Source organism: Emydura macquarii, unplaced genomic scaffold (assembly GCF_026122565.2).
Source record: "Emydura macquarii macquarii isolate MOO-44397 ecotype Brisbane River unplaced genomic scaffold, CSIRO-AGI_Emac_v2 contig_1002, whole genome shotgun sequence".
Taxonomy (NCBI): Eukaryota; Metazoa; Chordata; order Testudines; family Chelidae; genus Emydura; species Emydura macquarii.
The window spans coordinates 126,363-178,283 of NW_027131139.1; the positions used below are offsets into that span (position 1 = coordinate 126,363).

Here is a 51,921-nt window from a genome sequence, read left to right on the forward strand (position 1 = left end):
CCCAGTCTAGATAAGGGGATCTTGGGGAGCTGGTAGTGGCTTGGTCAGGCCCCCTCTAATTAAAACATATTGGGTTAGTTAACATTTAAATTCTAACAGATCTTTTTTACAAACCTCCATTGTTTCCTTAGCACATATTTTAAGCCACCTCCTTCTTCCTTGTACATTTTAGCATTTGCCTGTGATGCGTTATCATTTGGAGGGGTGCTGCTACTTATCAGCCACGGTTTTGGAGTTCTGGGCCATGCCCCAAACCCGCTGGGTTTCCCTGCCTAGATAAGATGGGCCTGCTGCTGGGGAAGAAGGGAGGGAGGGAGGTCAGGTGGCAGAAGAGGTTGGGTCACCCACGTCTGATGCTATGGTCAATCTCTGATGCTCATCCGTCTCTTTTGACAGACACTTCTCCCCACGCCACAGTAGCTCCTGCACTTGCATTGCCATCCCCCTCTCTCCATGTAACCTAGGAGCTGTAACGTCCCAAGGACTGCTGAAGCCCTAAGGAGAAAAGTCTCTGTGACTGTGAGCAGAATGGCTTCCCGTGGCTTGTAAGGCATGAAAACCGGGAGGAAGGGGCAGGGGGGCCGGACTCCAGACATTCGATTTTCCTTGTTTTGTTAATCAAAATTTGAAATTTCAAAATGCAAACAACTGTGACAAGCCCCAAAGCATCAGGGGCCCCTCCCCCTTCTGCTGCATTGCTGGACGACTGAGGAGTGCTCTGGGAAGGTTTCCCCCGGCATTGCCAGCAGTGCACACGTGTCCAGAGCTAAACCCTCAAACTCAGCTCATCTGAGGGTCACCCAGTTCACAGGGCCCCTTGGCTCCCCACAGCTGGCAGGTGGGGGTGTACATGTGCATGTGTGCCAGAGACTCTCAGGCAATATGAATTCTAGTCCATCTCTGCTGCTGGCTGACCTTCGGCAAGTCCCTTTCCAGCCCTGTGCCTCAGTTTCTCCATCAGTGAAACAGGGATCATGGCACTGTCCTCCTTTGAAAAGCACTTTGAGAGCGAGGGATGAAAATTGCTCTGGAAGTGCCAGGTGTTGTTATTATTATTATATGCCCGGCTGAGAGAGAAGCAGGGTGGCTAGCACCTTACAAATCTAGTGTAAGCACTGGGGCTTTACGAAGAACACCAAATAGCACAAGGCTCTCAATAAGAGAGTGAGAACTGGCAACTCTAGGCCTGTGCGCTGGGGGGTGAACAATGGGGTTCACCCCCATCCTGCTGTAAAAGAGTCGGGCTTCCACAGGAGATGTAGGTTTGAGGGCCAGACTGAGATGGGCTCTGTGCAGTTAGGAGCCAGGTTCCAGTCCCAGGTGTCCCAGTGTGCGGGGGTTAGATCCAGGGTTTGGCTGGTACTGTTGTGGAGACGCTTGGCTCTAATAACAACAAAGCACCAATGCCTCAGTGCACAAATATGAGACAGGGAGAGGGAGAAAGAGAGAGACACCAGTGGGAGAGAGAACATTAGCCAACCTCACCCAGCAAATCCACTGAGTATCGCACAAGGGATGGGCCGGTCCTGCTGCAAGCTGATGGAGAAAGCTCTGGGAACAGAGCCGCCTCTGGCTGGGGTGTTGGCAAAGAGGCTCACTCATCAGAGCTGTGTGATGGATACACACACACACACACCAATACCAGCAAAGCCCAGTCAGGAGCGACAGCTCGATTTCTCCTGGGGGAGAACTTGCCAGTAGCTAACAGCTGGGTCGCTGCTAGAGAAGGGCTAACTCAGCTCCTCCCCACCCTGTGAATGGCCAAGAGAGACAGGCCAGCCCTGGGAGACAACGAGGGGCCAGATCCAGTGGGCCTGATCCTCCTTGGACTGCGCTGACCTCAGTGCTGCTGCTCAGGTGTGAGGGAGAGGAGGCCAGACCTTTCGAGCCTGATCCCACCTCACCTTGCCCCTGGGGCAGCAGGCATTTACACTGGGCCAAACTTGCCCATTCCACATTGGTGTTTCCCACCCACTTGGCTCACTATGCTGGCTTCACTGAGCCTGAAATGCAGCACCAGGCACCCTGGCAGAGGGGACAAGCCAAAGGGGTCATGGGGGGCATCTGGCTGACCCCTTACCCCCCACCCGCAATACTGGAATGCCCCCTGGCAGGGGCTTGTGAACGAGATAGCCAGGATGGAGCCTGGAGCAGGGGTGGGGAGACGGTGGTTTCACTGCACTTTTGCCCACAGCTCAGAGGCAGTCTGAGGCCTGGCGTGTGCCGGCTGGTTACTGCCTGGCCCTGCCCCGTCAGCTCTCAGGGGTTGTGCCTTGGCCACCCAGCAGGGAGCCGTGGCTCCAGCTGCCTCTCGGATGGAGCCAAACGACCCCGTTTGAAATCTCCAAACCAACTGGCTAAGCAGAGCAAGGCTGGCAGGCGGGTGCCCAGTGCCTGGGGCAGTCCACCCCCGACACTGCCAACACACAGACTGCCCTAGGGCCCGGCCCGGTGCCATGGGGTGTTCCCAGGGCTGTCAGCACAGCCCGTGCCCTGCTTGGCCGATGTTGCTGGGTGTGGTGCCCTCCCTACCCGGCTCCACACACCTCCCGGCCCCGGAGTAGCCAGCCGCCATGCATCGTATGGCACGAGGGCATGGGGGAGCTTTGGTGTGACAGCCCGAACAGGGCACAGCTGCAAGGGGCTGGAAGCAGCCAACCCCACGTCCCCGAGGCGGTTCCCCAAATCGCCATGTCCCCATCCTGAGTCAGCGAATGCCATTCTACAACTCAGGCTCTGGCATCTCCCCCTCCCCACCGCTGTGTGTTGGGAACTTGAGGGGGGGCACCTGTGACCTTGGCAGATGGCGCTGAAGCCCCACCCTCCCCGGGAACTGCTGCAGCCCAGCCATCTGTCAGGGCTGCGCTCGCAGAGTCGCTGCCAGGGAGCACGGTGCAGGGAGCTTCCCATTCAAGCTGCGTCTCAGCCCAGGGACCCGGCTGCTACTGTGGCGCCGGCCATGGAGGGGCACAGAGCAGCTGCAGGAGCCTTGGTGCTGGTAGATCTCCCCTCCCCGCCACAGAACTGGGTCTCCAGCCTGACAAGTTTTCAGTCCGGATTAGACGTTTTTCTAAAAGCTCCGCTCTAGGTTTCTTCAGGACAGTTCCCTAGAGAAATAGGGTTCACCCCAGCACAGGGGCCACCCTGGGGGATTCACCCCAGTCCCTTACAGGAGGGCGGCTTATGGGAATAAAGGGCTGAACAGGTGTCATGGCACAGAGGGGTACAGGTGGCATGGCATGGCAGGAGGAACTGGCCCAGCAGAGGTTATGGCTTCAGATGGAAGTCATAGGCACAGAGAGATGGGGCTGGCACCAAGGGGTTAACGCTCAGGGTGTCATGGGTCCAGTAGGAAGGGGTTGGTACAGCAAGGATTAGGGGTCAGTGTAGGTGTCATGGGCACACCAGGAAGGGGGCTGACACAGAAGAGGTTGGGGGTCAGTGAGGATTACATGGGCACAGCAGAGAAGCGCTGGCACAGCAGGGATTAAAGGTCTGTGTGGGTGACATGGGCACAGCGGGGAGGCCTGGCACATCAGAGGTTACGGGCTGTGCGGGTGACATGGGCACAGCGGGGAGGCCTGGCACATCAGAGGTTACAGGCTGTGCGGGTGACATGGGCACAGCGGGAGGGCTGGCACAGCCGGGGTTACAGGCTGTGCGGGTGACATGGGCACAGCGGGAGGGCTGGCACAGCAGGGGTTACAGGCTGTGCGGGTGACATGGGCACAGCAGGAGGGCTGGCACAGCAGGGGTTACAGGCTGTGCAGGTGACATGGGCACAGCAGGGAGGCCTGGCACATCAGAGGTTACAGGCTGTGCGGGTGACATTGGCACAGCGGCAAGGGGCTGGCACAGCCGGGGTTACAGGCTGTGCGGGTGACATGGGCACAGCAGGAGGGCTGGCACAGCAGGGGTTACAGGCTGTGCGGGTGACATGGGCACAGCGGGAGGGCTGGCACAGCAGGGGTTACAGGCTGTGCGGGTGACATGGGCACAGCGGGAGGGCTGGCACAGCAGGGGTTACAGGCTGTGCGGGTGACATGGGCACAGCGGGAGGGCTGGCACAGCAGGGGTTACAGGCTGTGCGGGTGACATGGGCACAGCGGGAGGGCTGGCACAGCAGGGGTTAAAGGTCTGTTCGGGTGACATGGGCACAGCAGGAAGGGACTGGCACAGCCGGGGAAGATTCAATCATTGCTATGGGCTCTGAGGATTTTCCAGCTCCCCAGCGTATTTCCTGCCTGACCTTGGGCAGGTCACTTACAGGACCATATTCTGTAATGTCTGAGGCCCATTCCTCACCCAGCGCAGGTCCTGGGCTAGCCCTGGTGTAGTTATGCTGGCACAGCCCCGTGTGGATGCTGTCAGACTGGGCTAAAAGGGCTCGCTAGTCACGTAGCTCTGCTCTGCAGAGCCTGTGGGAGTTCTGCAGGGCAGTGGAATGGCTCATGCTAGCAACATGTTCCCATTCACTAGACTGGGGCTGTTAAACTGGTGCAAGGCTTGTGTGTAGACAAGTCCTACAGCATTCAGGAGTGAAGTCTCTCTGGAAATCAATGGACTTCGGCTCCTAAAGCACTTTGGTGCTTTTGAACATTTTACACTTATTTTCTCTGGCCTCAGGTCCTATTCAGTAACCCTTGCCCTGCCTCTTGCGAGGAGGGGGGAATACAGTAGACTGAAGAGCTCAGAGGATAGATAGATAGATAGATAGATAGATGGATGTATGGATGGATGGATAGATAGATGGATAGATGGATAGCAGTATATTGTTTGTTGAAATTCAGCCTGTGTTGCCGGATGTTGGTTGCAAATTGACCTATATCCCACTATGGAGTAGAGCAGGTTACTGTCTCTCTCATGCAGCTCTGGGTCATACACAGATGTGGCGCCTCCAATAGTTGTTTCTGGGTTAGGGACCCCTAGGGTCTGCAGAGCACTATGGGGGGCCCCAGGAAACTAACTATCTCTCCTTGTTTCCAATTGCTAAATCATAGAATCATAGAAGATTAGTGTTAGAAGGGACCTCAGGAGGTATCTAGTCCAGCCCCCTGCTCAAAGCAGGACCAACCCCAATTAAATCATCCCAGCCAGGGCTTTATCAAGCCGCACCTTAAAAACCTCTAAGGATGAAGATTCCACTACCTCCCTAGGTAACCCATTCCAGTGCTTCACCACCCTCCTAGGGAAAAAGTTTTTCCTAATATCTAACTTAGATCTCCCCCACTGCAACTTGAGACCATTGCTCCCTGTTCTGTCATCTGTTACCACTGAGAACAGCCTAGCTCAGGGGTGGGGAATGTCCGGCCCGCGGGCCGTATAAGGCCCGTGAAATTATTTGGTCTGGCCCTGGCGGCGGGGGGGAATTCGGCGGCGGCGCGGTTTCATGGCGGCGGCGGGGTTCCGTGGGGGGGGGGGGCAGTGCCCGCCGCCGAAACCCTGCCGCCATTTGCCCCTTTTCGGTGGCGGGGGGACTTCGGCAGCAGACACTGCCCCCTGCCCCCCACGGAACCCCGCCGCCGCCGTGAAACCGTGCCGCGGCCGAATTCCCCCCTGCCGCCGAATTCTCCCCCGCCGCCAGGGCCACCATCAGGCCCTTGACAGAAAAAAGGTTCCCCACCCCTGGCCTAGCTTCATCCTCCCTGGAACCCCTTTCAGGTAGTTAAAGGCCGCTATCAAATCCTCCCTCATTCTTCTCTTCTGCAGACTAAACAAGCCCAGTTCCCTCAGCCTCTCCTCATAAGTCTTGTGCTCCAGCCCCCTAATCATTTTTGTTGCCCTCCGCTGGACTCTTTCCAACTTGTCTACATCCTTTCTGTAGTGGGGGCCCCAAACTGGACACAGTACTCCAGATGTGGCCTCACCAGTGCTAAATAGAGACTAAATCTCACTGTCCATTGACACTTTCCTGATGGCACCCTTCCACGTGAGCACTTGCAGGTGGTGTCTGGGGAAGTTCTGGCATGCCAAGGCAAGGGGCAGTGCCTGCAGGGCACTCTCTCTTTTGAGACATGATCCATCCCACGGAGATGTAGGAAAGCCCTGCTCCAGGCTGAACCAGCAGCGAGGTCAGTTCTAGTGAAGGCCGACTCTTGGGTTGAAGTTGTTCAGAAAAGGGGTGTGAGCAGGACAGCGTTTCATCGGCCAAACAACTGACCATGCAAATGACCCGTTACCAGCTGAACAACTGAACAATCAACCCACCTCAGCCAGGGTTTTCAGCTGCAAGGGGGGAAGAACCAGAGACTCCATGACATGCACCAGGGCTGTGGCTGTTGATGGTGATTTAACTTAGTGAGCAGCCAGCCACGCGGGTGATGGGTAGCTGCACACCTCCCAGGAGATAAGATACGACAAAGCAGCTCACGGGGGTTGGGGTGACAAAGGCAGGGGACATTTGGGAGCTTTGTGCTGCTCCGTTGACACACCCGGGAAGGTGTGTAACCATCCCAGATCTGCGCTGCAGGGAAAGCGAGAGGAGGCCAGCAGCCAAATCTGGGTGAGGCCCATGGGAGGCTGAGAAGGAAGGGGTGAGGTCTGTTCACTTCCAAGGACAGGTGAACAAGTTTGGGAAATAACATTCCCCTGTCTTGCTCCCCGGGGCTGTGGGGCTGCCGTCCTCTCCGGGCAGCATGGCGAGAGAGCTGGGAGAATAGTTTTCTGCAAATAGGAAATTCATGGAATAGTTTCAGCCAGTTTGGGGAGGGCAGCGGGACTGATGCACCCCTCACAAGAGTTGAAGGAAGCTTGTTTCTCTTATAAGCTTTAGCCCAGTGGTTAGGAGACTTAGGTAGGAGGTGATGGAGCAGGGTTCAATTCCTCCCTCTGCCTGATGGGGGAAAAAGGGATTTGAACACGTGTCCTCACAACGCAGGCGAGGGCGCTAACCACCAGACTAAAGGAAGCGGGTGGACGCAGCCCTCTCTCAGGTGCTTCAGTTGAAGCTGGTCCATGTGTTATCAATAATTAGCTGGTCATCCGAGCAGTGGTTTACAGTGCCTGGGGGCCAAGCCTACATTTGCAGGTCCCCCCCATGGTATACGCACCCCACCCTGAGCAGGCAGGAGGGATCCTGGCACCGCCCCCCAGCTGCCCCAGGGAGCTGGGGGTCTGTACCTGGGTGAGGGGGGCGTGAGGCTTGGGGGAGGCACAAATGCAGGCTTGGCTTCACTGCTCCCCCCTCCGCATTCACCAGCTGCGCATCGCCTGTCTCTCCTGCTCCAGCCCCACAGCCCGGAGCCAGCTCGGACAGGGGCGGCCTCACCCCCCTTGCCTGGTGGGGGGCGCTGGGCGGGCCCTTCATGATGCACAGGAGGAGGGGGGCGCAGGAGGCCCTGTGCCCCTCACAGCCTCCTGCGCCAGGTGCCCCCTGCATCTCATACGGGGCCGGCCCGGTGCGCTCCCCCACCACACCCACTTACCCACCATTCCAGCCCCACAGCCCAGCGCCGGTTTGGACAGGGTGGCCTCACTCCCCCGGCTTGTGGCAGGGGGGCACCAGGCCAGCAGTTCATGACGCACAGGGAGGGAGGTGCTGAGGGTCGCCCCTCAGAGCCTCCTGTGTCCTCCGCCTCCTGCGCGTGGTGAAGGGCCGGCCCGATGCCCCACGCAGGCTGGCGCCTGGGGACCTGCCCTCCCCCCATTCCTGCCCCTTGTTATGCCACTGCATTGGAGCAGGGATTTAAACATAGGTCTTCTGGCCGAGTCACCAGGTACAGATTCAGTCTCATGCACTTTGGCCTGATTACTAATAATTTATACATGTGGACAAGCTCTAACTGCAGAGCTGAGAAAGATCTGCCCCCAACTACCCCTGTGCATAGGGCACGCGCCGAGTACAGGAGAGGCAAGTTTGCATTTCTGTGCCACATCAGACAGAGGAGGGAATAGAACCTGGGTTGCCCACATCCCCGGTGGCTGTACTAGCCGCTAGGGTAATGCTTACAAGGGAAGCAGTGGCTCCTCCTCCTGCTGCAGCTGTTTTTTAATCTAGCGCATGAAGAATATCTAGAAACAAAACGTTTTAGGTTGAACAAAAGCTAAAATGGACATCTTTGACTTTTCAGATTTGGTTAAAAGCAAACCAGTTCCCCCCCCAATCAACGCTTTGCCCAGTTCTGCGTGGAGGGGGCCCAGCCCCGGAGCCTGGATGGGTAGCAGGCTGCTCTGCCTCCCCCCAAGAAAACAGCAGCTCTGGTTCTGCTCGCTGGGGAGCTCACAGGGTCTCCTCCAGGGAGCAGGCAGTGGGGATGAACAGCTGAGCTGTGTGCAGAACTGCTCCATCCCCTCCCAAGCTGCCTCTGGGAAGTGCCACCTCTGGGGCCCAGACCCCAGGGGCAGGAAGCTCAGTCAGCTCATGGCCTGGAGATGTGGGACCGGCTTGGTGCAGGGCCCACATAGGGGTCACAGCACCCAGAGAGGAGGCGTGGTGGGAGATACTCCCAGTGGTCTCCAGAACTGGAGGGGGGACCCCCAGTGCAGGGGTGCAGAGGTGATGGAGGCATGAGGAGGATGCATGGGGACCATCCCCGCCCCAGAGTGAGCAGAGTCCAACAGAAACACCCTCTGGCCTGGCATTGGCCAGGGTTTGCCAGCAGACAAGTCAGGAGCCTGGTTAATGATACTACACCAGTAGTATCGATAACTGGGACTACAGGAGAATCCTGCGGCTGTTGCAATGCAGGGAGATTAGTGTCTCAGTGCACTGCGTCAGCCAGAGCCAGGCCTCAGCCACCCCTGACTGAGCAGAGCGGTGACACCTGGGGGGCAAGAGGAACTGCGTCCCAAGCTAACTCAGGAAAGTGGGACCAATGCAGGAGGGGTCCAGTTTCAGACACCCCAAAGGCCTGGGTGCTCTCAGAGATAAAACGTCTGCTGGGGTTTTAGGATCTTGCTCCTATAGGTGCATCAACTAATTTAGATATTTGCTTACTTTTATAACAAGCTACATTAAAAGCCCTAGCAAAGTTAGCACAAACGAAAATTTCATACAGACAATGACTTGTTCATACTGCTCTATAGACTGCACTGAAATGTAAGTACAATATTTATATTCCAACTCCTTTATTTTATAATTATATGGTAAAAGGTGCAGCTTGACAAAGCCCTGGCTGGGATGATTTAGTTGGGGTTGGTCCTGCTTTGAGTAGGGGGTGGGACTAGATACCTCCTGGGGTCCCTTCCAACCATAATCTTCTAGGAGCCTATGAAAAATGGGAACGTAAACCATTTTTTCAGTAATAATGTGCTGTGGCACTTTTGTATTTTTATGTTTGATTTTGTAAGCAAGTGGTTTTTAAGTGAGGTGAAACTTGCGGTTTGCAAGACAAATCAGGCTCCTGAAAGGGGTACAGTAAGCTGGAAAGGTTGAGCGCCTCTGCGTTAGTGGACACAGGGCCAGTTGTTAGTGGGTGTGGGATCAGTAGATGGCACTCAAGCACAGTGCCTGGGTTCTGCAGGCTGGCTGCCCTGTTGCAAGTGGTTCTCTGCATGCAGCTCTTACCACAAGGTGCCTGGTACAATGTGGCCCTGATCTCTGGCGGGCCTGTGGCTGCTGCTGGAGCACACTAACACAATGCTCATTTCCCTTTGTTATCAGATCTAGCTCCCCTCCAAGGTCCCTCTGCAGGTGAAGTGCAGCTCCTGCCGAGCCCTTTTGAGCAGGCACAGGGAACAGCCACCGCTTGCCTTTTACACAGGGAGGTGCCAATGTGTTTGGGAGGAATCCCTGTCTGGCTCCCAGCTGGAACTATATCCACCATTACACTGGGCCCCAGCTGGCCCTGGACGGCCCCTCCTCCTGAGAGGCCCGGAGTGAATGTCCATAGGCTCTGAATTCCCCACGCACCCCCGAGGTCATCACTCAGCCAGCTTCCACCCTAGTTCAGAGCAGGCTTTTGGCAGAACCTTGTGTGCAGTGAGCGCCACCTTATGGCCACAGAGCAGTCTGCACGCAGGCAATGCCAGCTTTCAGACAGCAGCTACAGCAAGACGGCGGCTACGCAGGCCCCACTCCTCCTTGATTTCCCATGAGTGACCTGATGTGCCCACCACGTAGTGGGTCCTAATTGCAGAGTCTCCACTTGGGCTGGCAGAAAAGAAAAGGCATGATCCCTCTACTGGGGGGTCGATCTACCTAGGCCAAAGGCTAACGGCCACTATCTGGTCCTTAGATCTTGTTGAGGAAGCCAGTGGCTTTAGAGAGCATGGAAGAATTCTGCTTTCATGTACAACAGGGTAAAACCAGGGTCTCTAGGGAGCCTTCCTGTTTACAGCAGAACTTGGCAGGGCAGGTGTCCAAAGGCCCCCAGCATTGCCCACGCTCAGCCATTGCAGTTAAGGGGAGTTTTACTAGTGACTTCAGTGCAAGTAGTTAGGCCAGCGCCAAGCACATCTGAGCATCCCATCCATCGATGACAGCCCAGGGCACAGATGGCCGTGGAACTCCACATGCTGTGTATTGAATTTTCCTGGCAATCCCAGCCGTGATGTCAGTGGAGAAGAAGAAGATTTCTCCATCCCAGAGCAGTCCCCACCTTGTGTAGCCCAGAGAAATTAGCGCCCCCACATCCCAGGGGCAGGAAGAGGAGGCTGTGCAGCCAGACAGCCACCGTGTCACAAAGGTAGCAAGGCCAAATCCTTCAAGCATCTTTTATTTAACTTGTTTGTATGAATTCCCATCTATTACAGTAGACACTCAGCACTTCTCATTGCTCTTCTGCTCGGATGAGGGGCACACACTTGGGAAGGGAACAGGGAGCTTAGTCAGGGCTATAAACAGTTCACATGTTCTTTCTTTCTTTGGCTGCCATCACCCAGTCCTGCCCCAGCTTCCTTCAGCACCATGCAAACATAATGCATCCATAGCGAGCTCATTTAATCCCCCTGAGGCCTGGCAGGTGCAGAAGAGAGTAATCAGCACCTTGCAGGTTGTGGCCCTGTATGAGCCCATGTCCTGGTGCAGCTGCATGCTCCCAGGATGTCCCCCCACCTCCCACCCCCCGCAGCTGGGATCGCTGGCAGCATTAGGATGATGTCACGTAGGCAGTCGCGATGTACTTCCTGCCATTGCCGTAGGTGGATTTGGTCCAAGTGTAGGTCTGGATGCCCAGCTTGTGGCCCCCCAGGCTCAGCTGACAACTGAAGGAGGAAAGCGCACGTTTCAGCATTGTCTTCCTCCTGACTCCATCCCCTCTCACTGATGAGACCTCAGTATGCAGGGACTCAGTCTGCCCATGCCAGGCAGTGCTGAGGGCAGCCATGCTGACCCCAGAGTTCAATCCATCACATCTCCCGGACTGCCTGGGCCAAATCAAGCCTCCATCAAATTCCCCTCAGCTGATTCTCTTTCCATAAGCAAGCTCTCCTCTCTCACCTAGTCCTCATGGGCCTCCCATGCACTGCTACAGGCTGGGGACCAACTGCCTAGGCAGCAGAAAAGGATTTGGGGGTTAGAGTGGACAAGAAGCTGGATATGAGTCAGCAGTGTGTGCACTTATTGCCAAGAAGGCTAACGGCATATTGGGCTTCATTAGTAGGAGCATTGCCAACAGATGGAGGGAAGTGATTATTCCCCTCTGTGTGGCACTGGTGAGGCCACGTTTGGAATATTGTGTCCAGTTTTGGGCCCCCACTACAGAAAGGATGTGGACAAACTGGAGAGAGTCCAGCGGAGGGCAACAAAAATTATTAGGGGGCTGGAGCACAAGACTTATGAGGAGAGGCTGAGGGAACTAGGCTTGTTTAGTCTGCAGAAGAGAAGAATGAGGGGGGATTTGATAGCAGCCTTTAACTAATTAAAAGGGAGTTCCAAGGAGGATGGAGCTAGGCTGTTCTCAGTGGTGGCAGATGACAGAACTAGGAGCAATGGTCTCAAGTTGCAATGGGGAAGGTCTAGGATGGATATTAGGGTGGTGAAGCACTGGAATGGGTTACCTAGGGAGATGGTGGAATCTCCATCTTTAGAGGTTTTTAAGCTGAGGCTTGACAAAGCCCTGGCTGGGATGATTTAGCTGAGGTTAATCCTGCTTTGAGCAGGGGGTTGGACTAGATACTTCCTGAGCTCCCTTCCGACCCTAATCATCTATGATTCTATGAACCTCCTCACAATACAGCCCTGTACCCACACCACCCCTGAGGCCTGGCATGGGACTGAGGTGGCGCGTAGGCCTCATGCTGGCCCTTGGCATGGGGTGAGTTCTCCCCGCCACATCCATACTGTGAGAGGGGCTGCTGTGTGTTTGGTTAGAGGGTGGCTCTGGGCTCGGATTCCTTCAGAATAGGAGCCCAGCAGGAAGGTTAGGCCAATAGTTCACCTAAAGCAGGCCTGATGAGGTAGGTCTGTGTGCCCATCTTGGCGCTGGAACGCCATGGCTGAGCAGAAGCCACAGGGTAGCAGGGGTGGGTGCCGCTAGCTCCCTGGTTTTCCCCTCAGGGGGGCAGGCTGAGGGACTCACAAGGCAGGCAGTGCTGTTGCAGCCGTGTGGGTCCAGTGAAAGGTCTGACCTCACCCGCCTTGTCTCTCTGACTCGGAAGGGACAGAGGGGAGGGGCAGGCACAGCACTTACATCTTCCCCGGCCGAGCAATGAAGCACAATGTGTAGAGGCCAAATTCAAACTCAGGGCTGCAGCCAATGAAGGCAGAGCCGACCTCCTTATAATAACCGTCCCAGTTGAACTGCATCCCCAGAACATCAGGGTATGAGGTCCACTAAAGAGAAAGAGCAAGGGGTCAGAGCTATGGCCAGTCAGAAACCCAGTGTCACTGTTAGAGCGAGGGGTCAGAGCTATGGCCCAGTCCGTGACTCAGGGTCACTGTTAGAGCGAGGGGTCAGAGCTATGGCCAGTCAGTGACTCAGGGTCACTGTTAGAGCGAGGGGTCAGAGCTATGGCCAGTCAGAGACCCAGGGTCACTGTTAGAACGAGGGGTCAGAGCTATGGCCAGTCAGTGACTCAGGGTCACTGTTAGAGCGAGGGGTCAGAGCTATGGCCCAGTCCGTGACTCAGTGTCACTGTTAGAGCAAGGGGTCAGAGCTATGGCCCAGTCTGTGACTCAGGGTCACTGTTAGAGCGAGGGGTCAGAGCTATGGCCAGTCAGAGACCCAGGGTCACTGTTAGAGCGAGGGGTCAGAGCTATGGCCCAGTCAGAGACCCAAGGTCACTATTAGAGCGAGGGGTCAGAGCTATGGGCCAGTCTGTGACTCAGGGTCACTCTCATCTGCAGAAATATCAGCGCAGGAGGGATTAACACCCACGGAAATAAGTGGTTCTCAGTGGCAGCCCTTCCACTCTGCCATGCCCAGACCTTCCCATCCTGCTCTTTTGGGGTCCCGGCAGGAAAAACGCACTGATGGAAGCATCCCTGATGTGACAGTCAGACTGGGGCCAAATGGGCCATTGCTGATCCTGGCTGGGGTCTGAAGAGTGAGGGATTGCAGTGCCTGATTCCCATCGCACATGTGGGGCCAAACCCTCAGCTAGTGCAAATTGGCAAAAAGCCATGGACTCCAGAGGAGCAATACCAATTGACATCAGGTGGGGATCTGGCCCATTGACTGCAGTGGGGCTGTGCCAGTTTTCAGTAGCCCATCAGCAGTACTTACCGGCCCATCGTAGTTATGGCTGTAATAGTCAACCAGCCCCTGCTTCTCCAGAAGGTAGAAACGAATCCAGTTGTGGAAGCCAGACACTTTTCCTTTCTTGACTTCCCCTAAATAGCCAGGGAGAAGGTCACTGGTGAGCTGCACCCCAAGGAAGAGGTCTAGCGACCCCCTCCGCCCTGCCCACCTTGTGCCCGCAGACACACAGCTTGCCTGGACACACAGATTGACCTGCAGGGGGTGGAGGGTTTCCTCTGTCTTCGTCTAGCCCTGCTTGGTGCTGCCCATCACTCCAGTCCAAGCTGTGCCCAGGCTGTGTGTTCCCGGAGCCGTACTGTACCTGCAAAGACGTGCTCAAAGCCGCTGGAATCCCCCTCGTCCTTGCCTCTGGAATAAAGGCCAAACCACATTTCCTTCAGGTCGGCGACAAACTCCTCCTGGGTGTTGTAGCGATCTGGAGATGAAGCAACAGGGAGAGAGCCCCGAACGCATGAGAGGAAGGAAACCAAACTTCTGAGAGAGGGCATCTGCTGCTGGGCCATGCTCTGGGCAGATCCGCTCCAGACTCCTGGCCAGGCTCTGGAAGAACCAGAGATGAGGCTGCCTCCACTCCAGAGCCTGCATCCCAGCTGTTACAGTCAGCCAGACCTGGGCCTGCCAGGCAGGCAGTGCTGGGCGCTGCCCATGCGCCACGACCCTCCTTCTGCGTGTTAATCTGGGACAGCGCGACATGAAGGGGCCGGGTCCCATCTGCAGGGACCGATCCCGCTGCGCAGCTGCTCTACCACCTTGGTTTCTAGTTCTCAGGATGGAGAGCTGCTGCATTGACAGCCGTGGGAGCAGTGTCCTTCATCGGCTGGAGCACAGCGCAGCCCTGTGTGGCCAGCAGGAGTCACCCCTCTGGGAGAGAGCAGCTGCTCATATTTTGTGCCCAGTCCGACCGTGGCTTCTCCGCTGAGAGCAGGCCTGGCAGCTAGCTGTGATGGGGGTGTCCCGTTGCGTATGAGCCCCTGAAACACTGAGGAACAGGAGATGCCTGCTGCTGATAGCTAGGGGGAAATTCTCAGGGCAACAGATAGTCCCAGCCGTACGCTCAGCAGGAAGGTCGGTGACCACGCGTGGGCCTCGCTGAGCAGGCCCTGGCTGCCTAGCGCTATCCCAGTGGACCCTGCCCAGCGCTGTCCCAGGCACAGCACAGGCTCCACTTACTTTTCTTGTGGAGGAAACTGTAAAGCTCTTTCATGAGCTCCGTTTTCATGGCCTCCTGCAGGAAGTTCTCCTGCTCCTTCAGCTGCTCGGCATTGAAGGCTTCCCCGCGGCCCGTCTGCCGATGGTAATTATCTAGCAGCTTAACGAAGCTGGCGTAGGTGGGTTTGGAGAAGAGCTTCTCATTGACATAGGTGTAGAGTCTGAAATGGAGAGATCATGGGAGCTGGGGCGGCCAGTACCTGGCTGCCTGGAACCAGGGCCAATGACCAGGGACTCCGGGTGCCTGAAAGGGCCTGGACGGCCGGCACCGGTGTGCTTGGCACGTACTGAGAATCAGGCCCTTTTAAGCTGTTTCAGATCCGGTGACCAAAATCATTGGGCACTTCTGAAAATTTAGGCCTAAGATCGTTGAAGCTGCCACCCTTCCTCCCCAACAGTCTATTGCCGCCTCCTGACCCTGCCTGCCCCTCAGTGCTCCCCAGCTGTGGCCCCAGCAATCAGAACAGCTCTGCCTGCCCTGGGGCTCTCACATTCATGAATATGGGGTGAGGTTCAGCGGCTGCTGGCCCACTGGAGAAGGCGAGCAGTGCACCCATACTGTAAGGCAGCGCTGCATCACGGCCCCGTGCTCGGAGTCCTGCCTGGCACTGGGCCATGCTCCACCCTCCTGCTGGAGCTGTGCAGGGTTTGGGAGCAGGTCCCCCCAGCCGAAGGCAATGGCAAGCGCATGCAGCACTCACGGCTCAGGAGAATGATCCTCGCTGTCTCTGGTCTCAGCGGAAGAGGCCAAGTGCTGCGGGTTAATGGTGATGTCTGATGCCTGGGCTTTGTTGTGGTCTGCGTTGTAAAGCTGCTCAGAGATGCTCAGGAGCTCTTCGTTGGTGATTGAGTCCTGGTTGCTGGAGAATCCCTCTGCAGGGGTCAGGGACATTGCACAAGCTGATGAGTGGATATGAAGAGCCAGGCCTGGGAGCTCACCCTTGAGAGAGGAGCCAGTACCCCACTTTCACAATTCGCCCCACTCCAGGGAAATTATCCTGATTTCTGCATCCCCCTAACACAGGGCGTGTGAAAGTCACCGGAGCTGCAGGGGGTGGGGCAGGGCTATTGAAAGCCTCAGCAATGCTGGGCAGAGGGTTCTAAGCAGGAGAGCCCCAAAACCCCAGCACGACCTCGCTGTTAGGGTGAAAGGCATCCCAGGGCATGGGGAGCACAAGGCTGTACTACCACTTCAGCCCCAGGGGAGTCCAGGCCTTGTGGTGGTCTCAGCCTAGGGCTGGAGTATCCACAGACTGCAAGTGTGTTGGGGCAAGGGCATCACCTGCAATGTGCCTTGCACACAAGATAATACTTGAAGCTCTGGGAGGCCGTGGGGCTACCCTCTGGGCTACCTCCAGGAGCTACCCCCGGTGAAGACCAGGGCTGAGCACCCCAAAAGGGGGCCAGGTTTGCAACTGTGAAGAGTTCCCATCAGACAAGGCTTGGAACTAGTGAGTAAAGGAAAGGGCCCCAGTTGTCTAGGGCAGGCTCCTCACCCTGGCATCTTGGCACCAGAAGGAGCAGTGCTGCTAGCTCTAACTGTTTCACCAGCTGGCTCCCAGTATTTATTTTTTGCATTGAGCCCTGGCTCCTGGAGTCAGGTGATTATGGGGGAATGACAGCTAACAGTCCAAGACCGCCCAATTGCCTGGCTCTGAGCTCAGCTAGCCAGCCTGAGCTGCTGCCCAGGCCACCACATCCATGCTGCTATTTTTAGAGCACTAGCTCAAGCAGAGCTAATGCGCATCTATCTACCTGGGCAGCAAGCTACACTGCCAGCTGCCACCTGTCTTTCACAGGCCAGAGAACTTCCCGGATGTAATTCCTTTTTGAACTAGAGCAGATCTTCAGAACTTTTTTCATTTGCAGACCCCTAGAGCATTTTGAATTTCCCTTTGGAAATTTTAGACATATACTGTGTACCCCCAGGAGTCCATGGAGCACAGGTAGAACCACTGTTTTGGAAAAGTTCCAATCTTGATTTAAAAATGGCTAGTGTTGAAGAATCTACCACAAACCTTGGTAAATTGTTACAAGGTTTAATTATACTCAGTATTAAAATGTGCACCTTATTTATCTGAATTTGTCTAGCTTCAACTTCCAGCCATTGGATCATATTAGACCTTTGTCTGTTAGATGGACGAGCCCATTATTAAATATTTGTTCCCTGTGTAGGTACTTACAGACTGTGATCACGTCACCCCATCCCCTTCTCTTTTTTAAGCTAAATAGATTGAGCTCCTTGAGTCTCTCACTATGAGGCAGGTTTTCCAATCTCTTAATCATTCTTGTGGCTCTTCTCTGAACCCTCCAATTTATCAACATCCTTCTTGAACTGTGGACTTCAGAACTGGATACATTATTTCAGCAGCAGCCACACCAATGCCAAACAAAGAGGGACAATAACCTCTTTACTCCCATTCAAGATTCCCTGTGTGTGCATCCCAGGATCACATTAGCCCTTTTGGCCACAGCATCATACTGGGAGCTTATGTTTAGCTGGTTATCCATCAAGACTCCCAAATCTTTTTCAGAGTCACTGCTTCCCAAGATTAGAGTTCTCCATCTTGTAAGTCTTTGTTCCTGAATATAGCTATATATGCTTCCCACAGCACCACATAGCACTGTCTACCTGGACTGTGCACAGAAGGGGGTCGATGATAAAGATGCCACTGGTCTATGTCATGCCCCACATCTGTGCAGGCAGGCAGGGAGAGAGCCCAGTCTCTTTGCTCAGATAACCAGAGAGGGACCCCAGACAGATCAGCTCCTCTCTGATGTAGGAACAAAGAATGCCTGTCACACTGTCAGGATGGGGTCTGTGTGCTGGAGAACAGGATTCTGAAAGGGACTTGGGGTTTATGGTGGAAACCAACTGAACATGAGGTCCCAGTGTTGCTGTGTCTGGGAGCATAAACATGGTGCTTGGCCACATCAATGGGAATCAGAGCAGAGAGTTGCTATTATCCTTATACAGCATCGGCGAGACCACCACTGGATACTGTGTCCACACTTCAGAAAGGTTAAAAGATTGGAGAGGGTTCAGAGAAAAACTACAGGGATGATTCAAAGTCTAGAAAACCTGACTGAAGGAGCGCCACCTGTTTAGTTTGTCCAAGAGCAGGTGAAGAGGTGATTTGATCCCAGTCTGCAAGTACCACATGGGAAGGAGGTTTCTGATAGCAGAGGGCCTTTTGAATGGCAGACAAAGGCAGAACAAGATTCAATGGTGGCAGCTGAAGTCTGAAAAATTCAAGCAGGAAATGAGATGCAAATTCTAGCAGTGGGAGAATTCCCCAGTGGCTCAGCTCACCAAGGGGGTGGGGGATTCTCAGTCACTCGGAGTCCTTAAATCAAAGCTGGACACCTCCTTCAAAACGATCTCTTCTGGCCCAATCACAGACCGACACCACAATCACTGACTACTGGGTCCATGCAAGGACCCTGGTGGATTCTCTGGCTTGTACTATGCAGGAGCTCAGGCTGGATGATCACAATGGCCTTAAAGTCCATGCCTCTCTGATGCCATAGGCAAGTGGGAACCAAGCAGCCTTATGACACTCTCTGACACCTCGCAGCACCTTTCATCTCACCCTCTTACAAATCAGGCCCCCAAGTTTAGACCTGCATGTACCTTCATGGCACACAGGCCTACCACTTTTCTACCACAGTCTGTTACTGCACATCTCTGAAGTAATTACAGTAAAAATGCTGACTCGTGAGATTCACAGCTTTGGAAATTGATGGCCCTTCCATGGATAGGAAGTGCAGAGAGCAATAACGCATGTGCAGAGTCATGGGTTTGGGGAAACAGAGGCAGGGCCGGGCTGGAAAAAGTCCTCAGGTCACACACCTTGCTAGCGACAGGCATAGCTACTCACCAGAAGAGTGTGCCGGCCTGGTCGTGGTGTCCCGCCTCCCATCTACATTAAGTGAAAAGAAAAAAGAAACTAAATGATCCTTCAGTCGCCGTTCCCAGACACAGGTGCCCTGGGTTGTGTGGACTTCCCAGGGACTTACTCTGAACGTGTTATCCAGAGAAACCGCAGGTAGTGGTCAGTGCGTGATTGTCATTGTTGTCTGCTCAGTAGAGGGCAACATCACACACATATTTGCACGCTCAAAGGCACACACAGACTCATGCACACTCAGCCAGTGCATCGCGCTGTATCATTCTCCATGGTCCCTTTGGGGCCAATAATTAAGAATTCAACATACTACTAACCATGACGGCTGGAATGGGAGAGCCACGGCAGTGCCGGGAAGCAGCCCGGAGCCCAGCCCAGCCCCATGTGCCCCTGGAGGCTGCTCACCCTTGCTGCAGTGCGTATGGTAGTCTTCACAGCAGTTGTGATATTTTTCACACTTGGTGTTGCAGTGACATTCATCCTGCCGGTTGTATGGCTCGTGACAGCGCTCCCTGCAGGAGTCGGGGGCTGTGTACAAGCCTGGGGGAAAGGGAAACCAAAGCTTTCATTTAAAAGGCAGCAACATCGGCCCTTCGGCAAGTCTTGCAGGAATCACTGCTGACTCCGACCAATGCTGCAGGCCAGGATCTGCGCTGCCGCCGCTGTCCTTTCCATGTGCTCCGGAGGAAGGTGCGGGGCACCGGTTTGCGGGTAAGTGGGGATCTCCTGCAGGGATGGAAGTTCCTTCTCAACAACCGGTGACCTGCAGCCATGTCGTCATGTGCATGGACACCCCAGCGGGATCCTCTGGGAGCGGCGGTTCTGGCCCAGGCCAGGAGAAGAGGCATTGATCAGACTCAGAAAGCATTTTGCTGCCTGCAGGGTGTGGATGGCAGTCGACCACAGGGCACAGGTGAATAGCAATGGTCTCAACCTGCACCATTTGGCTCCCAGCCTGACTTTCTCTAACGTTTGGGGGTGTTTGGATGCGGTCTGGGGGTTCTGTTCATGGCAGAGGCTGTGAGTCACCCTGTGCAGAACACGCAGTGATGAGCTGGAGTCTGCACATCAAGTTGGGGGCCTGCTAAGGGATGGGGCTGACTCAGCCAGGAGTTGCTGGGTTGTTCCATGGCCGGGGTGGTGCTGGAGCTCAGATGGGATGGTCATGATGGTCCCTACTGGTCTTGAACTTGATGACTCTGTGAATAAGGGAGCTGGCACATGGCCTAGGCAGCTCGTAAGCCCCATGTAACCCTGTTCCCCCAGTTTCTAAAACCAGGAGGGATGGTTCTGACCATCCAGTCTGAGCTCCAGCCCTACCCTGGCCAGAAAATCCCCTGGCCCCAGCCCAATGGCTTGTGATGGAGCCAGAGCTTCTGAAGTGACCTGCAGGCCTGTGTGGAGGTGAAGTTCACCTTGGGAAGAGCCAGGAAAGGAGTTAATGGAAAGTTGTGTTATTTCCCAGCATTGCGAATCCCGGACCGCAGCCCCAGGGATCGATAGAGACTCACCGGCGGTGCTGGGATGCGCTGCCTCCGTGTCCTCTCTATCATCATCAGCTGCAATAAAGGGAAAGGAAACACCATGACTGTCTGTGGCTGGGGGCGAAGGGGCTGGGAGATGGGAAGGCTTGTGCGAGGCTACACTGTCTCCAAGGAGGGAGGATGCACTTCCCTGCTGGTTTATACCAGCAATGCACAGCTCAGCTCTCCTGGCCAGTACTTTGGGGGCACAATCCCAAGGCTCCACCAATTCCCTGCACTCTTACTCTGAGGTGAGTAAATGTCCATTTACCCTGCACCTCTGCCCGTGGCCACTGGGGATCATTTGGGTTTAACTAGAGACATCAATGAAATATACAACAAAAAGACTTGCAAATATTTGGGGTGAAATTCCTGGGCACAGGTTGTGTCTCCACATAGTGCTGGCCCCACTGCGCAGGAGACGAGTCCCCAGTTATTTTGTTTCATAGACTTTAAGGCCAGAAGGGGCCATCAGACCATCTAGTCTGACTCCTGGCTAGCACAGGCCATAGAACTTCACCCAGTCATCCCTGTACTGAGTCCGAGGACTTGGGTGAGACTAAAGCATTTAGACTGTTGTGCACCCCAGAAGAGACCGAGGTGCCAGCAATGCCCGAGGTCCCTGCAATGGAGGGAATTGATTCGGTGGGATATGTCCAGGTGATCCCTACTCCATGCTGCAAAGGAAGGAGCATCCCGCACACAGGTCCCTGCCACTCTGACCTGGGGAAAAATTCCTTCCTGACCCCCAAATCTGGCCACCAGTGTGACACTGAGCAAGACACACCAGACAGCATCTAAGAAAGAGGATTCTCTGTGCCTCCTTCATTTCATCCAGTATCTTATCTCCAGCTGATACTGATACTTCAGTGGAAGATGAAAAAACCCCAGAATATGTCTGGCCAGTTATGCATCGGTGGGAAAAAAATCATTCTTGACCTTTGCATGTCAGTGACTGAAGCATGAGATTGGATTATAGTCAGTGTCTTAATGCCGAACTGCCACTGCTATGGGCCTGCTGTGGGCCGTTCAGGACACGCTTGTTGGTGGACCCACATCATTCATTCTTTGTTCACACACATCTCCAAAGTGGCACACATTTTAGCAGGAACATTCACACCAGACAGTGCGCTCTTTCTTCTTTGCCTCCTCTTTGAACTTCTTTCATCATTTGTGCTTTGTTATACTGTACTTAGCCAACCAGGAAGCAGAAACAATATCAGAGAATCGTAGAAGAATCATAGAAGATGAGGGTTGGAAGGGACCTCAGGAGGTATCTAGTCCAACCCCCTGCTCAAAGCAGGACCAACCCCAATTAAATCATCCCAGCCAGGGCTTTGTCAAGCCGCACCTTAAAAACCTCTAAGGATGAAGATTCCGCCTCCTCCCTACCCATTGCAGTGCTTCACCACCCGCCTAGGGAAAAAGGTTTTCCTAATATCCAACCTAGATCTCCCCCACTGCAATTTGAGACCGTTGCTCCTTGTTCTGTTGTCTGCCACCACTGAGAACAGCCTAGCCCCATCCTCCCTGGAACCCCCTTTCAGGTAGTTAAAGGCTGTTATCAAATCTCCCCTCATTCTTCTCTTCTGCTGAGTATCATGTGACTAGGGAACCAGTCAGACACATGAAAAGAATAGTTGAAGTGAAGACCTGGTGGTCAACCTCCAGGCTGATGATTGTTTGTCCAAGCTACTAATAGGGGGTGAAATTCACGTGTGTGCATGGCTCAAGCACCACTTTACTCTCACTAGCGCCCTCAAAATGCTGCCTGAGTGAGGCATGATCCTTGCGCTGGCCCCCTGCATGGGTGAGTTTCAGCCGCAATCTGACAGTCAAAGATGACAGCCAAACAGCCAAAGGTGCCAGAACCGTGTGTGTGTGTGGGGGGGGGGGGTGACGCTGCTAATTAATATCCTCCCCAACAATCACTTGCCTGCCTTTAGCCCAGAATTTGAATATTTGTACAGAGGGGCTGTCATGGGGCTTTAAAGAGTTTGGGAGATGACGTGTCTGACCCACTTGTTCCCATGCCAGCAGATGAAGGTGGGTCAGGGTGAATCATGAACCTGAGCTTATCATCTGCTGCATCAGTCCAAGAGGAGTTGCATAAAGGTACCCAACTCAGGAGGAATCTGCATACCAATAAGATATTACCCAAGGCAGCTCACAGGTCCAAAGCTTTTGTTCCTGGAGTGACTTTGCACTGAAGCACAGATACTGTGAGTCAGAACATGCATGGCCATACTATGGGCTCACTAACAGCCCCCACCACTTCCCACATGGAGCTCCTTGCCTGGGGATTGCTGGTCTCCAGATGCGGTATCACAGTGTTACGTTGTGCAGAGGTTTCCCACAGTCCCGGCGTGGGGCAGGTGAGCACAGGATCGTGGCATCGCTCCAGGGCAAATGCTAATCACCTCTGCTTTCAACTGCATCTCGTAAATCCTGCCATTGCAGGTGAGTCTCTAGTTACAGCTCATTTATGGCAGGGAAACGAAAAGCCTCTCTTAGTCACTATTGTTGGGGAGGTTTCAGGAGTGGCTGGAAGCTCACTGGGAGAGATTTGGTTCTGGGCAGGAGGGCGAGGCAGGCAGTCATCAGGTGCAGCTAAAGGACATTGACCTGAGCTGGGGTCCAGGAGCACTCAGTGCAGGGCGTGCGTGCGAGCATGAGCAAAGATACCTTTAAGCCATATTGTTACTCCTGATCCTGGGGCCATGCTGGAGCCTGGTTGTTCACCTTAAGTGTCAGTGGCCTGCACTGCGACCCTGTCATTCCCCTCCCTTGAGTATGTCCATGGCTTCTCCAGCAAAATTGAGCTCCTTGCCCTCACTGGGCAGGCCGGTCCTGGCGAGCGACACCAGCCGCCATTGGCTGTCTGGCTGTGTCTCCTACCTGCACCTTCACACACGCTCCCAGCCCACAGCCTCAGCTCCCTCCCACTTCAGACCCAGACTCGAGGCGGCTGAGAATTTTACCTCCAGACACGTTTCTGGCAGACAATGGCTGTTTCACTGGAATGCTCCACAGGGAATGAACGGCCCTGGGAGCTGAACTGCTTTGGATTTCCGATGAAAAGCCAAATGCCAAAACACAGTTCAGTTTTCAGGAGCCGTAAGGCAACATTTTTTAATTTGTTTCATATTTTTGGTAACTGAAAAATGTGAACCAGTTGGGTGGAAATTTTTGGTCTTGCCAAAATATTTCACTTGCCCAGGCAAAATGTTTCAGTTTTCAGCTACCAAAGGGGGGAAATGTTCATTTTTAATGTTTTCTATTGTTCAACACTGTTAAAAGCTTACGCCTGATTTCCAGGAAACTGGCCAGGACAGTGGCTGAGCAGGGGTCACTGGGCTGAGTTGGATTTATTATTGTTATTTACTATTTGTACAGTAGCAGCACCTAGGAGGCCCAGTCATGGACCAGGCCCCATGGAGCTAGGCATTGCACAGAACAAAGAGATGGGCCCTGCCCCAAAGAGATCACAGTCTCAGTACTGGTTGGCTTATTATCGCTTGGAACTTTAAACAGGCCATTAAAAGACTCAGAATTACAGAAATGTGCAGAGAATTTATCCACGTGCTCCCAGCCCTGCAATCCTCTTCCACCATCACTGCTTGCTTGTGACCCCCCCCCTGAGCTGTCTGGAGCAGGGCTCTCACTCAGGCCTGGTCTAGCCTAGGACTGAGAGGTGGGAGTTGACTGGTGGAAGCGTTACCCCCCATCTCAGCCTAGCTCCATTTAACTAGCGCCTAATAACATGCCAGGCAAGACAAGGTCAGTTGGACTTCGACCTGATCTAAGCTCGCTGAGCTGAAGGCTGGTGGAGAGCCTGGGTGTTAGCACCAAGGTGGGAGGAGACTCTCCAGCTAACAATGCACTTTTCTGTCCTGCCTACAGAACCACTGTGCAGGGACAGCACCTCGCACTGTCCTGGCTATCAGTATCAATGCTGGTGGAGTTGCGTGGGTCTCTCAGTGAAATCCTCCTTCTATGGAGCTGACTTACCCACTCTTAAGATTTGATCCAGTCAACTGGGTTTTCTCCAGCCAGCTGCCTTCCAGCTGGGTTTTCAGTTCCTGAAATGCTCCGTATCTCCCTCTGCATGTCTCCCTTACTCTGTCACCTCATGCCCTCCTTAGGACCCCATCCAGTTCCCATCAAGGCAGCGGAAACATTCACATCGGCTAAATTGGCAGTTGGGTCAGGCCATTCTACCTACCAAATGGTGCTGATTTAGTGGCAGTATTACTCCGACTCAGCACTCACCTGGCCCAGGGGGGAATGACGGCCCACAGTGCAACAGAAGGGAGAATTAGGCTCCCTACAGGTGTGTGCAGCCAGTCCCCTCTGCAGCTTCACCGTGTCTTTCCCGTAGGGATTGCTACTTGGATTCTCTGTTGTTTGTATTTACTCAGTTCAATAAAAATCCACTGACGCTTACTAGATTCCAGGTTCTTTAAAAGTTTCATCCACATTATTTTAGATTCGTCACTTTCAAACAAGAATGACTTCTGACCTTGCACTAGTTAGGAAAAAAATTCCCAGAGTAACCAGCAAATCTTCATGCTTCAAGGTCTAACCTAATTGCTAGATAGTTTCAGGAAGAAAAAAAGTTCCTTCTATGCTGCAGCATTGCACAAATGCCCTCATTCAGGAGAGTTCAGGAGGGGGCGGGTGGTGCCTCCTGAAGCCTCACATACAGCCTCCTGGCAGCAGCAGGACCCATGGCTAGATGGACCACTGGGCTGTCCCCATCTGGCTAGAGTTGTTTCCATACTGGAACATGGGCTGGTTGAAAATTTTCCATCGCATCTTTTTATGATGAAAAATTTTAAGTTTGACTAAATGAAAATGTTGGTTACAAGTGTCTGAAAATTCTGATTTCTTGTCAAAAAACCAAAAACCGCAAAAAAGAAAAATATTCAGTTTTCGAGTTTTCAGTTTTTCAATGAAAAGCTGAAATTTTCCCTGGGAAAAACCCCATTTTCTGAGCAGCTCTAATGGTGCCGGATATTTTGGGACATGAGCAGTGCACTAAAAATCTACTCTCTGGGCCCCAGCAGTGCTGCTAGCAGCGCCATGGGAGCTAAGAGGACAGGTGAAGCAACAAACCTCAATACATTCCTGTCCAAGTCCTCCCACCCCACCTAGGGCAGTGTTGCAAGTGGATCCCAAGGTCCCGGCTTCCAACTGCTCTTGCAGCTAGAACCTGGTTTGCAAGTTATGGAAGAAGAACTTGGTTACGATGAAGCGTCCCGCTCATGTGCCACCTAATGCTGCGAACTTTTGACAAACCCTGACAAACCGAGCAGCTCCTGTAATTGCGGTGTGTCACCAGGAAGTACCTTGAGCTCAGTGCACGATGAAATCATCCAGGCCACTTGCCACAAACAACCACCAAGGCACCAAAGAAATTCCTGTCTCAGGAGGACCCCAGATGCTGACAGGAAGGAAGGGGGGGAGGGGTTCAAGATCACTCAGAGCTTCAGGCACTTTATTCTGTGTTCCGTTCCAACTGGCTGTGCTTTCCAGTGCCACACCCAGACTCTGTGTGGGAAGCTGAGCCCTTAAAGGCACTGTCCCCAGTACTACAGGGTGTCTTCCATTGTCTCCCCAGGTCAGTTACTCACACACTGGGCCCAGCTCTCCCCTTGCACAACTCCACTAAGTCCTGTGAAGTTACTCCAGTTTCACACCCATCACAATGGGAAGAGACTCAGCCCCGCATTCTACACCGGTTTATAACCTGCTCCGTCACCTGTGAAGACCCCTATCCTGCATTCCATTAGCCTTCCGCACAAAGCTATCCCGGTGAAGCTGGTGCATGGAGTTCTCTGTGTGTGTATGAACCACAGCAGGGCTGAGGTAAGTCAGCGCACAAGGCCCTGGCCCCAAACACTTGTCTCACAATGCCAACGTTTCATCATCCACCAGAAGCATTGTCCCCAGATCTGCACCTTGTGCTATCATCTCCTCCTGAGCCACATGAGGGTCGAACCCTTCCCAATCCCAGCAGCAGCTTTTCACCTACACTTTGCACGCATGGAGATGGCTCACACAATGCAAGACAGCAGAGACTCGGGCCTTTGGTTAGTGACTTGGGCTGAGACTTTCAAAGCTGGCTAAAGGATTTAGGTGCAGGATTCCTGGGGTTTCTGGGACTGGAGTGTCCAGCTGCTCTGGCAGAGCAACAAGTTCAGCCTGGCTGACTAAAGATCCAAACCTGCTACCAGGTTATTCACAGACACTGAAGTTCCCCCCATGCCTAGGGAACTTGCACAAAGCCCAGACACTTCAGCACCTCATCAGAGGTCCAGGGGCAGTGGAGCATGGGCCGTGGGCTGGGCCTCTGCAAAAAAATTGATTTGTCCTGGACAAAAAAAGGGAATTCTCCCATTTAGAAAGCTCAGGTCATTCCATCGGAAAACAGAAATATCACGTGACTTGGCTAACCATTCCAACAGAGCAAAGGCCTACTCACAGCGTTACTATGCACAGGAAATATAACCACTTAAACATTATTTGTTGAATTCACTGTTCAGAAATGTAATGAATAAGAATAGGGTAATATCTCTTTAATTAGCATGTGAACCTTCTAGTAGTGCTCACCATGTTCTGTGTTTCCATAGCTGCAGGAACCCAGCCAGAGCAGCAGCTTGTGTGTAGCTATGGTGGGAGTTTAGTAAACCTGGTTACCTGGGCCCTGGCTGGACCCTGGTGACTTCTTCATGTTGTCTTTGTTGCATAAAGAGCAAAAGACACAAGTGAATTTTGCATTAGCCACTGACATCATCTGATAAGCACCAGAGTTAGTCACAAACTGCTCACTCAATGTCTCACTGGGTGCATAATGGAGATATTTGCGAATGAAGGTATCTGAGGAAAAAATATTTGTGGCCGCCACCCAGCACTGGGAGAGTCCAGTCTGCAGAGGAACCCATGGAAAGTGTCTGCACAAACTATCCATGAATGTAAAACAAATCAGAGAAAATCACAGCTTGTTCTTGGACAGAAAGCAAAGGCCTACGTTTTCAGGGGTTGGGTGTGGGGTGTAAATTATTCACAACAAATAATTGGAGGAGCTTCTGCAAAGAGGTTTCAGCCCAGGTGGTATTTCTGAGATGGGTATGGCTCCAGGGATGGCTGTGCCATCACAACACTACAAATACTAGTTGATGGCCCAGTATTAGGGTTTCTGTCTTATATAGGACCCTACTACCCACCCCACTAGGACCCTATTACTCCCTCCCCCCCATCCTGATTTTTTAGACTTGCTATAGGTCACCCTAGAGATGCTAAGCACCCCAATGGGAGGAGTCCTCAAAACCTTCTATAGTCAAGCCCTTTTTGGTAAGATCTGCTGGCTGCCATAGCATCTTGTGGAGCAAAGCGTCTCTACTTACTGCTAGAGGCCAAGCTGCAGGTGATTCCTGCTGTGATGAGAAGGATCCAGATCTTCATTGTCCCAGAGAGACGGTAGATGAAGTTTCCAAGGTGTCAGTGAGAAGGAGACTCCCGAATTCCAAAGCACCTGTCTACCTTTCCCTGCTATCTGTGGTTGGCTTGCAGTAATGCCAGGGGAACTGCACTTGGATCCCTTCTGGGAGAAGAGGGCGGTGGATATAGTGGCACCTGAGCAATCCCTGGAGAGGCGTGCATGCAAACCGTGCCAAAAAATTCCAATTTTTAAAAAATTTTGTTGCTTAAGTTAGGCGGAAGACTGGAAATTCCAGCTGAGTCTATAGCTTGGCTCTGCCCGCTGCAACATGCACGTGGCCCGAGGACTCTAGGTGATCTGGTAACAGAAATGAATAATCATAGTGCTAATGTGTGAGACACCTCTGCGTGCCTTGGCCCTCTCGCTGGGGAGTGCATGGCTGACACTCACTGGGCTGGCCCTGGCTGGGCTACCATCCTGCCAGACCCTCCAGTCTACGTTACTCCCTCCAGTAGCCAGGGGGCAAAGGGGAAACATGCAAATGAAGACTGTGGCACCCATTGGCCTGGTCACCAGCTCCTCACCCCGCTCTGCTGCCTGGCCGATGGCACGTTCTATGCGCTCTCTAACACCCCCCCATTCACTCCCAGGCCCTCTGTGGGAAAGCCCAGCCCCGTCCCCTCCCTTGGAGTGGCACAGGTTGCTGCCAGAGGTATTCAAAAGCAGTGTCTGCAGTTTCTTGCTTCCATTCCTGCCATGCTCCTCCTGCCCCCTGGGGCCTGCAATCATGTTACCACACTGCAGAGTCTCCGGGAAACTCCCGCCTGCTCCTGCAGGTTTCCAGTGCCAGCACACGTTGCGTAAGTCAGGCAGGACACACGCAAGGACACAGGTCATGGAGCCACCAGTTGGGATCAAAGCAGGGGGCCATCTAGTCTGGTCTCCCGGCTCCGAGGCTGCCAGCGTAGTCACTTCAGACTGTGCGGAAAGTGTGCTGCCCCGCAGGTGAGTATCCCAGTGTGCCATGTGCTGCTGTCCCACACAATGCCTTCTGGGAAATGTTTGCAATGTGTTGTGGGATAGAAACCACTGGCCCAGGGATCTCTGGGAGCAAGGGGGTCAATTTCCCAGCATGCAACTTTCTCCAACCCATAATGCCATCCAAAACCCTAATTTTTACACCTTTTTTTTAAACCCCACAAACCCGCACAACACTTTTCGGTGGCTGCCATAGCCGAGAGAAGCACACAGCCCCCAGAACCCTGAACTATTCTCATGACCAGTGCAAACACAGGACGCAAAATCTTCCTGTATTTGCAGACCTGCAGGAAGTACCACAATGGCAGGAGACATCACAATTTCTTCACGGACAATTAGCTAAGGGACATAGTGAAAAACAACTCAAGGTTGTTGGCATTCACGGATAAGCTGCAGATGGCGGAGCACCAAGTGCTGACTGGTGGGATCACATAGTATTGTGAGCTGGGATGATGAGCAGTGGCAGCAGAGCTTTCGGATGCAAAAGGCCATATTTCTGGGTCTGTGGGCCAAGTTCACCCCAGCTCTGCAGTGGAGAGATGAATTGGCAGTGCAGAAGTGAGTGATGCCCTGTGGAAGCTTGCAACACCAGATTGCTACTGGTCAGTGGGAAATCATTTTGGATGGGAAAATCCACAGGGGGGGGGCCAGTGTCATGTAAGTATGCAGGGCCATTACTCATTTCCACTAGGTAGGACAGTGACTCTCAGCAATGTGCAGGGTATACTGGGTAGATTTGCAGCAATGGGTTCCCAGACTGCAGTGGGGTGCTAGAAGCACGCATGTCTCTATTTTGGCACCAGCCCTCTTCCCATGGAGTACCTCAGTAGAAAGACTATTTTTCTATGGTTAGGCAAGCATTTTGTGGAGCCCTGCGTGGATACAAAACTTTGGATCATCCAATCCACATCTGCAATAATTAACTTGTATCTGACCTGTGATCTGCACTCCACCTTCTATATGTATCCGCATCCCTACCTGCACCCATACCAACACCCTATTTCACTGTTAGATCTCTGCATGGATACAAAAATTTGGATCCGCATTTGATCCGCAATCTGCAAAGATTGTAAACAATACAACCGCATCTGCAGATGCAGATGTGGATATAAAATGGATATCTGTAGATTTGCCCAGCTCTAAGCATTAGCGAATCACTGGGAATGCTTCATTGATATCAGTGTGAGCTGGACAGGGAAGGTGCTTGATGCTCACCTCTTTAAGAACACAGGACTGTTCAGAAAGCTGCAAGAAGGGAAATGCTTTCCTGATTGGCAGATTACCATTGGCCCAGTGATCCTGGGATACCCAGCCTACCCATGAAGATGTACGCTAACCACCTCAAAAGCACCAAGGAAAGGTTCAGCGAGTGGCTCAGAATCTGTAGACAGACAATTTAATGTATTTTTTGTAGACTGAAGAGATTCTGGTGGAGTTTACTCACTAGGTAGGATCTCAGTGAGAAAATATCCCAATAGTTGTAGCTACCTGCTGTGTCCTGCAAAATATCTGTGAGGCAAAAGGGGGGAAATCCACCACCAAGGGTGAAGATGGAATGGCTGTCTGCTGACTTTGAACAGCCAAATACATGGGCTATTGCAAGAGCTCACTGTGAAGCTATGCAGTTGAAGGAATATTTGAAGAATATTTTAATGGTCAGCCATGTTGAAGGCCCAGTACAATTTAAGTTGCTTGACCGTGTCCTACAGGCCTAGTATAGCTTTAGTTGTTTGCGTGGCTATTTTGACCCGTGTAGCATAACATCTTCCAGGTGGCAGAGATAAATAGAACTACTGAGTAACCTTGCAAATGTCTTCGTTTTTGCACACCACGGCACATAGCAAAACAAACTACACAACATGTCTGCTTGCAGCTGCACATAGATAACGGTGATAAAACAACATGTTATTTTTAAACGTTTGGCAGTACACTTTTTCATTGCCAATGGCATATTTTTACACCTCCCCTCCTATCACCAGATGTTGTTTTAACAACCCCAATTATCATGGTAAAAATAAAATGCAGTTAAGGGTAAAAACCCAATGTAGGTAATTAGCATATATAATAAGTAAAAAGGTAATTAGGTAAAAGCTGTTTACAAAAGGGTATAAAAAGTCATTACTTAAACAAAGGGCACGCTCCATCAACACCTGACTCTGCAAAAGCTGCTGCCGGTCAAACCAAAGGCCACTGCCCTGGGCTGTAAAATTGCTGTGTAAACACTTGGGCTTCGGTTGGAGCCCAAGCACTGGGACTCCGCAAGCAGGGGGGGTCCTGAACCTGAATGTCTACACAGCAATTTTCTTAGTCCTACAGCCCAAGCCCCACAAGCCGAGTCAGCTGACCCGACCAGCCACGGGCATGCCGTGGATCTTTTATTCCAGTGTAGACATATCGTGGGGGTCCACAGCACTGTCTGCAAGAGTGGAGGGGTAGACGGGGACGCTTTGGATTGCGCCAGAGATACAGGTACAGTCTGCGTCTACTGCTCCCCTGCACTTAACAACACAAAAACATTAGAGCTCTACTGCTTTGTTTATTTTGATTTGCAGAATAAAACAACAACAAAGCTCTTAGGTGTCTTGGCAAACCATTCAAACCACAAGACAGCCCCTGTCATGCCTGGCCAATTATAGACACAGGAAACATTGTCTACCACACACAGATGGGACATGACAGTGATTAACACCAGTTTAGGACAGGAAGTGTCTCCAGCTGTGTGGCTGGGTTGGAGTTTGGCCAGCCCCTGGGGTTAACACAGCCCACTCTTGTGAAAAGTGCACAAGTGTTCAGGCCCACAGCTTCACATCGCATTTGAGAAATGTCTCCCCCAAAAGCAGTGCCCCCTAGTGCCATTGCTTGGTCACTGACTCCATAGTGGCAGTGTAACACCATTCACTGAATTGTCCAGCGTGAATCACTATCACCTCTTCCAGCTGCACAAAATCCCTGAAAGCCTGGCTAGGACACAGCCGCCGGGTGCCCCAACCACCATGCTGGGACATGGCCGCATAGCACCCCAACCACCATGCTGGGAAACAGCCACATGGCAGCCCTGCCCATCAGGCTGGGATATCATTCCAGAGAAGAGAAAACTCCACGTGTGGGCAGGCGACTGGCCCGGCAGTACTGCTTCCAGGGGCCTTCGTAGGTCATTCGTGCAGGAAAGGATTCATCACCTGAATCTGCAAATGGAAAGAGATCAGTCAGACGATTCACCCTGGAGAGATGCAGAAGATTCTGCAGCCATCCACCTGCTGGAGAAAGACCTCAGGTGAACTTGGCCCAGCCTGGAACTCCCTGTAGCCGGTGGGATACATCTGGGCCAGGGTGCATATGTGTCAAGAAGGCAAAACTGCTCCCTGAGAGGGGCATGGCCATGAGCTCGGCCTAGCCTGAGGGGCCACACAGGCTCCCTCCCCCCACCCTCTGTCTCGCTTCTGAGGAGTCTAACTGGTTCTGCGTATATGAAATTCCTCTTACTGGCCCTGCAGCTGCACCGGGCTGGGAGGGATGCCTGACTATTTGGTTCAATGTGGCACATGGGCTTCTCGGGATGAGACAAGCATCACAGCCAGGTGCAGGCTGAGTGCCGAGAGCCGCAGGGCAAAGGACTAGGTGGCTCTGTCAGACAATCACAGGAGTCCCTGAATCACACGCGCAATGTGAAAGGCTCACGAGCGTGCTGGGTCCAGAGCGTGCCCCTGCTGCACTGCATCTCCTAGCTACCTCCCTCCTGCAGCAAGTGCGGCCAGACACAGGTGCGCTATTGTAGTGCATGGTTCACTGATGGAAGAAAGTTACCTAGAGAGATGAGGCTCCTGGGCAAACAGGCTTCCAAGTCCCCACTGGGTTTGAGTGCTGATGCACACACCGCCACTGAGACCAGGGGCAGCACATGCACAGGGCTGTGGGCAGCTCGGGCGCCCCCGGGCTGGGCTGGGCTCAGAGCATCCAGCGGGAGGGTTTGGTATTTCACCAGAAGGGGTGATCATTGCTGGCTGGAGCTGGCTGCCTTCTGCTGGCAGGCACCACCCTTCACAGACACGTGACTCCATCCCTGTGTCCATGCTCATCGAGCCCTTTAAAACAAGAGTAGCCGAAGGCAACGTGCTCCATGGCTAAACCAAGTGGCTAGGCCTGGAGCAGGCCACACCAGAGACCCACCGTCTCCACCTGCCCTCCCTATTAAACATGGTGCAGCTGCTGCATTCTTTGCAAACTGGGCAAGGCACTCAGGTCCTTGGCAAACTGCCTCTTAGCCGCCATGACGTCCCATGACACGGGACCACCTTGGCACATTCCTAGCGGTGTTTTATTTCATTCAGGTGCTTCTTCAGTGTCCACAGAAACCCAGAAGAGAAAATGGTTCAGGGCTCTGGGAAGCAGGAACAAGGAAGCAGCCGCAGTTTGCTGCCCAGGGACCCACAAGAAAAACTTGGTGCTCCTGCTGCTGACTCTGCATTCCAGTGCCGGGGAATGGAAATGCTGGGTGGGATCTCCCCCTCCGGGGGCTGTGCAGGAAGGTCTCCTCGCAGCAGTGCTAACAGGATGGGGGGACGGGCTCCTGCGCTGTGGCTGAATGCCAGTTTCTTGCTCTCTCAGCACCCGGAGAGCATAGGATTTGCTGTGCTAGGTCACCGCAGCAGCCCAAAAGCCAGGCATCCTGTCTCCAGAACCAGAGGCTTTTCATTTTTTTTCTTTTTGGTCTGTCCTGAGAGCCCAAGGTGCAGAGTTGGCAGTGACTGGCTCACAGCTGCTGAGTGGCGGCTGGAGGGTCAGCGGTGCGTTGTTCAGGCCACCTGCCTGCACCCCCGGGTAGAAGTACGGCCGCAGGGCCTCAGAGAAGGTGTCGCGGAAGGTGTAGATGTGAGAGCTGCCAGTGACATTGTAGAAGGACACCACTCCAGCCTCGTAGTCCAGGAGGATGCCGATCTGCTGGGGCTTCACTCTCAGCGTGAGCTCGGTCAGCGGGGAGGTGAGCGCCGCGTACTCGTCCCCATTGCGCAGCCACACTGTCCAGAAGCCACTTGCTGGCGAGGGCGTGAATATTCCCTGCCTGCTCACAGACTCCTCACAGACCCCCAGCGTCCAGCACGTCTTGTCCCCCATCTCCACCTCCCAGTAGTGCCTCCCGGCCGTGAAGCGCTGCCGGCCCAGGATACAGGTGCACGTGTCAAACCGCTCAGGGTTACTGGGGACGTCCTGCCTCTTGTCGCCCACCCTCACGCTCCGCTGATCCTGCGACAGGAGCAGGTAGGCGTTGGCTGTGCCGGGGTCCAGAGTCACATCCACTAGGGACAGAAAGAGAATCACAGGGTCCACCCCGTCAGTGTCTGTTGGTTAGTTATGTCCTGCTCTCTCCTAGCAGCTCCCGAGGAGGTGCTGCATAGATTGGAATTAATTTCAGCCCCCATCCCCACCCTCCCGAGGACCGGCTCTGTATCATTATCTCCCTAAGACTGAGGCATGGAGAGGGGGATTTGCCCGCAGCCACACACGGAGTCAGCAGCAAAGATGGAAGGGGAACCCCGGGGTCCTGACTCCCTATCTCCTGATCTAAGTAGTGGACAACCCTCCCTCACAGATCCCAGAAAAGAACCCAGGAGTGCTGATTCCCAGCCCCCCTGCTCATGCCCACTAGACCTCACTCCCCTCCCAGAGCCAGGGATAGAACCCAGGCATCCTGGTCCAAAACTTGTTTCCTAACCATTTGTCAAAGCTGTCCTCTTGACTCACCCGCCTAGAAAGCACTCGAGGCACTGCCTAGGATTGGCACGCACTCAGTCTCCATGTGTGCAGAAATCACCCCATTTCCTCCCACCAGCCGGGCCTGTTTCTTTGGCAGGAGGTAAAGAATGTCACTGGCTGCTTGTAAACTAGCCATATGCAGAAAGGTCCATGCCACACCCTTTGGCACAGCTTATGTTGTAGCCCCTGAAATCCTCTGGGACCAGGACACACAGCCTGTCCCCATCCTAGTGAGCAGAGCTGTCCTCACCCAGAACCCCAGCCACCCTCAGTACCTGGTGAAGGGACAGGCTAGCAGGCAGTTCAGACTGCAAGGTGAGGGTTCTGCCACTCCGGAAAGGTCAGAGTGAGGAAGGGGTGTCGGGGCAAGAAAAGCCATCAAGCCTCATGCTCGTGGCACCATCACAGGACACCTCCTTCCCCACGGCCTCCCACCTGTGTCTGGGTAGAGTTACTTTCTCTTTACAACACCTGACTCATGACTAAAAGCCACACATTCAGTCACCTCGGATTGGTGGAGTTTGTGCGCATTATTACGTATGAGGATCCACTTGACTGCTGGGTGTGCAAGAAAACCTTCCCAAACCTTGAACAGGTCTCAGGTGTCCTCTCCACTAAGCCCCACATTCAAAATGAGACCATCATGATTTGCTATCTTTGTTTGATGAAGTTACAGGTTTGGCTGATAAAGGTAATAGTGTTGAAGTCATAGACTTGGACTTCGGTAAAGCATTTGACCTGGTACCATATGACATTTTGACTACAAACCTGAACAGTGGAAAATGAACATGGCACACGTTAAATGGATTAAAAACTGGCCAACCGATAGATCTCAACACGTAATTGTAAATGGGGACTCATCCAGCAGCTGTGTTCCTAGTGGGGTTCTGCAGGGACTGGTTCTTGGACTCATGCATTTAATATTTTTAACAATGACTTGGAAAAAACCATAAAGTTTGCAGATGACACAAAAATTGGGGGAGTGGTAAATAGCAAAGAGGACGGGTGACTAAGACACAGCTCTCTGAATCACTTGGAATGCAGAGCACAAGCATACAATGTGTATTTTAATATGGCTAAATGTGAGTGTATACAGCCAGGAACAAAGACAGTAGGCCACACTTAGAGGATTGGGGATGGGGAGCAGTGACTCTGAAAAAGATGTGGGGGTGAAAGTGGATAATCAGCTGAACAGGAGCTCCCAGTGTGACACTGTGGCCAAAAGGACTGATGCGATCCTGGGATGCATAAACAGGGGGATCTCAAGTGGGAGGAGAGAGTTATTGTACTTCACTCATGGCACCCACACGTGTGACCGCTACTGCAATACTGTGTCCAGCTGGCATCCCTCCCACCCCGTCCTCCAGCTCACACACAGGGAAGGGCCCAGGCTGTCCGGCTGCCACAGGCCTGGCACTCGCAGCCCTTCAGCCTCTGTGCCGAGCCCAGCACTCGCATCCCTCACCCTGGCTCTTTGGGACCCAGCCAATGAAAAGTTGGAATTCTTTTTTAAGCAAGAAATGGATTTGCGCCCATGACTCAAAAGCAGCAGGATAGATTCTGTCCCAACCTAGCCCTGAGCACAGATTCCCTGCGGATTTGGCTGGGCTGGGAGTGGGAGAGGAGGAACGTCAGCCTCTGAGGAGGATCTGGGACCAGCGCAGTACAGGGCTTGAGAAAGCATTTATACCCTGTAGCCCTGGGCGAGTTTCGCTGGCCCTCATGTCCCTAATAACGGAGGGGTTTGCGCCTTCCTCTTCCCGAAGCCCTGCGGCTCTCATCCAGCCCTGCTGAGCTCGCGATGGCTCCCTGGAACTGCCGTGACCTCATCGCCTGTCACTGGGTTGGCAAGGAATGTGCCTGCTGACGTACAGCTGGCCTTGGTGCCTGGGGGAGGGCAGTGCAGGGTCTCAGGCAGTTTGTAGCTTTATCATTTCGTAGAGTTTAAAGGGACATTGGATCATCTAGTCTGACCTCCTGTGTAACACAGGCTGGACACCCCTTCTGCCCAGACACCTGTACATTGAACCCAACGACTTCAGTCAAACCAAAGCGTTCCAGTCCCCAGGTGACTCAGCTGTTGTAAGCCACAGGCAGGGAACAGGAGAGACCAAGGTGCCATCAATGCCCGAGGCCCCAGGCATGGCAAGGAATTGACTAGCTGGGATGTGCCCAGATGATCTCAGCAGCTGATCCTTGCTCCGTGCTGTAGAGGAAAGTGAACCTCCCATCCCTCAGGTCCCTACCCCTCTGGCCTTGGACAAAATTCCTTCTCAATCCCCAATCTGGCCATCAGTGTGACACTGAGCATGTGAGCATGACCCACCAGCCAGGCTTCTGGACAGAGGATTCTACACAGCACAGCTGGATTGGTCGCTGGGCAGTTCAGTGATGCTTGCCACCAACAGGAAGCAGGAGGGCTGCGGTGGGCAGTGAGGGGTGGGTATCTGGCACCTCAGCTACTGTACAAGGGGCACTGTCGCCTCCTAAACATCCATTTGCGGCTGAGTGTGTCTCTGGTAGGGGCTAATCAGTCCTCGATCTCCTGGATTTAGGAGCTTCTTCTCTATAAGTCCCTGGCTGAGGTAGGTAGGGGAACCCAGGCTGGCCCTGGAGCCAGGCAAATCGTGATGGTTTTGCTCTGAATTTGGGGCTTTGTTGAAGAGTAGAACTGCAGGCATATCCAGGAGGTGCACACGGGGCCTGTGACCAGAGCTGATGAGCTACACATCTCTCTAATACACACATACACACACTCATGTATGCAATCACACCCACAAGCACACACACTCTCTTTCACAAACACACACTCATGTGGCTGGCACTTGTGGTTCTTCTCTGGCCCTGTGTTCCCTCCCCTGGAATCTCTGCGCCTTTCAGCAACACACTAAATAAACCTGCCTCCTCCCCCCACCCCTGAGCATTTTGTTCTGGGGACTCATGCCTTTGACCCAGAGATCCTAGAGCCCCAAATCAGCCCATTGAACTCCCCTGCATTCCCTTTCCATGGACTGTGCCATGCCCAGCTCCTGGTTAGATGCCCCCTTTGTATCCGCCCTCCTTTACCTCTGTATTTCTGTAGTGTTTCCGTCACCCTGGGGACCTCATATGAATCCTGCAGCTCAGTGTGAATGGCCTCTGGCTCCTGAATCTTCACACTGTCACTCCTAGGAGAAGAGGTTAGCTGTTTAGCATACAACAGCCACCCACAGGGACCATTTATGATGCCTCTAAGAGGAACACAATGGAGAACTGAAATGTGCATCATACCTGATCAAGGTGCTTTTCACATCCTAAAGGGAGAGAAAACAGAAAAGCAATTAAAGGTCTGCCTTTAAGTGAGGAGTTTCCATGCCAGCCAGATCTTTGTCCAGCCAGTCCAGCATCCTGCCTCCTCCAGATTCATCTCTCTCTCTTCCAGCCTTTGCAACCCCAGAAAACCCATGGCTAAGGACTTCCCCACTGTACCGGGCTTGGGGCCCAGATCGTCCAGGGTATTTAGGTATTTGCCTAACTCTCATTGATTTCAGTGGGAGTTAGATGCTTAAATACCTTGGAGGATCTGGGCCTGGGAACAATAAAAAAAAATCTCAACTTTCATTTTTAAAATCTTTCAGTTTCTTCTTCTCTTGCAAAGAGACTTGGAAATGTATGTGGTAGAAAACAGCCATCAGGGGAAGGATGCTGCAGTGGTGAGGGTATCAGCCTTGGACTCAGGAAATTGAGGTTCCATTCCTAGCGAGGCCACGCTCTCCTTGGGTGAGTCATTGAGTCTCCCTGGGCCTCAGTGTCTGTAGCACAGGGACAACAGCTCTTCCTAGTCCCCAGGGTGTGTGAGGATAAATGCACTGAAGACGGGGAGGCTCTGATACCGTGACAGACAAATAAGTACCACCGAGGGCTGGTAACTCTGGTGTAAAACCCAGATGGCAGCAACCCAGCTCCCAGTCCTGTCTTGCATGGCACGGCACCTTGCTGGGGCTTCTGCAGAACGTGCCTTTCTGAAGCTGGACTTGATGGGAGGGGGGGAGGAGCGGGGGCTCCAGTGCGCTTTGAAAGGCTCCCAGGACTCTCAGGGTTTGCAAAGGTATCACTGTTTCTGTCTCTCCCAACAATGGTCTCACAGAGTCACTCCTATGCCAAGCAAGCTTGAAGCAGCTGCAAACACTCCATGAGAGAGGGGGTGTTATACAAAATAAAAAGTGCATAGACCCACAGATGTCCAGGCCAGGAGGGACCATTCTGAGCCTCCAAGCTGAGCTCCAGCATCACCCAAGTCAGAGACTCTCCCCAGTGACTCCAAGGGTCTTGGGAGGCTGCTCCAGTGGCTATTTCCCTTCCCTGTTACAAACCTCCCCGCAATGAGTGGGCAGGCAGGTTTCCAGCTGGAACGCAGGGCATTGGTGTGGCAGGAGGCGGACCCCAGAGGGAGCTTGCGGGGAGCAGGGTAGTTTGGCAGCTGGTGTTGGAGGGCAGGTTGCCCACTCCTCCCTCGCTATCAGCCATGGTTTTCTCTCCTGTCTCCTTTTGCTCACTCTCTCATTCTCCTGTCTCACCCCCAAAGGGCTCTGGCACTGAAGGGCCTCCTAGAGACCGTTCCAAAGCTGGGGCCACAGCACTGATCATGTGGACCCGTGATGGGGGTCTTACCTTGAGCAGGTCGGCAGCCGGCTGCTGGCATTTCTGCTCGATCTCTGTTATCAGCTGGGCCAGGCTGGAGCTCTGCTCTACCAGGAACGCCATGTTCTCCCGCAGCTTCTGCAGAGTCTCCTCCTCCTCCTCCTCCAGTCTCTGCACAAGCAGCTGCTCTTCCTCCTCTAGAGCCTGATGGCGCTTGGCAAACTTGGCTGCAATGAGCTCCTGCTGCGCCCTCACCTTCTCCTGCAAGGGCAGAAACCACGCGGGGCCAAGGAACTTCAGTGAGATGAGGCCACATTTGACACAGGACAGTTGGGGGCACTGGGCCGTGCTGGTGGGCTGTTTACTGGGGGTCTAGGGGTGGTGGATTGGGCCCCATGGACCATTTGCTGGGGGTCTAGGGGTGGTGGGGTGGGCCCCAGGGGCCATTTGTCTGAGAAGTAGCACAAGGCCCACAAACCCCTTTGAGGGCACCAGCCTTGTGCTAGCTGTGCACAGGGTGAGTTAATCCCTGCGGAGGGTTCCCCTGCTCCACCTACTTTGTATTGCACTTGGGTGGATTTTAGACTGGCCTCTGTTTGCCCCATTAGCACAAGCCATTTCCAGCCCATGCACTCAGTCTGCTTCATGTCGCTCTCTTTCCCAGGCCCACCCTCTCCTCCTTGCACTTCGGGGTCATGGGGCTTATGATGGCCAAAGGTCGGGACGTTTCCTGGGACCCTTTTGTTAGGGTATCAGCAGGGTTACGCCCCAGTTTGAGCTGCCAAGCCCTGATGTTTTCCAAGTTGAATGTTTTCCAAGAGAGTGCAGCTGGGGTCTCTTCCTGGCTGATTGGACAAGTCAGATCAGAGACATTGTTTACAAACAGCGGGTTTGTCAGCTCCCATGGGTGAGGCTGCATGGGCAGAGGGCAGGGATGGCTCCTGGTTCCAGCTCTGGGCACACAGACTCCTCTGGACTCATCCTGCATTGCCCTGCCACCTTGGCACCACAGCAGGGCGGGAGGGAATGCCAGCACACTGACTCCACAGCCAGGAGCTCCGCAGCCAGCCACCGGCAACATCCACTGTACATGGGTGAGGGCGGCGCACGCTCCCTCCCCACGTTATGCCACCCGTGGGCATGAGGGGACTGAAGGGCTGAGATCTACCTTCCCTTCTGTGTTTGTCAACAAGATGCCAATTGCAGGAGTGGGTTTTTCTGTGTCATGGACATTTGTCTGCTGGCAAGTGGACTGAGAACCCCTCAAACTCATGGCATGAGTCACTAAATAGCCCAGCAGCCAGCAACGACTTTCAGTCACGGCTGGATTGAAACTGAAAAGGGATGAAAGACGCCACATCCCATCAGCAACCTTGAGCCATCCAGTCCCCACTACGCTGTGCCATGCACTCTTCAAAGCCCCTCACAGCTACATGTAACCAACAGCTGGCTAGGAGTAAGCCTAGCCTGGTGCAGCAATACTTTGGTTCCATGCCAGCAGGGCCAGGAACCCCGCAGGGCTGGGGGTCTCCCCCCTCCCTACCCCTAGGAGCTCAGCCTCCTTCTCCCACACACAGTCCTGGCCATGGGCTGCATTAACCCTCATGGAGCTGAGGCTGGGAGTGAGGGGCGGGCTTGGTCACCAAAATGCTTTTTACTGTTGGCAGGGGATGACTCTAGTGGAATCCGCGGGGGGGAGCGGGGGGAAGGGGGTCTCAGTTACCCTCCCCCAGCTGTCTGGCAGGGGTGGGAGAAGATCCTCACCCCACAAGCCCCATCCCTCTCCCACTGATATGCAGGAGCTGGGACGGCTGCTCCTTTGAAGATCCCTGTGCCTGCTTGCCCACCACTGCCCATGGGCCCGGCAGAGTCAGGTTGGTGTTGTGTATGCCCATGCGCAGATGGTGAGGGGAGCACAGCACAGAGTGAGCCACGCACCTTGAAGCTGGGCCCTGCCCCCGGAAGGAGGGGAGTGTGGAGCTGGCCCAGTGCAACAACTGCTCAGACTCTGCGATGACACAGTACTTCCTGCTTCCTCGGCTTGTGCAATGAGCGGAGCTTGCACAACTGCCCAGGCAGGATAGTTTCAAAGTGACTCAGGCTGTTTCCATGATACTGGGGAATTAAATTCATTTGCGTAGTGTGTGTGTGGAGGGGCCTCTGACACACACATGTTGCAAGCAGGCCTGGCACCTTGCCGCAGGGGCCCACTATGGTCTCAGGATGACAGCAGAGGCAGAGGAGCATGCAGTGCCATTCTGCTACACACTCCTCCTGGGAACACAGCAATGGGCTCTGTCTGCGGGGGCCAGGCGATCCCTCCCCGGCTCTGCCAGGTCTGCACTCCCTCCCCCGCTTTGCTGGGCTTATGTCATGGTCCCCTCCAGAGGGAATTTTCTGCTCCTGCCCCAGCGGGACACTCCATCATAGTCTTGGGGCCTGATTCTGATCTCAGTTATGCTGGGGAAAATCAGGGGCCACTGGAGTTAAACTGATGTAAAACCAATGTGTGAACGTCTCGCCTTAGCGACTGTGCCGGACCCACTTGCTATTGCTTGGGATCCCCAGACCCAAGGCACCGGAGAGGCTCTGCTGGGATCACACTCACGACACCTGCCTTCCACCGGGTGGTTTTCTTCCCCTCCTGGGCCTGGAGCTTTGCAACCTCCCCCGTCAGTTGTCTCAAAAGGTCCAGAGCTTCCTGCAGTTTCATCTGAGGGGAGAAAATGGTCTGAATCCTCCCAGCATCCACTTGGGCCAGTGGGGGCCCCACGGAAGGATTCCAACACAGGGCTGCAATGGGGCAGAGAACCGCTCGCCCCAGGCTCCTCAAGCTGTGGAGCATTAGCCAAGGGCACGGGCCACTGAGCGGATCCTTCACGCTGCCCAGAGCCAACATAGAACTAGTCAGGGAAAGTCGCAGCGAGGCCGGTGCCCCAGGCCTGTCACAGGTGGCCGGGGGTCCCTCTCCCCACTTCTTGTCAGTCATCCATTCCAACACAAGGGCTCCGGCCTGGCCTCAGGGGACAGCAGTGAGGGGGCGGCCAGTGGGGGCCCAGCTCTGGGCAGGGAGGCAGCAGTGAGGGGGCGTCCGGCCAGGCACTGACTTTGGTGGGGTGGTGGTGAGGAGGTGGCTAGATGGGGCTTGTCTCCAGGGATCAGTGGAGAGGGGGTGGCCAGAGCCTGGCTTCACAAAGCAGTGGTAAGGGGCAGCCAGCCAGCGCCCAGCTCTGCGGCGACATTAGTGAGGGGCCCTGCTCCGAGGCCAGGAGCAGCGAGGAAGCATGTCATCCATCAGTTTGGTCACATGCTCTTGGGCTGGTGCCCAACCTGCTCAAGCAGGGGGTGGTGTCGCAGCCTGGTAAGCCCTGGCACCCTCTGCTCTGTGTTGGGGAGAGAGCCCCTCACAGCCACCGCTTGGATACCCTCTGGCTGAGAGGATGTAGAACTCCTCCATGGCTACAGGTGGAGCCTCAGCACCTTCCTTGGCTGAAACCCCAGGCAGAAGCCACAGCCCAGGCTCCCAACAACCCAGGCCCCTCTGATGGCTCTGGATAGTTGGATGCCCCTACCTTGTAGTCCTGGGCAGCCTCCTCGATGGGGATCACCGTGTGGGAGCGGTGCTCCCGGGACTTGTCGCAGACCAGGCAAATGGCTTCCCCGTCATCCTCACAGAAGAGACGCAGCTTTTTGCCATGCTTCTCGCATAGCTTCTCCTTGGGCTCCTTGTCCGGCTGCAGTGCCAGCTGCTCAATGCCCTCCACAATGTTGGCCAGCTGTGTGTTGGGCCTGAACGTGCTCTGCAGGAACCCCGCTCTGCACTGAGGGCAGAGGAACACCCCGGCCGTGGAGCCCTCCCACCTCTCACAGTAGTCGGTGATGCACATGCAACAGAAGTTGTGCCCGCAGTCGATGGTCACAGGGTCCCTCAGATACTCCAGGCAGATGGAGCAAGACACTTCATCTTGGAGCTTCTCCATCAGGTCATTTCCTGAGGCCATGGCTGCTGCACTCAGTATATTTCCACTTCGCAGGTCTGCCAGCAAAAGGAGTTCCTCCTTCCTGAGCTTTCTCCAGCAGGGCTACAGCAGGAGGGGCTAGAAAGCAGAGCAGGACGGACACTGGGGAGGGACTAGAAGCTACTGAGCACTGCCACTGGGGATTTGTTTTTGATTACAATTTCCTCCTTGGAAGCCCTCAGTGGGTTTTATTGCTGGAAATTTCCACTCCAGACTTGCAAACACATGGAAGGCGAACAGCTGGGGCAATGCATGGATTTCAATGCTTTTCCAGCACAAGTCAAGAGCAGGTCACCACCTGGACAGCCGCAAACCAGATTAATGGGTTTCTGCCCCACTACGCCCCCGATGCCCAGCCCTGCTTGGAGTGAGTGAGCACTCTGACACGCCTGCTGCTGGTGCGAGATTAACCCAATGTTAGTCTTGCACTAGGGAACTGAACCATCTGGAGCCAACCATGTCAGTGCCCCCACCGCAGCCATGCTGGATCATTCCAGGAACCATTGTAGGTTTGCATTACGTCTGCACTAGTTCTGCTCTTAAATTGTTCATTGTCAACAGTCTCTGGGTACAATCCCACAATTACTATCTCAGCTCTCAGAAGCAGTGCTTCGTGGAAGATTTTGAAAGGCCGCTCGTGTGCTGTGGGACAATAGCAGAATGGCTAGCTGAACTCTTTTAGCTTGTCACCATTCACACTGGTACTAAAATAGTACAGACCAAAGCTGATTAGCCTGAATCTGTTCTTTAGACCTGTTAAAAGTCTCATCTACTTCATCCAGTTCTTAGGGTGCTTGGAGCACTCTTGGTCTGAAAACTGGTTCAGTAAAAATGGGTATTCTGCATTAAAGAGCTCGGAAGTTGGTCTGTACTACAGCACTTACAGGGTCAAAAATTAGTCTAGTAGCACTGGTTTGAAATGGTTTAATTGTTTCCCCAGTGTACGCACACTCTTAAACTCCAGACCCTGAGATAGAATCATAGAACCCTAGGGTTTGAAGGAACTGCAAGGGTCATCTTGTCTAACCCCCTGCCAAGATGCAGGATTTAGGTCCATCGGCAAATGGTGGGGTTTTGTAGGCACCATCTGAGACTACAAAGGACTAAAAAACTCACTCTTAAGTAGAACTGGTCCAAAAAAATTTCAATGTGACGGTTTTCTTTTGGAATATGGTGTTTTGACACAATCAAAATGTTTCACAGGAACATGTTGATTTCAGCATAGTTTCAGACGGAAGAGTTTTGAAACTATTCAAAATGAAATAGAGTGGTTTGTTTTGTTCTCACTTTTTCATTTCAGCTTATCTTTTATAATATATTAATTTTAATATTAAATTTACTATGTATATATTTAATATTTTATATCAATGTTCTGACATTCTCAAATAAAAATGTTTTGATAGGGATGCTTTGGAGTTTCAAAATAAAAATATTTCAGAATTTCCATTCTGCTAGATATTTCACAGTTTCAACTTTTTATCCCAGCACAGGACAAAAAACTAAATTTCAATATGTCAGAATTTCCCACAGGATGGAAATCCTGTGTTCTGACCAACCCTAATCTTAAATTGTAAATACGCTGGCACCTAATACTAATGCTACCAGATGAATGACAGTGTAGCTGTCACAACCAGGCAGCTATGTTTTTTGGTTCATTACAATGGCTGTTTGTATCCAGTCCCTCTGCGCCTTACTGCAAATATATATTTTTTTTTTTTTCTGGGAACAGGCTGTCATGTTATATGTTAAATTCTGGCACCCATTTTTGTGGTAAATTTCTAAGGACTTAGCCTTTTCCACGTTTTTTTTCCCCTGCAGAGGCTGGTGTGTTGCTCCACATTCATGAAGCTGTGTGCATTCACAAAGACTGAATAATCGGGAAATCTCTTTCTTCTAGTGCCATGTTCTGCCCTCTTGCAAGACGTGACATCCCAGATCATGACCCTTTGTGGCACAGCACGGTTCTGCAGGCATCACACCCTCTGGGTTCAGAAATAAACCACTAAGAGCTCCCTCCTAAGTTCTGGGGTCTTCCCAGCCCTCTCTGACCTGTAGATTTTCCCTCAGGTTGGGAGGATCTTCCCAGCCCTCCCTCCTTGGAGCTGGGTTATAATTCAAAGTCTCACTCTGCTTGAACCAGGAATCTACTGCCCACTCCCTCCACTGGGTTATTATGCAAATAAACTCACGCTTTCCAGATAAGAAGCCCACAGCTCTCCATCTGGATCTCATAGACTTTAGAGGATCTGAAGGGACCATCATGATCATCTAGTCTGACCTCCTGCACATTGCAGGCACAGAACCTCGCCCACCCACTCTTGTAATAGACCCCTAACCTCTGGCTGAGTTACTGACGTCCTCAAATAATGGGTTAAATGTACGTGGGTGTGGGTGAGCAGGGGCTTGTTTGTATTAGAAAGTTGTACTGCTTGAGCACTAGTAGTAGAGGTAAAGCAGAACCAACCCCTAGTATGGACCCTGTTAGTTCTGTATAAAGCTACTGTATAACCACAGCATAGCTATTCCAGTACAGGGAGGGCAATAAGTATATCAGCCCCTTTCTGAAGATGTAACTGTGTCCACACTAGAAGTTGTGCCAGGACAACTATTTAGATAAAAATAAATAAATAAATAAATACACCCCTAACCCAAGTAGTTATATAAGTACAAAACCCCGGGTGTAGATCAGGCCTTTAAACATTAGGAAACCCCAGAATGAAGGTTGCTTGTACTGTTACCCTCAAAACAGAATTTTAGGCACCTCCATAATAGCTCACCTATTGCCCCCACCCAGGTTTACCAAGGGGTCCCTCAAAACAGCCCACCTGTTTACCAATCTGTTCTCATTAGGTATGGGTCTCCAGAGTCACCAAGGAATAGCTTCCAGGCGTTCCCTGTTTCAGAAACTCCCCAGAACAGCTTATACATGGAGGACACGGATACAGCCTTCCAATTAATGACTGACACCGGCAGTGTTCTACCCCAAACCGGTCACCTTTTATTGGTGCAAACAAAACCCACTGACACACTTACAATTTAAAACACAAATTCCTTACAAGAAGTTAAAGAGTGCTCCCAACCAGATTACCTGACAGTTTGAAGGGATGCTAGGTGATGCACCCCATTTCAGATGGCCAGTCTTCCATAGGTCACTGACAGCAGTTTTTAGATGTTCTTTAGGTCTTACATATGTAAATTCCTCTTGCAATCAATACAACACATCCACATCTTTATTAGCCCCCACACACATATACACACTAACACTGTACTACACTATACCAGAACTTTAACTGTAACTATAACTTTCTCTGACAGACTTACTCTGGTGACTATGCTGTATTGCCAACTCCACATAGCAGGAAATCATTAGCAAAACCCTGAAAAGTCACTAGATGTCGCTGTTTAAGCATTAAAAATGTCACGGAACAAAATTTCCACAAAATTCAGCAGAGAATTATAGGTATACACACACGGGGTGGTAAATTTTCATTACAAATGTAATACTGAAATAATACATTCTAGAATTTCTAATACACTAATCACTGAAAATGTTTTTAGACTGTACGTTATATTTGAACAGCTTTTAAGGGCATAGGTGGGCATGTCCTTGGAAAGAAGTGCAGTCAGGGCTTGGGCTGAGAGGCTGTGAATGAGAGGAAGGGTTTGACTTGAGCTCCTCGTGGCCGAGTAAATGCTTAGCAAGAAACTGGGGCTCAAATTCGATTCCTTGGTGGCGGGGAGGGGGTGAAAAGTCAGATCTAATGGGGAGGAGAGGCTGGAAGAGGAGAGGAGACCAGCTGCCCTAGAGTGAAATGTTATGATCTTCTGCACTAATTACCAGGGCAGGCACCACTCCCTGAGCGAGGGTGATGCAGGAAAAACCATTTGTTAACAGATCTTAGAGTCTTTGGCCACTGAAATGTTAACTGACCAAAATCCCCCTCCAAGGAGTGGGAAGCTGGCTTCTCTAGCTGGATGATTCCTTGGAACTCTGCTGAACTTGCCCATTACTAGCTTCTGCGCTCCCCGTGCCTGGGCAAGAGGACACGCCCAGCTGCTGAAGAGAAAGCAGCAGCAATGCTGGGCATGCCTTCTCCAGCTGAACTGTCTTGGCAGCTGAGTTTATTTTGTTAGCATTGACCGGCTCTGTTGGTATCTCTCTGCTGGTAGGCAGCTGGCAAGGGGTTTCATGGCTGTCCTGGTTACACTGGGCAGGGCTGGGGTCCCTCACTTCGGGGCTTTGCTCCCTGGAGGCATGGCCCAGATTCCCTTAGCCCCTTACTGCTTTTTGCACGTTGCTTTCTGTAACTGCCACTGCTGCCTACAAGCAACTATAACTGTACACCACCACTCACCTCGCGTCCAGTTGAGGTTGCGCAGACGTAATGACATTCACTTGGTGTGCAGCAGAATGTAGTAAGAGGAGCGTGGAATGGGTTTTATTGAAGCTATTGAGCTGCTTGTGACTGATTTTGTGACTAAACAAACTGGTGACTCCTTTCTGTGAATATCACTGTAACCAGCAGTGAACGTCACTAGATTTGTCGCTCGTTGCTTTGACGCGTATTTCCTCGCTAGGGAAACCAAAAAGACACTAAATCTAGTGACAAAATCAGTAAGCTGGTGTAAGCGGGGGAATGTGAGGAACTTTCCTGGCTTATACCCTACCCCGGTGGAATTAGCTAGCAAAAGGATCTGAGTCCTTGCTCCCACTCCCTTTCCCCAGAGACCGGCTTCAAGAACTCCCCTCCCATTCTCCTGTGTGACAAGGTCCTCAGCACCCGGACAAGGCTCTGCCCAGGATTCCTGGAGGGCTCGAACCCCAATCTTGTCGTGGTCACTTTGGGCGGGGGGCTAGAGTGTCCCCACTCAGGGTGCTAACTCTGCACTGGATGCTTCCTTAACCCTCTGAGTGATGCATATAGTTCAAAGCAATACAATTTATTAAACAATCCATTAAAAATAAAGAAAAGATGAGAAAGGTTCAAAGAAAACACCCAATGCTGCCTCCTGGGCATGGTGACACCACACACAGCGTCTCTGGGGTGTCAGGGACGTTCACAGTCTGTTTGTCACATGTCGCAGGCTCCTGACCAGGCCCTGGCTGCGCTGCAGGGATGCAGAGGGTCAGACACATGCTCTGGCGGTGGCCACATGCCCCCGGGCTCTAGGTGGCAGGACCCTTCTTCCCAGTGTCACCCCCTGTCGGGGTCACGATCCCCCTCCAAATCTGGACTGTGAGGCCTCTTGGCTGGTGGTGTCTCGCTGTGCTGGGCCCTGCCCAGGGTCCCCCTTGCTCTCCCCAGCTGCTCACTCACTGCACCAGCCCCAGCTCCACCCTGCCTCATCGTGGCTCTCCTCAGCGAGGCTCTCTGGGATGCTCCTCGGGCCCCTCTGGTTCTGTTGCTGTGGCCCTGCTCAGCTCAGCTCCCTGGGCCTCTTCTCTGGCCTCCCAGCCACTGGTATTGTGTCTCAGGGGCTGCTTAGTTCTCAGCTGGGCCTGCTTTCTTCCGACAGCTCCAGTTCTCAGGGAGGACAGGACCCCCCAACTGGCCTGTCTGCCCTGTCAATCAGGCTGACCTGGAGCATTGGCATCTCCCTACTGGCCCGGGGGCTGTCCATCTCAGGGTCCTGATTTCTCATCAACCCACCCTCTGTCCTTTGCTGCTGAGAGAAGCCCCCTAAGAAGCCCCATTGTCAGTAAGGGGCCAACAGTCCCCTTACATTGGCAATACTGACTCACTCAGTATCTTGGTTTGTCTTTCTCTTCTCAGTCGTCCCTCTCCCAGCCGTCTCCTTAACAGGCAGCTGGCAGCGGACACATTTCTCAATTCCATTCTTAGACACATGACATAGAATCAGAGAAGATGAGGGTTGGAAGGGACCTCAGGAGGTCACCAATCCAGCCCCTGCTCAAAGCAGGACCAACCCCAACTAAACCATGCCAGCCAGGGCTTTGTCAAGGCAGGCCTTAAAAACCCCCCTAGTGAAAAAGTTTTTCCTAATATCCAACCTAGATCTCCCCCACTGCAACTTGAGACCCTCGTTCCGTCATCTGCCACCACTGAGAACAGCCTAGCTCCATCCTCCCTGGAACTCCCCTTCAGGTAGTTAAAGGCTACTATCAAATCCCCCCTCATTCTGTAGATTAAACAAGCCAAGTTCCCTCAGCTTTTCCTCATAAGTCATGTGCTCCAGCCCCCTAATCATTTTTGTTGCCCACGTCTTTTCTGTGGTGGAGGTCCTTTTCTGCAGAACCGCTCCCTAGCTCGTCGGTCCCCAGTCTGTAGCTGTGCATGGGATTCTTCCATTCTAAGTGCAGGACTCTCCATTTGTCCTCGTTGAACTTCATCAGGTTTCTTTTGTCCCAATCCTCCAATTTGTCTAGGTCATTCTGTATCCTATCCCTACCCTCCAGTGTATCTACCACTGCCCCCAGCTTAGTGTCATCTTCAAACTTGCTGAGGGTGCAATCTACCCCATCCTCCAGATCATTAATGAAGATGTTGAACAAAACCGTCCGCAGCACCGACCCCTGGGGCGCTCCGCTTGTTACGGGCTGCCACCTAGACATCGAGCAGTTGATCACTACCCGTTGAGCCTGATGATCTAGCCAGCTTTTTATCCATCATCTTATAGTCCATTCATCCAACCCATACATCTCTAACTTGCTGTCAAGAATACTGTCTAGAACTGGTCACTAATGACACTCTCTGGATACTCTTAGCCATACAAATATCCAGCCCTTTTCTGATTCGTGCTAAGTTTTTGGCTCCAGCGATGTCTGGGTAGGGAATTGCACAGACTCCCAGTTACATGGTGCATGGAACAGCATTTCCTCTTCCTGGTTTTGAATTTCCCACCTTGTAATGTAATCAGATCGCCCCTTGTTGTGCTGAGGGCCCCAGTTCTGTGAGTCAGGAAGAACGGAAGCTCCACTGTCCCATCTGTAGACCAGTCATGATCTTAGACATCTAGCCTGTCCCCTCTTGTTGATCTCCTTTCTCAAGTAACAACCCAAACTCCAGCTCGCTTCAGCGGAGAGTTGGTGTGCCAGCGCCCGTTCACGGGGCTCGTCTCACTCACTGCTCTCGCCACACGCTATCTGCTGGCTGGTAGTGCCCGGTACTCGCTCTTCAGCCAGAGATCTCAAAGAGCAGCACTGATCTCGGAGTAAGGAAGCAGCTCCCTGTCCTAAACCCTGAAGACTGAGCCTGCCAGGCCCCAGCAGGGGGATGGCCCCCCAAACCAGCTCCTCGGCTCTGGGCAGCTGCTGGCTGCTCGGGGACAGCACATGGGGCATCCCTCCCCCGATGGGGCAGAAGCATGTGCTGTCCAGCTCCATGCCGCACGTGGCTCCCTGAGACTCTGCCCTCAGAGCAAGGCCAGGCAAGGCACTCTGGGGCCCTAGTGTACCTATGCACAGCCCCTATGGCCCTTTCCCCACTAGTGGCCCCACCCTGGGGTGACCATATTTCCCTATGATGAATATGCGCCACCAGGTAAAATTACTTGGGGGGTGCGTGCAGAGCTGGCTGGGGGGGGGGGGGGGGCAAGCAGAACTGATGGGGGACCCCCCCCCCACCGCTCCCCCACATACAGGGGGATGACACAACACACACCCTTACCCCTCTCTCACACATGGGGGGTGACCAACTGACCCACCCTGCCCGGCGCTCTCTGTCCTCCATGTCTGGCTGGGCCCTGGGGACAGGCCTGTCTCTCCTGGTACCTGGCGCTGCGTCTTCCCAGCCTCCCCACCTGGCCTGAGGTCACCCCTGCCCACTCGCACTGGCTGCCACAGCTAGCAGCACACCTGATGACCAAGGTGGCGGAGCTCTGCGTGCCCGGGGCCTCTGAAAGCTGGCCAGCTTTTCTTTAGGTGTCTACATACGGCTTATTGCATTATCTGTACCGTGTCTGACGCGTGGCCATGCCCAGCATGTGGCCATCTGCCTAGGTGGGAGCACAGCCTGGGTCAGCCCCTGGCTAAGGATCTCCTTGCTGCGCTCCTCTGCCACTGAATGCTGGATGTGCCCAGCCATGCACAGGCCATTCATGGCATCTCCCACGCTCTACATGGTGCACATAGATCTGCTGCTTCCAGCGCAAGCACAGCAGAGCTGCTGGATGTGGCACAGGAGTTATTACAATCCTACAGGGTCGTGCTCCCATTCTCACCACGTACGCGCCAGGATGTGTCCCGGATGGCTGGAGATGACACCTGCCAGGCTGTGGGCTCCAGCTGTGGGCAGTTCCTGCTTCCTGTGGCTGTTAACAGGGTGGGTCCAGGGATTATTTTGTCGATTCCAAAGGGGAGTCGCTCTCTCTCTAACAGACAGAGGGGTTCAGGAGCTGCCGGGGAAAGTCCTGTGAGTTCGGGGCACTGACTGGGGACCAGGCCAGGTCCGTGCACAGTCTCAGCCTTGTCCTCGCTGGCACAGCCTGTGTGCAACAGAACCCACCAGCCTCCTGCTTCAGTCAGACACTTTGCAAGCTGTCCTACCTGGCTGCGCTGGCGAGCTGGCTCTCCCCCGAGCAGGGAGCTGGGGCACTGGACCAGGGAGTGAGCATGGGGTCTGATTCAATCCGGGGCAGCATGAGGAGGCGATCTCCACACTGTGCTGAGGGCAGCTCTGCACTGGGCATTGCCCTGGGCGCAGCAGAGGAGCCTGACTGCTCCATTTTCCCATAGGGCAAGCTCTGCTCCTCCTGGAGGAGCGATGTGGATGTGTGCAATCTGCTGGGTCCTGCGGACGCTCCTGCACT

General features: G+C 53.3%; 2 protein-coding genes across 2 annotated transcripts; both read right to left on the bottom strand.

Annotated features, from left to right (window-relative positions):
* Nucleotides 1-11,027: 11,027 nt before the first annotated feature.
* ENDOU (endonuclease, poly(U) specific) lies at nt 11,028-27,747 on the bottom strand. The gene is made up of 9 exons (XM_067544641.1): nt 27,690-27,747; nt 20,269-20,316; nt 19,163-19,297; nt 15,551-15,722; nt 14,811-15,010; nt 13,942-14,055; nt 13,605-13,711; nt 12,570-12,712; nt 11,028-11,142 (listed from the first exon to the last, which is right to left on the bottom strand). The coding sequence occupies exons 1-9, from the start codon at nt 27,745-27,747 to the stop codon at nt 11,028-11,030; spliced, it is 1,092 nt and encodes a 363-aa protein (XP_067400742.1).
* A 5,704-nt stretch (nt 27,748-33,451) lies between these two features.
* LOC137150653 (E3 ubiquitin-protein ligase TRIM39-like) lies at nt 33,452-43,134 on the bottom strand. The gene is made up of 6 exons (XM_067544637.1): nt 42,706-43,134; nt 41,751-41,846; nt 39,164-39,394; nt 37,784-37,806; nt 37,580-37,680; nt 33,452-34,056 (listed from the first exon to the last, which is right to left on the bottom strand). Exons 1-6 carry the CDS (start codon nt 43,132-43,134, stop codon nt 33,452-33,454), a joined length of 1,485 nt encoding a protein of 494 aa, XP_067400738.1.
* Nucleotides 43,135-51,921: the final 8,787 nt, after the last annotated feature.

What these genes read in the sequence shown, in the direction of transcription:
- LOC137150653 (XM_067544637.1), bottom strand. Translation starts at nt 43,134, where the DNA reads ATGGCCTCAGGAAATGACCTGATGGAGAAGCTCCAAGATGAAGTGTCT. An exon ending in AGGCTGCCCAGGACTACAAG is followed by an intron (nt 41,847 to 42,705) that starts GTAGGGGCATCC and finishes TTCTCCCCTCAG; the next exon opens with ATGAAACTGCAGGAAGCTCT. An exon ending in AACACTACAGAAATACAGAG is followed by an intron (nt 34,057 to 37,579) that starts GTAAAGGAGGGC and finishes TTCTGTCCCTAG; the next exon opens with TGGATGTGACTCTGGACCCC.
- ENDOU (XM_067544641.1), bottom strand. Translation starts at nt 27,747, where the DNA reads ATGAAGATCTGGATCCTTCTCATCACAGCAGGAATCACCTGCAGCTTG. An exon ending in CCATACGCACTGCAGCAAGG is followed by an intron (nt 15,723 to 19,162) that starts GTGAGCAGCCTC and finishes TGACCCCTGCAG; the next exon opens with AGGGATTCTCCAGCAACCAG. An exon ending in ATTGCTCGGCCGGGGAAGAT is followed by an intron (nt 11,143 to 12,569) that starts GTAAGTGCTGTG and finishes TTCCTCCTTCAG; the next exon opens with TTGTCAGCTGAGCCTGGGGG.